Here is a 72089-nt window from a genome sequence, read left to right on the forward strand (position 1 = left end):
GTATTTAAAATTTTGAACGTGTACTTTTAAGTTGTTATGTCATAATAGTGAAAGCCCCTAAATTTGTTTTTCACTACTGCAAGGCCTACCTCTCCCATAGGATAACATTGGGTTACCATATTGTATTTATTAAGTTATAACTTCCAATTGGGAGCAGGTGGACATGTCAAGTTTGGTGTCTATGGAATTGTGAATAAAAGTCCTCTTTCATTGTAAAGTTAGATTTTCAGTCACAATTCTGAAATTGCCACTTTTAGAAAGTTGGCATTTTCTTGTCCTAACCATTTGGTCCCTGCAGTATGATCCTGGGTCACATGACTAGGTATATCTGGCAGTTGTTTTTTGTGTATTGCTCCCAGGCAGTGAGACAAAGGGAACCTAGGTGTTGGCAGGATGAGCCACTCTAAGCTGAGCGGTCTCCTACCACACTTGCACATCACAAAGGCTGTGGCTGAGCACACCCACAAAGTATTTGACACTGGTCTTTTGTGACCCAACCAAGGTGGGGCCAGGACAGGGAGGAAGGGGGATGCCTAACACCTCAGGGGGGTGGGAATCTCTTGAAGCTTCCTTCACATCAAAGTGGGCACCTGGTATAAATACTGGAACCTTAGACCCAACTCTTCAGTACACTTCTGGACCTGTGTTCTCTGCCAGGAAGAAGGACTGCTGTGCTGCTGAAAGCACTATCACTCTGCTGGACTGCTGTGCTAACCTGCTGCCGTCTTGCATAGGTAAGAAGGTCTGGACCTGCATCTCTAAACACAGGACCCTGAAGTGACACCAAGGGCTATTTGGCTGATCTCCTGATCAGAAGTCTCATGGAGAAAACAGGCTTTCAACAACCTTTAACCTAGCACCTGGACTATTCCATCTGTGAGTCCTGTCCCCTAAGTGGTGCCACCCCAATGCTGGACCCTTGTAAGTGGACCTGAAGGTGCTCTACCAGACCATATGTCGATCCAGCAGAACTGACTCATCTCCTCTGTGGTGAGGCGTATCTTCTGCAGATCCGGCACATCACCTCTGCTGCTCGACGCATCGACCTTGGAACCAATGTATGTCCTCTCCTGCACGGACTTCCCTGATGCAATGACTATGTATCGCCTACCCCTTCCCATTGGAACTGCTGCTGCATGACTCATTTACCTCATTACACACAAGGACATCTCCTTGCCCAGCAAAGCCCATCGGAACTGCCACTTTAATTCTCCAGGCAAGGACATCTTCTCACCTAATGCAGAGCATCAGATCGACTGCAGCATGACGCATCTCCACACAAGTTCCTTGTATCACCTCTACTGCGCGACACATCCTCAACATGGGACTTCGCATCGCTTTGCAATGAGGATTAAGGTACTCTTGTTCTTGTAGTAAAGTTAGGAGTCATAATACTTTACTACTCCTAAACTGAGAAAAATCCTAACTTTAAGATTTTCGGTATTCACAGAAGGCATTCAGGAGTCCTAAAGTTAGGACTCCTAACTTCTGTGAATACCAAAATGAGTAAGTGCCTTCTGTGAATATCAAACTGAGTAAGTGCCTTCTGTGAACACCAAAATGGCAGTAAGTTTAGGATTTTGTCTTAAGTTAGTTCTGTGAATCAGGCCCAATGGCATTATTTCTACTTACATTTTTAAAGATTAATTCCTACAATTCCTTTTATTGGAGTTCTGTTTGTTGTATTGGTGTCATTTTGTTTATCAATTTATGCTTTATTTTCTAATTTAGTTTAGGATTTTTATTGCTTGGTGTTTTGGCTTTGTTACTGTTTGGGTACTGCATAAATACTTTACACATGGCCCTGATTTAAGCATGCCTGCTCTGTGCCACAGCTTCCAGGGGATTGAGTTTATGGTAATTTAATGACTTTTAGGGTTCACCCTGACACGATTTGTGATTATTTCTTGTGGAGCTAGTCGCCCGCCCAAAATAATAATCCAATTGTATCTTCTTAACCGTTCTTTAGTAATTTGTGTAATTTTCAACTCTGATCCTCTCCAAGGGACAGAAACACTTGGCGCATGTATAAAATATCTGCAAGTATTACTCTCTGGAATGCCGGATGAAATTTTACTATATTTTTCCATTCCTACTGAGTGTAATGATGTTGCCTAGCTATGTGGGTTGGCATTTTCATTACATGCAGGGCCGGACTGGCCGTAGCGGACACCGGGTGTTTCCCCGGTGGGCCGCCAGGTTGGGGGCTGGTTATGGGCCCCTGGGGGCTGTTTTTGTTACCGGGGCCGGCAATATCGGCCCCCTGTAACGAAATCGGCCGAAACTGGCCCTTGCAAACAGATCGGCCGCACCCCCATTTCCCCCAGGGGGGCTGGCCGAACAGTTTCCCAAGGCTGATTTCGGTTCCCAGTCCGGCCCTGATCACGTGTTTACATGCTTCAAAGGTTCTCATACGAAACATATACTTTTGGAATGACATGACCGGACATAATTGCGTTACAGCCATTTTAGTGTTCTCTTTTAGTTTTCAAATATTCTGTACCTGACAAATATGCACTGCTTAGTCATATCGATCAGCTGATCTCAGACACGCTTTACACTACTCTACACATAGTATATTTTTTGCACATTATTTGACTGTTGAAACATGCTGACTATACATTTCTGGCATAAGACGATGGAGCACCTACCACAGACTAGGGATGTACCGTATCAAAGGCAATCAATCTGACACTGAATAGGCCATCTTTAAATATTACAAGTTGCACATAAATACCTTTTTACAGATTTAAATTCAAAAGCTAATCATGAAATAAAGTTATTCCTTGTATGCAAGGTATGATCTTGGACATATTAATTCTATATGTTTCATGGAAAACTCTTTTTAGCAGTATTAAGAGTAACTTTTCAAATGCGTTGTTAATTTTACCTTTTTGCACAGCTCTTTCTGGAGTATAAATATAGCAAATGTATGTGCCCAAATATGCTGCAGAAATGCATTTGAACACTGGATTTGTTTTCCTTTAAAGGGTAAATATCACTGCCAGTATACTCGTCCCTTCACATGTATCACCATTAGTTTGGGGGAGCTGCTTTCCCATCTCAGATACTTAACTATTCACATTTATGAAAGCCCACCAACTTGCAGGTTGTTGGGTTTTCCCATTCTAAGAAATGCAGCGGAGTCCTTTAAACAACTACAACCTGCGCCTGGGAACAGATTTGCTCACATCCAAAGCTACTCTGTACTGGTGTAATTCTGTATTAGTAAAACAGTGTAAGTTCATATTTGTGAATGGCATATGTCCGTTTACACTTGGAAATTATAGACTTGGGGCCATATGTATCAACACATTTCCCCATAGACACATAATGGGCAAAACCCTTTGATACATCTGGCCCTTGGTCATATAGTTCTGCTTTAGGTTCGCAAATCCCTTCTTGAATCAATGTGTTAATATTTATTGAAAAGATAGAACAGGAAGACAGCAAGCTCTGGCTTCTCACTAAACTTCAACTGCCCAGACGTATCACACTAGAAGGACTATTTATGCTTGTGAACAGGAGTTAGGATATTAGGTCCGATATGAGTAACTTTATTAAGAACTAAAATGAACTTCAAACATAACCATTGCCCCCATAGGACAGTGGATAAAAAGATTAAACTTTTTTTGTTGAATTAGAAATTAGGAAAACACACCACAGCCCAGACTTATCAAGCCTTTGCGTAGTCCTTTTGTTGTGCAAAGTGATGCAAAGACACCGCAAATGCTTCAGTAGTATTTACAAAGCCATGAAAGGGGCAGTTTGTGCTGCCTGCACTGCTTTCTAAAGAAATATAACACAAAGGAGTTGCGTGGGCTGCCTTAAATTACATTTCAGCTTGGGAGGCGTTCCATGAGTGGGGCATTGGCGTTCCTTGTATCCACCCATGGATTTTGGTTCATTTCCATATTTACTAAAGCTAGCAAACCTGGGAATGCATCAGAATGGGAAGCCTTCCACCGTGAGGCATATTAGGAGAAATATACTATTTCTCCTCGTTATTTCCTCTTTCAACATGTGCTGCTTTCTTCAGCACACATAGAAACAGGAAAATGCCTTTAAGGATTGTTTTTGTGCATGAAGGTGTCCCTGCCTGCACAAAAACAATCTTGCCAGTAACACAGGCACCCTTGCACTTGTGCTAGGGTGCCTGGGTTGGCACTAAGAAGCCACAAGTGCACCTGCACTGGAACAGAGCTGAGAAGAGAGATGGGGCAGTTGTACGAAAAATTTTGTGCAGTTGCAAAAAGGAATTTTCTGGTTTGCGGCAGCAAAATTGATCTGTCCCATGTACAAACCCTAAAATGCAAACCGGTAACCTATTATCGACTGGCAAAATATGGTTTGCAACTCGGTACTAGGAAGGGGCATGCCAAGGGCGTCCCTTTCTAATAGCCAGTCTAACTGCAATGAATGATTGTTTTGTGACCGCATTTGCAGTCGCAAAACATGCAGACGCAAAACACTCGCAGTTCACCACCTACTTCAAGTAAGTGGTAAGCCACTCACAATTGGAAAGGGGTCCCCAGGGGACCCCTTCCCCTTTGTGAGTGTGTGCTAAAATGTTTTTTAAGAGCAGGCAGTGATCCCAGGGACCATTGCCTACTCTTTTATAAATGCATCCCGTTTTTCTTTATGGTAAACGGGCTGCAGTTAGCAAAAAAAATCTCTTTTATTTAAATTCCTAATGCAAATAGCACTCGCCTCATGAATATTAATGAGACAGGAAATTTACGCCCCCATTAGGAATGCTAACAGTGTCTGCGGCACTGTTGTACATTGCATTTTGCAAGTCGCAAATTTCAAGTGTCAAAGCAACGCAATTTGCGAGTCACAAAATATATGGGTCGTACATATTCATAATATGGTCTCTTCAGCTCCTTTCCCATCATGCTACGCAGCACAGGAACTCACCTTGCTGCACAGCATTGCATGAATTCTTAGTAAATCTGCCCCATATGTCTAAATAAAAGGAATAAAACCCTTCATATTGGCAAATGGTAACATCTCAAGTCAGTGAGATAAGAAACAGTCTAGGAAATGAGTATAACAAAAGTCATCTAAAAGGAATAGTAACAAATTAATAAAATAATCTAACATACAATCTGAAATATCAACTGATCAAAAATGATAGTAAAAATAATATTTCTCAAACAGTTCATTAGTGATCAGAAGGTTTTCAAGTCAGCATCATGATCTCTTGCGAAGACCAAGCCTCCAACTTTAAGATCAGACGAAACACCAGCATTGCTCTTTTAACATTCATGGTTCAACAGTATTAATGACCCTAAGTGTGCATGCAAAGTATATCCAGCAGCATTATACAAACACATTTGGCTACATTTATGTTCACGTTGTTCTATGTCAGGTTATTTTTATACTATACTAGCCCCACCTAAGAAAACTTCCCAGTAACTGTCTTTTATTAAAACTAGACACCAAGTGGATTCAGAGATGGTGTGCCTTGGGTGGTTACCATGACATTTTTGTGTCCACAATACCTTGCGAACCTAAAACTTTTCACAAATCACAAATTTTCTTACATTTCTTTGATTGAAATCTCTGGAATCTGCAGGGATCTACAAAATTCCTACCACCTAGAATTATTCAACATGTCCCAATAAAAACGTTACACCCCTGGTGTTGCTGGGTTTAAGTGCCTGTGACAGGAATGGATCAAATCAGGATCAATGAGTCAATGTAAGGACAATGCATGATTTTAGCCATTTAGGAAAACTTTCAAGTTTGCTGGCCATTGTTGAAAGTGAGTAGGATCAATGCAAGCGCATCACCCTGGACACCTATGGGTGTTCAGTTCTCAAAAAATGGGAGTGGCTGTTATTGTTTCTTCAGAGTCCATACAATACTGTAGTACAAACTAACCCCATTTGGTTTTAGCACCTCCAGACGTGATAGGTTCAAAGAGCAAATTCTAATAGAAGTATCAAAATATTGAACCTATGACTGCTGGTGGCGAGCCCTAAAGCCACGACAAGGTCCCAACCATCTTATGGGCTATTCCCATGCCTTTGACAGGCACAGGCTTAATACAATATAGCACAACAGTAGCATCAACATACCATCGCCAATCAAGGACCTATCAAATTAATATACCACAGGCGATTGAATCACCAATCACACCACCTCTCACCCAGGCATCGACCAACTTGCAAACAAACAAACCTCAAGCAAACCTCTATACACATATGGCTAGGCATGTTGTAGGTTGGTGCCCCAACATGATTCACAATATTCCAAATGAAAACAAACCTAGACTAAGTTTTTAATACCTGTCCAGGTACAGCTTGCCCTGAATGACACCAAATGTGTGCCAACTGATCATTTACTAACACCTCAGGTGGCAGCTATCTGATACTCAAGAAGACGTGTCTTTCATGTGCGTTTCGCACACACACTGTGCTAAATCCAACTACTTCCAGTTTGTGGATGTAAGTTTGGGGGTGTCTGACAATACCTTGAGAACATGCCCTATATTCCTTGAACTGCATGAGCATACCTATCTTTAAAACTAAGGATAACATGCTGGTGGAGACTAAACTAAGTTCCCTTAAAGAGTTCTTGAAAAACTACTAAGCACTTTAGGTTTTGGTGCACAGGGTACTCAGTGACAACATGACATATGTTCTGTCCACTGTTATGTGCAGTGCTGGGGCCGTAATGCACTTGTCATATGGCGAACAGAAGATCTACCACTTTCTGAAGACAGATGGAGGTATCAAGATGGCCAAAATGCAAGACCGTGATTTTCTCACCAAGCAGAAGCAATTTGAAAGACCGGTTACCTAGTGAAGTAGTGGCCGATGGAATGTTTGTATCAATGCACAGCCATGGAAATGTATTCACTATCAAAAGGGCAGCTCCCTTTCAGTCAAGGTTCCAATACTTCACTTTTGTACAAAGTTGGAAAACATAAGCTTGGCTGAGTTGTGCCCTGGGGACAGTGATCCTGACTCTTCTGTCTCTTTCTTTGTTTTCAGCACTCTACGACAACATGTTTGAGTCTTTCTGCTGTGGGAATACAGTCTTCAAAAGGCTGATCCTACAGCTTTGCAACACCCTCCACAGCAGATAAAGTAGAGGCTGCTGCTTCTCCAGCAGCAAGACTTGCAATGAAACCTAACTGAAAGTAAAGCAAAGGCATCAGTAAAGTGGGATAGTGGTTAAAATCTTAGTAGTTGTGTGGTTTTCTGATAAATTCTCCAGAATTAGTATACATTTATTATTATAACATTTAAAACAGCTTAGTTATAGAGTGTTAGCATTATGTGTCAGTGTTCCAATTTAAATGTGTAAAAAATCTGCATTGACTTACTGACTTGATCTGTGTGGGAGTAGTGAAATTGAAATTAAGTGAGTATTTAATATGGGGAGGTAGTGTGAGGCATGTGGCCAGACAGGGAGGCTGGGTGAATTGCTGTCAGATAGGGTTTGGTTTTCATAGAGTTAACTTTACGAGCATTTCTACTTCACATAGTGAATTTCAAAATGAATTTAAAATATTTCACTCAACTTTTACTTTGTTGTAGATTGTGTTTTTGTTCATTCTGCATTGCCAGATGGAGGCCTAAAGACTTGGAGTCCAAAACAATAACAAGGACCACCCGTTACACCCATGGGATTGGGGTGAATACAATCAATAAACGCAATAGTGATGTGGGACTTATTTAGGTCAGGTCTCCTATCCCAAGTGGTGAATAAGCCCTGTAAACTTATTTCATTATTTCATCAATCCAGAATTCAATCAGATATCAATTTGCATATTTCTATGATGATAGCACAATTCACAAAAAGAAGCTGGACATAAAATGTGTTTTTTATCAGAAATGAATATATATTAGTTCCAATTATTGGTCGTATATCACAAAATTAACATAAACAGTGTGTGAAAAAGTGAATCAATAGTGCAGACAATGCAGTGCTTACATGAATATAGAACAAAACATATAAAAGAAAATCACAATGGCACATAAGTTATAACACAAATCGCAGTGGTATTATTACCAAGATCCCAAGTCCATTGGGCAGTCTGTATGTCAAGACTATCCGCTCAACTCATACGTCATCCTTAACCACATGGGAGGTTATTGTGGACATTTCAACCCTGAATGATTTGCGAGGTCTCCTCAGGACACAGTCGGCCACCTAACGCACATATTAGACAGTCGAGCATAGATGTAAAACGGGCCCACTGATCGATAGAGGATACCTCAGAGAATAAAGCAGATGTCTTGCTGAAAGGTAAAAAATTCATCCAAGTCGTAAACTTCACCGTAAACACAATCAATCTAAAGTAGCCATCTGTAGGCCCTTTGGTCCAACCACAGGTGAACACCAACAAATACTACATTGACGGTATTGGTGGGAAACCATCCAACTCACTTCAATTGCTCCGCGCATCTTCGGAACGTTCTTTGATGGACTCTTGCTAATTTCACTTTTGACCGTGCCTCACTACAAGAGTTTGAGCTCCAAAAAGTAGAATGCCCTAAGATAACACCTTCCTCCCCCTCCTTGTTGTATCTGACCTCGGCTCCATCGTGGTCAGCCTAAAATCACGCCTAGGTCTTGCTCAAGTGAAAACTGAAACTTTACATTAGTGGTTTACATTTTTTCTAAGGGCTTTTATGCATTAAACCTTTAAAAACTCATGTCTCTGGTTCCCCAAGTCCCATTTTTTGTCATTTGAATTTAATTGAATTGAATTGAATTAAATTTATAAAGCGCAGCATATACCCTGAGGCGTCTTGGCACTATGCCTGATAAAAGAACAGTGGGACAGAAAGCACAGGTTGTCGTCTGGTTAAGCGGATTAGATGGTTTGTGTAAACAGCCATGTTTTCAGGTCTTTCCTAAAGTGAATCAAAGAGGAAGCGGATTTTAGAGAGGTGGGAAGTGTGTTCCAAAGCAAAGCTGCAGATCTAAAGACTCCTGCCTCCCCACGTTATTTTTTTAAAAGGGGAGATAACCATGTTCCTGGCTGTTCCAGACCGTAGGGTCCTATTGGGAACATGCCATTTTAGCTTGTTCCTGAACTGTGCTGGTCCCAGATTATGTAGTGACTTAAAAGCCAAACATAGGACCTTGAATTTACATCTTTGCCTGACTGGAAGCCAATGCAATTTCTTTATGGCTTCTTTGGCTGAGACGTGCTTGGGGATATTCATAATGAGGCGAGCTGCTGCATTCTGTACCACCTGGAGCCTATTGATCAAACCTGAATTGATGGTAAAGTAGAGGCTATTACAGTAATCTAATCGGGAGAGGACCAGAGCCAAGGTCACTGTTTTCAGGAGATCCTCTGGTATGAAGTGATTTATTTTGTTAATTAGCCTAATGGCACAAAAAGAGATAGCTGTGACTTTGTTGACTTGAGCTTTAAATTTAAGTTCTTTGTCAATGATGATACCCAGGTCCTTGGTTTTGGTAGCGGGTGTTGGTAGTACCCCCAAAGCAGGTGGCCACCAATTTGATGTCCAAAGGGCAGGTTTGTTCCCCAAGATGATTACCTCTGTTTTTGTTGAATTCAACTTCAAACAGTTGACATCCATCCAATCACTCACATTCTTCATGCAGATTTTGAATGCCTCACCCGGGTGCTTTTCTTCCTTGGTTAGGGACACAACGATCTGTGTGTCGTCAGCGTAGGAAGCCAAAACAAAACCTGCTTTTTTTACAATTGAGGCGAGCGGTGCCACATATAGATTGAAGAGCGTAGGGCTCAGGGCTGATCCCTGCGGCACTCCACAAGGTAGTGAAAATTGTTTAGAGGTTGCCAACCCCATTGCTACATTAAGTTGCCGATTGCTCAGAAAAGATTTCAACAGTTCAAGTGCCGAGCCTTTAATTCCTGCCTCTTGCATACGGTCAGCCAAGATCTCATGGCTGACCGTATCAAAGGCCGCCGAGAGATCCAACAGCACCAGAGCGGCCGTACCCCCAATGTCTAAAATAGACCGAATGTCCTCAGTGGCTGTAATTAGGGCCGACTCTATGCTGTGATTCTTCCTAAAACCATGTTGTGTTTCATCTAGCAGGGCATTAGATTCGATATGCACAGTTATTTGTTTATTCATTATGTTTTCAATACATTTAGCAGCAAAGGGTAGTCTTGCAATGGGGCGGTAGTTACCAGGTTCCGAGCTATCAAGATTGTCTTTCTTCAAGAGAGGAAGAATGGAAGTTCGTTTCCATTGAGTCGGGAAGATTCCGCTGGTAAATACTATCTTAATGATGGGACCCAAGCACTTTGTCATTTGTGTAGGAATTAAACGCATTATGTTGGGTGGGCATGGATCGTAGGGTGATCCTGACTTGATTAATAAAATAAGGTCCGATAGTTGTTCATCTAGCGGCTGTGAAAATTCAGAGAAACTAATTAGATCTTTCTTGATGTTGGCTTTGGGATTATTTTGACTATCGGTGCTAGTGAACAAATCGTAGATATCTGTCACCTTTTGCTTAAAAAAAATTGCCAGCCCATTACAGAAATCCTGACTGTATTCATTGTGGTTGGCCTTATTAGGCTTAACCAACCTGTTGATCACCGAAAAGAGAGTTTTGTTGGTGTCACAGGCAGTTCTTATTTTTTTCGTGAAATAGTCAGTTTTTGCTGTGATTATATCTTTTTTATATTTAGAAAGTTTCACTTTGTATGCTATCTTCTCAACTGCCTCATAATTTCTTCACCATTTTTGTTCCTGTCTGCAGCATTCCTGCCTGGATAACCTTAGCTTCTCATTGTACCAAGGTTGGGACAGCTTCCTTTCTTTTTTAGATGCTCGAGAAATGGGGATTATTCTATCTAGTATGGTGTGTAGCCAGTCTGAGAGGATATCAATATTGCGCTCAGCGTCTTCACCCAGCTCGAGTTGGCAAGGGCAGTGATAATTGCCTCCGCCAAAACATCTGTTTTGATTCTGTGCCAGGATCTACTGGTGGTATGTAGAGTAGTTGGTCTGTGTTGTCCTAATTTTATGGTCATCATAGACCAGGTAACTGCCCAGTGATCTGACCAGGTTAGTGGAAGGGATGGGGCTAACCTAAAATTTTCCCAATTGGAAAATATGCCATCCAGCATGTGACCTGCCTTATGTGTAGGACCTTTACTGACTAAGGACAGTCCAAATGAGTCCTTTATGTCAATGAGTTTACGTGTATTAGGATCTTCCATATTTTCGAAGTGGAAATTAAAATCTCCCAGCACCGTATAGTTTTCGTAATAACGGTTTCCATAATGGAGCTAAGTTTGTCTATGAAGCCATTTCTATCTCCTGGAGGACGATACAACAGAAATCCTTTAATAGCAAGTGAGTCTGGGGGTTCGATTGAGAATGTCATAGCTTCAAGGTCCAACAATTGTAGTGGTTCAAATCTAGCCTTGTAGTGGTCCCGGTGCAAAATCGCCAAACCTCCACCTCTTTTATGTTGCCTATCTGATCTAGCGATAGTGTATCCGGGGGGTGTGGCAGCAATAATATCAGGGCCGGAGCTCTCATCTGCCCATGTTTCTGTTAGAAAGGCAATATCTATGTTTAACGTGAGAGCAAGTTCGTGAAACTCTAATTGATGTTTCACCAGAGATCTGGTGTTAAGAAGCAGGCAGTGAATACTCAGTTTGTCTATTGTGGAGGGTTGATATAAATTTATGGGCGCCAGAGGCAAAGTGTATGGAGGAACAATAGGCGAAACACCGATTATTTCAGATGCGTTACCTTGTTTTAATGCGTATATTCAATAATATAATTGTGATGTAACGTTCCAGGACCAAAGATTCTGGCGCTTGGCGCAATCTGGGCACGGACAAGCGCAGACGGGCTTGCCTTTGGCGCGCCTTCGCCGCACCGCGCGCGCGACATTCCCTCCATTTATGTTGCCCTGGCTGTTCGAGTAGCGGAAGGCTAGACCGCAAACCCAAACAAGATGGCGGTTCTAGATGGCCCAACCAGGAAGTAGAGCACCTCAACAATGATGGCCGTACCCAGAGATCTCCCTCCACTTCGAACAGTCCGCTAATGACTGGCGGTGGTCCGGGGAGATCGTAGGGTGCGAGGTGCTGCAGACTTCCACTGGTGAGTGTTGATCCCGTTCCCTCTCTTTTTCTAAAGTACAGGGTCAGAGTGGCAAGGTATATAAAATAAAGAGCATAAAGTGCACCGCTATTTTTAAAATATCAAATCCCAGTTTTAAGTGCTAAAGTGCAAAATTTGCATGTGCAAAGATTAGCCAAGTAAAAATCATCGTTAATTAAAATTATACTTAGATGAAATGTTCGCCGCTAATTCCGCCCGCTAAACCGAGTGGGAGCCTGTGTTACAGTGTTCTGTTCTCAAAATCAGTTGCGCGCTCGCGCCATTCCCTCAATTTATGTTGCCCTGCCTGTTCGAGTAGCGGAAGGCTAGACCGCAAACCCAAACAAGGTGGCGGTTCTAGATGGCCCAACCAGGAAGTAGAGCACCTCAACAATGATGGCCGTACCCAGAGATCTCCCTCCACTTCGAACAGTCCGCTAATGACTGTTGGTGGACCGGGGAGATCGTAGGGTGCGAGGTGCTGCAGACTTCCACTGGTGAGTGTTGATCCCATTCCCTCTCTTTTTCTAAAGTACAGGGTCAGAGTGGCAAGGTATATAAAATTAAGAGCATAAAGTCCGCCGCTGTTTTTAAAATATCAAAGCCCAGTTTTAAGTGCTAAAGTGCAAAATTCGCAAGTGCAAATATTTGCCAAGTAAAAATCATCGTTAATTAAAATTATACTTAGATGAAATGTTCGCCGCTAATTCCGCCCGCTAAACCGAGTGGGAGCCTGTGTTACAGTGTTCTGTTCTCAAAATCAGTTGCGCGCTCGCGCCATTCCCTCCATTTATGTTGCCCTGCCTGTTCGAGTAGCGGAAAGCTAGACCGCAAACCCAAACAAGATGGCGGTTCTAGATGGCCCAACCAGGAAGTAGAGCACCTCAACAATGATGGCCGTACCCAGAGATCTCCCTCCACTTCGAACAGTCCACTAATGACTGGCATTGGACCAGGGAGATCGTAGGGTGCGAGGTGCTGCAGACTTCCACTGGTGAGTGTTGATCCTGTTCCCTCTCTTTTTCTAAAGTACAGGGTCAGAGTGGCAAGGTATATCAAATAAAGAGCAGAAAGTTTGCCGCTATTTTTAAAATATCAAAGCCCAGTTTTAAGTGCTAAAGTGCAAAATTTGCATGTGCAAAGATTAGCCAAGTAAAAATCATCGTTAATTAAAATTATACTTAGATGAAATGTTCGCCACTAATTCTGCCCGCTTAACCGAGTGGGAGCCTGTGTTACAGTGTTCTGTTCTCAAAATCAGTTGCGCACTCGCGCCATTCCCTCCATTTATGTTGCCCTGCCTGTTCGAGTAGCGGAAGGCTAGACCGCAAACCCAAACAAGATGGCGGTTCTAGATGGCCCAACCAGGAAGTAGAGCACCTCAACAATGATGGCCGTACCCAGAGATCTCCCTCCACTTCGACCAGTCCGCTAATGACTGGCGGTGGACCTGGGAGATCATAGGGTGCGAGGTGCTCCAGACTTCCACTGGTGAGTGTTGATCCCGTTCCCTCTCTTTTTCTAAAGTACAGGGTCAGAGTGGCAAGGTATATAATATAAAGAGCATAAAGTTCGCCGCTAATTCCGCCCGCTGTTTTCTCTATGTTGGTTTGGGAATTTTATTTTGTTTAAAAATCTTGTTTTACTGTATTTAAAATTGCTGACACAGCTTCAACTTATGGTTCATTTCTCTAACGAATTGCCTACCGTTTGTGCCACAACTAACAGGGGTTGCACATAATATTCCCAAGACTTTATGCTGGGACCTTACCAGAGTGTGTTTATAATGTTAATAATGGTACTCCCTTCCCAAATTAATAACCAGTTTTCTGACTGTAGCCATTTACCTCTGAAGTCCGGACGGTTTCTAATTAATGGACCTAATCTGAGCAGGGAGAACACTCCCTTTGTGCTTCCCCCACAATGTAGCGAGGCAGGATATTCAAAGCCTTACTTTGGATGTGATGTAGGTTTCAAAATCAGAGCTCCTAAAAGCACATAACAAGACTTACTAAATCAAATCCCAGCCAGTGTTATTCATGTCTAACTAAATATGAAATATTTATTTAGTATGCAGTTTTATATAGTGTGACCATGACCAAAATTGGTATCAGAGCTCTTTAAAGAGGAGAGGTTTCCTCTGCCTGATTATATAAGTACATTTTAATTTCAAAGTAATGAAAGAGCAGTGTCAAATAAGAATATGTTCACCTGGTTGTGTGTAGAAATTAAAGACTTTACCAATGTTCCCTTTTCCGAGTGTTTTAAAATCCCTTTTCCCTTTAACAGTCATCCTTTTGGGCAATATACAGGTGGAATCCCATCCAACATGGCCACCAGATATCACTGTGTTTCATGCTGGGACTTTCTCACCACAGTACTGTGGATGGAGCATTCAAGCCATAATCTTAAAGTTCTCGGTGGAAGACTCCACTCATAGCATGGGATAACGTATGGCCTCCACTGGTTTCTTCTTTGCATTGCTCTCCATTTCCTGGTAATGGGGGTATCCAGATGCACATCCTTCCCCATAGCTGGGCATGTTGCACCACCACTTGAGGTCTCCGATCTCAATGCCTTGCTCCAAGTGTATGTCTAGGAGTGGCGCACAAGACAATCATGTCCAAGTCAGAAGGAAGTGTATTTCCATCCTCAACCAATCTAGCTGAACAAGGTGTCTCTGGCTGGAGTATACGAGTGCAAGTGGCACTCAAGACATCATGTAAAGCCATAAGGAATCCCATCACCATCTCCATCCTCCGCTAATCCATCTGGGACAAGGAGCATCAGAACAAGGGAAGTCAGCTTGTGGAAATAGAGAAAGCAGCACTTGTACACCCTGAGGCCCAGATTTATTAAAGGTTTGCATTGTCCTTGGATCACATAAAGCAACACAAGACAACGCAAGCCCTTAAGTCAGATGTACTAAGCCAAACAATGTATCCTTGTGTGGCTCTTCCTGGCTTAGTATATTCAGAGTAATGTAAGGCAGTGCAAGTTGCTGCCTTGCCGTACTCTGCTTTGGGAAGGTGTTCCATGGGTGGAGTTTGGTGTTCCCACACATCCACCCATGAATTTTGGCACATTTCCAGATTTACTAAGGGTAGTAAACCTGGGAATGCATCAAAATGCTATGCCATCATAACAGAGGTTTAACAAGAAGAAATATGTTTATTTCTACTTGCTATTTCTACTTGCTATGTGTACTGCATTCTGTGGACCACATAGAGTTAAAATTCCCTGACAAATGTTTTTCTGCGGGAAGGTCCCTTCCAGCACATAAACAATCCTGCCTGTAACACAGGCACCGTTGCAACAAGGTGCAAGGGTATCTGCATAGGCGCTAGACAGCACACATTAGGCCAGCGCAGAGAGAGCAGGAATGTTTTATATCTTAGTAGATATGGTGCGTTACTGCTCTCTCCCTGTCACGCAGCACAGCGCAACAAGTTGTCTTGCTGCGCTGGGTTACGTGACTTTTTAGTAAATCTGGGCCTGAATAACAGACCTCTCTAACCTCTCCTGAACTAGCAACAGTGTAAGAAGGCCTTCCGGTGCTAACTTTGGTAAAGCCCCTTTCTAAGGTGTTTGTCGCAAAGTTTTGAATGGAAAATCTCTTTCTATTTTTTATTGCATAGCTCACAATATAAAGCCACTTCCTACCATTTGCTGTGGAGAGTTTACCATGTAAAACCCTCCCAAATATAGTTGTCAGAGAATTCAAAAATAGAACCCTTTATACAGGGTTTGCCATAACATTATAAAACACATAGCCCTTTTTTACTCTACAAGGCGTGTGGCCTATGATAACAATGTGCGCAGTGTGGATGATCAGTAAACTACTTCATAGATGGGCTAACATAGTTGCTATCCAATAAAATGTCAGTAAAGAAGGAAATCATCAGAGGAGCAGAGCCTAAACCCTTCTCTCTATAATGTTGTAAAATTCATTTAGGTGCTTACATGATCTCTGACGAGCAGTTAAAGACCTAACAAATGGGTGCGAGCTATCTACCATTGGAGTAACTGAGACGTAGATCGAGTAGCTCCACCATAATCTCAGGCACTGGCCTAAACAAAAAAAATAATGGCAGGAGAAAGGGGTCCCAGTGGGATCGCGGCTCGAGCCGTTGTCCCCCTAGGAATTTTCGCGTGTGGAACAGTCCACACAGCACGTTAGTGCTCGAGGCAGGTGGTGGGCGGGGCTTAATAGCGCGAGGTTAGCGGGTGGTGGTTTGAGGCAAAAGGGGATTTTCTTGTGGAGATTGGAAGGCTGTCGTTTTTGTGACCCTAGCCTTTCCAATTGTCACTTATTTCTGTCAAGTTTTGGTAGTGAGCTTCAGGATGGCAGATTCAGAGGTAGTTAAGGAGGCGCTCTGCATTATTTATGATGCGGGCTGTGAGGATTTATTGAAGCCTTGTGTCTCATCGGTTTTAGCAGTGGCAGGGAGACGCCCGAAGCGTGTGGCAGCCCAAGGAGTTTCTGAGGCGGTGGCAGCCTGTTTGCCTGCGAAGAGCCAGTCACAAGTGCTTGAAGGTCGCACTGAGGTGATTCCCATGCTGCTGCAACACGGAAGTCGTGCGGCGCGTCGAAGCGGAGGCAGCAGGTTGCAGGCTCCCAGATGTCACTCGCTCCCTGACAGGATTTCAGGTCAGTCGGGGGCAGCAGCTCCTCATCGTGTGGTACGCTCTAGAAGGAGAGCTATGGGCAGGGGTGGTACTTCCTCTAGGAGCCTTACTTCAGCAAGATCCTTGTCAAGCAGGGGGAGTGGGTTTGGCGATGCCACTGGGGTTAATGACAATTTTGTTTTGCCAGTCTCTCCTTTGGTAGCCAAGAGAGGGCACATCAGGGACGAGGTGCTTCAAAATAATACTAATTTTGAAGGAATGTCTTCCATTAATATTGCGCTGCCTGTGTCTATTGAGGGACGCTCTGCTGTATTGGTGGATTACTCCAGTGACAGTGGTGAGGACAGTGATGGGGCACACTTTTTATCAGATGGATTTCGCAATCTCCCAAACGTTAACCATGCTCAGGTGCTGGGTCCGGTAGGGGAAGGAGCTGCTTCCGAGATGTTTTTGTCTCCGGTTCCTAGGGGCCCGCCTGGTAACAATACTAATGTATATTTACAAGACAGCATGACCACTTCATCGTTTGATTTACCGGAGTCAGCAGTGGGTGAGGAGGATCGGGATTTGGATGACGTTGTTTTACTGTCTCACAACTTATACCCTCCTTCACGTTTAGAACCGGCTGGTTATTCTTCAGGCTTACAGGCCATTTTTCCTGAATCTCGTTCTCCTCTTTGTTTCTCACAGTTTTCTTTTGACTCTGCATTAGGGCCTCGGCGAGGGCAATGGGTTTGGGTAGATCATGCCATCTTCTGTGCGGACAGTGCAACACAAGTCCGGGTTGGTGGTAAGTTGGTAGCGTCTTCTGGCACGAGTGGCTGGAGGTCTTCATCACAAAAGGTCCAGCGGATGGCGGCGTGTGCTTCCAATTTCAAGTCGGTGAAGCAGGGTGCGGCTTCTGGTAAGGGGGTTTATACACAGAGCGGATCAAATGCGGATTTTGCTGTGCCCAATTGGGATTGTTATGATGGCAGGGTGGGAGACGGGGAAGTGCCAAATGGTAGTAATACGGATTTGGTTATACCTTTTGAAGATGCTGGTCAGGGGCTGGTGGCTGATAACATAAATGAAGGTTTTCTGTTCGATAATGTGGTTTTGGATTCAAGAGCCATGGGTCAAGAACAAGTGGTGTCACAAAAGGGGTCGGGGTCAAATGTTGTTGGTAGTATTTTACAGAGGTCACGAATGGACAAGACAGCAGAGCAGGAACGGCTTCATGGTCAGCAACAGCGAGAGGATCCGAAGGAGTTTCAGAGACGGGCTACTCAGTTGACATCAGGTAGGCCTCAGTGGTGGTCTTCGTGGCCACAAGCTATGGCGGGCAAAAACAGGGTACGTTCCGTGGGGGTGGGTGATGGCTCAGTACATGAAGTTTGGGAGTGGGTGAGACGGGGGAAAAGTCTTCAGAACAGTTGAGAGTGGGTACTGGTGCCACGGAATTGAGTAAGGTGACAATTACTGATAAACAGGTTTTGGATCGGTCAAACTCTTCATCAGGGCAAGTTCCGGGTGCCATTCCCCCCATACATAAGACATTGCCTTACATGGGTCTGTCCATGCCCCTGGGGACACATTTAGCTGAAAAAACAAAGAAGAGAATCTGGGACCATGAGTTTGTTGACGTTTTCAAGCTCCTTCATAGGGACATTCAGTCGAAAGAGGGGTCCAAAGAGGAGGAGTGGGAGCTGTCGAGGCGTCCCAGGGTTCCAAAAGATATAGAAAACTGGACGGCGGCATTTTTAATTTATGCAAGTGTCTATTGCATAAATCTAAGGTCAAGCAGTGATGTTGGTCCTGCTTGACCTGTCCGCTGCCTTCGACACCATATCCCATCAGGTTCTTATTACCCGCCTCAAGGAGATAGGTGTTGGGGGTAAAGCGCTGAGTTGGTTAATCGACTTCCTTACAAACAGGACCCAAACAGTTACTCTTGGTTCCTATCGTTCTCAAACCACCTACATCAACAAGGGGGTTCCACAGGGCTCTTGTTTGAGCCCCACTTTATTCAACATCTATGTGACCCCCTTGGCAGAACACCTCAGAAGGCTTGGATTCCTCCCCATATCCTATGCAGATGACACGCAACTTTTGCTGTCATTTGATAAATCAAATCCACATACTCAAGATACCTTCTCAGAGGGAATGAAGGGTATTGCGCACTGGATGAGGGAGAACTTCCTTCAATTAAATACTGATAAATCGGAAATAATGCTGTTTGGAGAGGCCAAACTAATATGGTCCCCTAGTTGGTGGCCAGAGGAGCTAGGCTCTGCTCCATCCCCCAAAGATATAGTAAAAGATCTAGGAGTGCGTATTGATCAGGACCTAACTCTGGAAGATCATGTAAACACTACAGCCGGTACCTGCTTTCACACTCTTCGCATTTTGAGAAGGGTTTGTCCCTTTCTTCCTCTAACTACTCGTAAAACTCTTGTTCAATCGTTGATTATCAGTAGATTGGATTACTGCAATGCTCTATTGATTGCAGCCAAAGAAAAATCCTTAAATAAACTACAGGTTGTTCAGAACGCTGCAGCACGTTTGCTCAACAATGCACTTCCCAGGACCCCTTCAGCTCCTCTGCTCCATGACGACCTTCACTGGCTCCCTATTGGAAAGAGAATCAGGTTTAAAATCTGTTGTATGGTCTTTAAATCTTTACACAACTTAGGCCCTGGCTACCTGACTCATAAATTAGTCAGATATTCTCCTACCAGAATGTTAAGATCAAGCCATCTCGCATATTTATGCACTCCCCGTATCAAACTGGCGCGGATGGGAGGGAAGTCATTCTCTCACCTTGCCCCACGATACTGGAATCTCCTCCCGCTACAACTACGTCAGTGCACCAACTTTCTAGTCTTCAGGAAACTGCTGAAAACAGAGCTTTTTTAATTTTACTCGCTTGGTGGTCAATGGCTGTCTCAGCGCAGAGATACCCCGTATGGGGTGATTCAGGCGCTATATAAAACCCAAAAATAAATAAAAATAAATAAAAATATTGTGAACAGCATCAGGACAGGGCTGTGGCCATGTTTAAGTACATGGATATTATACGCAAAGCACAGTTACATTTTGGGGGTTTCGCATGGCTCAGCTATGACGAAGAGTCTAGGGCTAGAGTAAGTCTTTTTCATGCTAAGCCTTGGGGGGAGGTTGATCAGGAACTGTGGCTCCAGTGGATGTCCTTGACTCAACCGTCCGCGTCAACTCATACTGTAAGCGGGCTCCCAATTACTTATCGGCCCTTTCTGCCTCGCCCCGCCCAATTTGGGACAGGTGGGCTGGGTTTAGAGGACAACTGCAAGTTACGGGAGCATGTTGGAACTTTAATCGAGGTTCATGTATCAGGCAATTTTGCAGGTTTAAGCACAAATGTTCACAGTGCGGTGGGAGACATGCTATCATACAGTGTTTTGCCAACCAAAGGTTTGGGGATCAAGTGAAATCATCAAGAGGTAAGGGAGCATTTCCACAGTTTATTTCAAAGGGCTCATATGCCAATTGGGCTATCAGCCATGACACAGTGGTTGGAAGGTTATTCTGATGCGGAATCCGCTTCAAAACTCTTTTGGTGTTTTAAAGAGGGATTTAAGATAGGTTACCAGGGTCCACGTTACAATAGATGGTCTGACAATTTAAAATCGGCTAAGGAATTGCCTCAAGTGGTTCAGAAGAAACTGGATTTGGAAATACAGGAGGGCAGGATAGCAGGCCCCTTTAAGCACTGTCCTTTGAAGACTTTGATGATATCCCCGTTGGGTTTGGTTCCTAAAATATCGGCGGGTGAATTTAGATTAATCCATCATTTATTATGGCCAGAGGGCCAGTCTATTAATGACTTCATTTCCCCGTCAGACTCTAATGTAACCTACATATCTGTTGATGATGCATTGAGGATGGTACGCATGGCTGAATGTGATGCGGAGCTTGCTAAATGTGATATCCAGTCGACTTTTCGTTTACTGCCGATTCACCCGTCGGACTTTGAGCTGCTGGGCATGTTTTTCAATGATTCTTTTTACATAGACAGAGTCCTCCCAATGGGTTGTTCAGTGTCATGTGTACTGTTTGAAATGTTCAGTACTTTTCTTCAGTGGTGTTTCTCAGAAAAAAGTGGTCACAAACAAGTATGTCACTATTTAGATGATTTATTGTTTCTTGGCGAGGCCTTGTCAGGTCAGTGCCACAGATGCTTTCACATTTTCCAGGATTTGGCTGCAGAGTTTGGCGTTCCGCTGGCTCCAGAAAAAAATGAGGGTCCAGACTAGGGGTGGGCGGAATTTGCGAAAGTGACTTTCGCAAATTATCGCGAAAATGTTAAAAACCTCTGCAAACACGCGGAAATATCGCGAAGATGCGGAAGTTTTTTTCCCGCCCATTCGCGGTATTTTCTGCGTGGTCGCGGCTCGCCAACTTACCCATGTGGTTGCTCGCGGGCGCGGCCATCTTGTTTTCACTCTTCTCGCGGTGCATGATCGCGAGAAGAAAGACGTGATCGCGCGACCAATGACATTACTGCGGGCGCGAACTGTCGCGAGACAGTGCAAATGGCTACCAACAATCCAACATCTCGTGAAGAATGCGACCGGATCGTGAAAACTTGTCGGCGAACGCGGGGATTCAGGTAAGGCGATCGCGCGTGCAAGAATGTATTATTTTACAGCGCGAGCAAGAAACAAATTATCGCTAAGCTGCGGAATGCGGAAATGTTGACATTTTCGCACTCTCCGCGGAACGCGAAAATGTCAAATTATCGCAATTTTCGCGAGCGGAACGGAAATTTAGCCCAGGCCTAGTCCAGACACCAAACTTACATTCTTAGGTATTGAAATTGATACGGAGCTCATGATGGCTAGGTTGCCAGCGGCTAAGGTGAGTGAGATTAGGTCCTTTTTATTGGAGATCATCGTCAAGGACAAAATTCAGCTCAGGCAGGTTCAGCGTTTGTTGGGCTACTTGAATTTCGCTTGCCGCGTGGTGCGTGCTGGCAGGACATTTTGTAGGTGTTTGGGGATGGCGATGTCTGGGGCATTTCTGCCTCATCACAAGATTAGGCTCACCAAGCAGATTAAGGAAGATTTACTAATTTGGCTGCATTTTTTGAGGGATTTTAATGGAGTCTCTCTATATTTTGTGGAGGAGGATACCATCTGGCATTTTCACATTTTTTCAGACGCTGCTGGAGCACACGGTTTTGGCATTTTTTGGGAGGGTCGTTGGTGCGCGGAGAAATGGCCTCCACATTGGCTACAGCAAGGCCGAAGCATAGCCTTTCTTGAATTGTTTCCTCTCATTGTGGCTGTGTTGGTTTGGGGGGAGGAGTTTAAGGACAGGTGCGTTCTTTTTCACACGGACAGCATGGCAGTTGTGCAGCTAATTAACAAGCAGAAGGCAAAGGATGTGCATGTATTACACCTGTTGCGGTTTTTTATGCTGCAGATTCTTAGATTAAATATTGTGTTTAGAGCGGGGCACATTCCAGGAGTTAATAATTCTATTGCGGATGCTCTGTCTCGATTCAATTGGCAGAAATTCCGCAGTTTGGCGCCGGGGGCGGACAGCTGCAAAACCTCGATCCCGAAAGACATCTGGCAGCTGGGGGAATGAGAATCATTGATCTGGTGGAGAAATCTATAGCCCCTTCTACTAGACGCAGTTATCGTCATGCCTGGACGGAGTTTTTAAGTTATATCAAGTTACACAAAATTGCTCTTTCTACGGAGGGTATCAGAAAGGTTGTTAAGGTTTGTTTTGTATTTGGTCAATTTGGGTTTAACTCATGCAACAATTTCAGGGAAACTGGCTGGTACTGCATTTTATAGTCAGTTGTGGTGGGGACAGGATTTGACGGGGTATGTTTTTATTAAGGCGTATGTTGAAGGGTCTGGGGAAGGAGCATTTGTTTTCTTCGCTGTTACGTGAGCCAATCACTTTCCAACTTTTGCAACAAATTCTAAGGCAGCTAACAGTTTGCTGTTATGATTTGTGGGATGTATCATGTTTTAGACTTTGTATGATTTGGTTGCTTTTCTGCGCTTTTAGAGTTTCCGAGTTGTTAGGTTTGCGGGATCAGAAAGGTATGCAAGTGGAGGATATTCAGGTAGAAGGAGACCAGCTGAGGATTCTTTTGAGGAAGTCAAAAACTGACCAGCTGAGTAAAGGCACTTGTATTTATTTGAATAGTAGCGGAGTTCAGGATTGTTGTCCGTTAAGGGAATGGGAGCCATTCTCTGTTTCTTTAGGTTTGCAACAGGGGGACATATTCATGCATAGTAATGGGAGCAAAATTACTAGCGGACAACTATTGGCAGTTTTACGTAAAGCTTTGACATTGTTGGGAAAAAAACCCTCGCTATTTGGGACTCACTCTTTTCGTATAGGGGACATAAAAAAGATTGGGAGATGGAAATCTGATTGCTGTACACGTTTTGTGAGAAAATGAGAGGTTTTTAATAATATGTAGACTAATTTTGTTTTTTCCCGCCTAGGTGGTGTTAAAAGTTCAATATCATCAAAGAGGCGGACATAGATAGTGGGCCATTCTTTTGTTAAATGGTCAGCCAGCTTCGCCCAACAGCAGATTTATGGCCGAGCCCTTGGTTTGCCTAGCAAGGGACATGATGTTTTGTGGCAGGGAAAAGGGGGTATTAGGTGGCAGGCTTTATTTCCAATGCTCTCTGAGCTGTCTTCTGCTAGAGGTTTCCCAGATTTGTTAATTATTCCTTTAGGGGAAAATGATCTTGTTTCATTGTCTGGTTTATCCCTTTTGAAGAAAATGAAATTGGACTTGGCGGTGATCAAGAATAACTGGGTAGGTACAACTCTGGTTTGGACTGAATTTATTTACAGGCACCATTGGAGGGGAGCTCGCAACCACACAGCAATGGAAAGGGCTCGCAGGAAACTCAATCGGGAAATGAAAATCTTTTGTATAAAGTTTTTAGCTCATGATAATATCACAGGTGGGGAATATCATCTTTTCAGGGCAGATGGGGTATACTTGTCACAAATGGGCCAGGCATACTATTTGATGGAGTTGAGGGATCTATTGGCCGATTTTTGGTGCGAAAATCTTTGGTGTTCGTTTTAATTTTAATTAATTATCAAGACAGCAAAACATTTTCTGTTGGGGGGGCAGGAAAACTCTTTGTTTTTCTTGGGTGGCGTTTTTTCTTGGTGGGTTGGATAGTCTGCAGCGGGTTTATCCTTCCCTCTGGGGTGGGGGAGGGGGGTTTGGAAAGCTAGATTGGGACTGTACATTTCATGGGGTATTTTGATGAGAAGTTTTGTGGGGAATATTTGGTTGTATATCAAAAAAGTTGCAAAGAGTAATGACAATGGGGTATTTTTTGTACCATAATTGTTATTGTAACAAGATGCAAATTTCTGTTGCCTGGCTTAATAATGTGACCTTTTCTGCTATGTGCAAATAATAGTGTGGTTGTTCTTATTGCGCAATGGGGTCCCAGGGGGATCGCAGCTCGATCCGTTGTCCCCTGGGGATTTTCGCGCGGTGGAACAGTCCACACAGTGCGTTAGGGCTCGAGGCAGGTGGTGGGCGGGGCTTAATAGCGCGAGGTTAGCGGGCGGCGGTTTGAGGCAAAAGGGGATTTTTCTTGTGGAGATTGGAAGGCAGTCGTTTTTGTGACCCACCCACCCTCCCGTAAAATTGTGTGTTATTTGCTGTTTTCTGTTTAAAAAACAAAACAAAACAAAAAAAGTCATGTTAGGCCGGGTGACAATTTTTCCTTTGATTGTTGATTTTCCTTGGAGGCGTTTTTTCTTTGGGGGGTTGTATAGTCTGGAGCGGGCTTATCCTTCCCTCTGGAGGGGGGAGGGGGGTTTGGAAAGGTTGATTGGGATTGTACATTTCATGGGGTATTTTGATGAGAAGTTTCGTGGGGAATATTTGGTTGTATATCAAAAAAGTTGCAAAGAGTAATGACAATGGAGTATTTTTTGTACCAATAATTGCTATTGTAACAAGATGCTAATTTCTGTTGCCTGGCCTAATAAAGTGACCTTTTCTGCTAAGTGCAAATAATAGTGTGGTTGTTCTTATTGCGCAAGGGATTATCTTTCTTTGAAGCCAGTGCCCACACTGGTTTAAATCTTCTCGTTTTTCTCTAATCCTGAAAGCCACAAAAGTGACACTGCATTGATGAATATGAATGGTAAGGAGGAATAAATAGGTTGTGCACATTTTCTTGATTACCCTTTTCCTAATTTGTTCAGTGAAAAAACATAACAAACCCTGATCATAAATACCAAGAAAACACTTTTTCAGAATAAACAGCTATCACACAAATTGATGCAAAATCATTTACAAAATGATATAGATATATACACAGTAGCTGTCAACCATCCTAAAGGGCTGAGTGGCCATGTACCCTCACATTTTGTCCAACAAGAAGAGTGTCTGTCAGGCTGACCTTTGCTCATCGCTTTATTTTCAAGTCAGGAAGCCAGGAGCCAGAGATGCACTAAGTGTGCAGGCTCCTGGCAGCCTGAGATGAACTTTGAATGGCTGAAGATGTCACAGCTCCTGTGGGCATGACAGCGGCAGCTCATCCATTATGGCGGAGGATTGTCGCTTCACCTGCTGTGAGTGCAGCAGGAACACACATTAATAAAATATTAAATACCATTTTAATAATGTGTGCCAGGCTCACACAGGAAGAAGGAGACCACATCCTGAGTCTGCGGCCAGCAGGTCCAGCTTATATGGCGAGTGTTTTGTGCATCGCGCCCCATATTGTAATGTTGCCAGCCACTGTTGGGGCATGACCTCATCAGCCTGACAAAGCACCTCAAGGCCCTCCACCTTGTGACAAGGGGGAGCGTCATTGATTGACTCAGACCTGGACATGTCAGTTTTAAGCCCTGATTTGCCCAAACCTTGTCACAGAGTGGGGCGGGGACAGCAATGTCACTGACCCCATCCCACTATGTGACGAGGTAGGGACTACTGTCTCCCCTCATTGGTTGACTAGGTCAGCCAGTAAGAGAAGGTAGCCATCCCAACCCTCCTGGGCTCTCCAAGGTAGAGCTGCGCAGGTAAGTGTGATTTTATTTTAATGTTTTATTTTAACGTATGGCGCATGTGTCTGTGTGTATGAATGTTTGGGAGTGAGTGCTATGAATGGATGTGTGTGTGAATGTTGGGTGTGAGTGAGTGTGTAAGTGTGGGCGTATGTCCCTTCTGCCCCTCCAAGCTAACGCTACTGGTCATAACTGATAAATAGGTTAAAACTGTCAATACTTTAAATGAGTAATAATCCACACGTGTAACCAGCATACAGAAACTAAGGTCGCCCTACAACTGTTCTAGGAGTAAGGAGCCTTTATGCAGGTCGAAAATCCATGAGAGAAAAAATTCAATCATTCATAGAAACGTAAAACAGCAACAACATTGTAATGGAGAGTGATTTCAATTCTAATAAAAAAGAAGTACAGGTAAACGGAATATATGCGCGTTATGAAATTGAAAAATCCCCGCTGCTGATAAACACATGAAACAGCAGCGGGTGATTCAACAGCTGAATACTAACCAAATAAAAGTCTAAGGTGCTGATAAATGATGGGGAAAACATAACAAGTGCTGCAGGCAATCATCACATTGTATTACTAGACGTAAATGCCGCCACTTGCTTTTCCAGGATGCTGTCTAAATAGCCAGACCGTTTTGAAAGACTTCAGAGTTCTTTATAGGTCTATTCCGTTATCACTCAGTTAACACGTACCAAGGCATTGTGAATGTTCTTTTCATTTCCACTGGAATGCAAATATGATGACAAAAACAGTATGCTGTTTATCTTTCAATGTGTATGCAAAATTTCTTATTACGCAATTTTGCATATTTTTGGTATGTGGGGCGCTCCTTCATGTAGTAAACATCTCGCTTAGAGACATTCGCTTCTTTACCCAGTTTACTGCCAGTATCTCACAACTCTTTATTGCGCAAAGTGCGAACTAGGGTCATATCAACAACAACCGGCGATAATTATCGCTAAGCGCACTTAGCGCTAAGATAATTATCGCCGGCTAGCGTGGAGTTTTATCGCTGAGATAGCGTGCTATTAGCAACGCTTATCTCAAAAGCAATAAAAATCCTCACGCTAACTGCCTTACGTGAGATTATCACTGGAAACCCAGCGATAATCTCACGTTAGCTTGTTGATAGGGACTCACAAACTTAGCCATGATATCCACCATCCATAGGATATCATGGCTAAGTCAGTCCTGAAGCAGGCGTAAGGAAAGTAGCGATAACACGGGTTATCGCTACTTTTCCTGACGCTATGCTTCATAGCGTGGGGCTTGATGATAGGAGAAATGTCGCTTAGCTACATTTCTCCTATCATGTCAGGTCAGGAACGCCCACTTTGCATCTCATTAGAGATGCAAAGCTGGGCGTTAGGAATCCCGTCGTTAAAGCAAGGTTTCACGTTTTAGCGTGACCTTGCTAATTAGGCGATAAAATTATCGCCACTTTTCGGCTGAAATCGGCCGCAAAAGCGGCGATAATTTATTATCGCCTCCTTGTAAATATGCCCCTAGATTTAAAAAAAGTCGCTTGAGAAAGATACTACCAACATTTTGTGAAATTTCCGATCTATTGCATTAAAAAAAGTACGCGATTTTGCACATTCCTTCTCAGGGGGGTCCTTTGTTCCCTCAGCCTGACAGGAGGTCGGCAGCGCTGCAACCGCTTGACAGCAAATAAAACAATATAAAAGACGTAAAATCTTAGAACAAACAGCTGCTTCAGATAGTAAAAGGAAGTATACAGCTATAATATAAGAATTCATTTACCACTGACATTAAGTGAACATGGCACTGCTCGAAACTCTGGTAAGTAGCTGCTTTCATTTCAATCGAATTTACCAATGACCTTGTAGAAAATAGTTTTTCAATATAAACTACATAGTGATGCACCAGGTAAAAGAATATATATTAAGTGCACGTCTAGAAAACAATGGCAACATGGCTGCTTTCAATTCAAATCGATTTCACATGGTCATGTTTTCCTGTATCTTTCCATATAATTCTATAAAGGTTTTTTTTCTCCTCAAATATTAAAGCACCCTTGAGCCTTATTCAAGGTTAGCTTGGCGATGATGGATGAGAAAAAATGGAAAATAGAGGATACTATGAAAGCAGATGGCACAGTTCAATTCAAAGGAAAAAAACACCTTGGAGACCACAGGCAACTCATTACTATAAAAGCCATACACGAGAGCAAAACATATGAATACCTTGGGTCAGATGAAGAATGCACATCCTACAATGTTTTTAACTGGTCATGTTCCAGTATTTCTAAATGTGTTTACTCAGTGGAAGCACACAAAAGTGCTGTAATTAGTATGGTTCTAAATAACAGATTAAAAAATGCACAGTATATTATTTACAAAGGTTGTAAGTAAAAAGCAACAGATCACGCATCAGTATGGCAATATATTAAGTTTCAATTCACCTCAAACAATCATGCATGATAACAGCTAAAAAGAGAGAAACGAGGGTGTAGGAGAGTAGGGTCTGCTATCCTATGGTCACCCCAAATTTTTGCTTTTTGCTTCACTGGTTTTTGACATATTGAGGCTGTGGGCCTGCCAATCAGACCCCCAGCCTGCTGTTCTCTCTACTAAATTAAAACTATGCACCCTAGGTGCATAACCAATTGGAAGCGGATCACCCTGTCAGCCCCTGTACCAGTGTACACTAGGTACCCAGGGCATTGGTGTACCCAAGGCCTGCCAGGGGCTGAAACATGTATTATGCCACCCCAGGCTTGGCCTAACAATTTGACAAAACTGGCTGATCACTCAGCTGGGGTAAGTTGGTGTAATCACCTCATACTAAGGTGTAGTATACCTATACCTAACCTTAAATGGGACACCTGGTAACCTATAAGTCACTCCTATGGCAGGCCTTAACAATCCTGAAGGCAGAGTGCTTGGTTCCATGTGAGATGGTGCTCTGGCATGAGCTGAGCCTGTCTGCAGTGGTCGGAACAACTTCCTTCTACTGTTTCCAGATATCGTCATACCATATACTCTTAAGTGCATTATGAACCTCGCGGTTAAATGCTATCTTTGGTTTGGCTTTATCAAAACATGTCGAGTAAGGTGTCATACGAATTGGAATACTAACTCCTCGCCAATTCTGGCGACGGGGTTAGCATTCCACCCTTCTAGAGGGACACGACATGTACAGTACCTGAAACCTGGGTAAAATCAGACATAGCCTCAGCTCCACAAAATGGATGCTGCCACCACAGACACAAGTCTGCCCTCCTGCTGCTGGGAGTCCTTCCAGCTTGGGAGGTGTGGACAAAGGGTTTCCTGCCAGGGGAGGTGCGTGCACCACCCCAGACAGGATTTTGTGTATTGGTCAGGTAGGGCTTGAAAGAAACCAGACATGCCTGTGGCTCACAAGGAGCCTCGGTGCATATGCCAGTTCAAACCGGTCCTGGGGCACACCAGTCCCGGGCCTGGGGCGAGCTGGACAAAGGATTGGGGGTGTAACCACCCCCCTTCCTGGTCCCACCCATAGGGAGAGACCTAGCAGGTAGTCCGGCCCCTAGAATCCGCTTAAAGGTAGGAGCTGTGTCCTAAGACTTCAGACATCCTGGAATCAACTTAACACTAAGAAGAAGACGGGAACTTCGACGCTCTGCTGCACAGAGGACTGAAGCCAAATCTCCCCTGTGGTCAGGGAGTGACCACCTTGCTAACGCAAGCACCATCCAGCGAATCAACGTCTGCTTTGCAGCCGCCTCCCGCCGAAGCCCGAGCCCAGAGACTGACAAGACCTGGACCTCCAGACCTCTCACCGCCCGATCCACAGTCCCTGAAAAGAGGAGACCCGTGGAGGCACCGAGACACGTTGAGCCAGCCATCTTGAAACGACCTCGACAAGCTGACAAGTGCAACAACCGAGGCTCCCTCCAAGTTGTGCTTTGGGATCTGAGAAGCCCAACCCTCGAGCAGCATCTGCACCAAAGGTGAGCCCTCCAGCATCTCCACGATCTGCGTGGGGCCCTTCTGCATTTTGCCACTCGACGCGCCTAACCGGTTGCTGGCCCGCTGGCTGGTAGCCATCTTGGCAACGAACTTCAAGAAATACACCGCTGGTCTGGTTGCTCCAGACTGGCCCTTGCTCCCCTCCAAAGGAGCAGTCCTTCTGACCTTGCTGGTCAGAACCATCAGCTTATTTCATCTCCTACAACAATTGCTTTTGCCAAGGCTTGTTTGCTTCGATCAAGTCGCCGACACCGCCGACAGCGAGAGCCTGCGTGGGACAGCTCGTGAACCGACTCCTGGACGTCGTCGACCTCCAGGGACCACGTGGCTGCAGAGACAAGATACACCTTTCTTCCTGTTTGCACCCGACATTGCCTGGTACCCACCTGGTGCCACGCCGGTCACTGGCTAGTGACTGTGAACACTGTCCCCTCTGCTTACAGGTCTTCAACATCTCCGATCCACTCTTGGATCCACTGCATCTCTCCCGGACCGACCGCCTGCAGCATCTTTGTCTTCAGGCTCCACGGAACAGATAGAAGAAACCCGACGCACTTCGAGGCCTATGCACCCGCTTCCTGTGGGTGAGGTAAAGCTGGCACACCTGTGCCCAAGTGTAGTATTACATCTCTAGTGCCTGTGTTCCAAATCTTGAGTTCCTAGTCCATCCGGAAGATCCTCTTTGCAGTAACTTTGTACTTTTTACGCACCCATTGAAACCTATGGGAGCACGCGTGTGACTATTTGCTCTGCACACGCCACCCGTGGACCTCCTGGTCACTAACTGAAGTTAGCTCCTTGTAGGCCCAGCGATTCTAGAGGCCCTAGGCCTTTTCCCTTTTCTGTTCGTGGTACTTATACCACTATTTTAGTATATGGTTTGAGCGGCCACCAGGGCCTATCCATATAAAGTGCAACTTCTGTGTATTCTACTGTAATCTTGTTTGACGATTTGTGCTCCTGTGCTCATAAAGAGACTAGGGGTTACTTTGAGAAATAAATACATATATATTTTGAATATATATCTGTGTGGTGTCCTTTCATTGGTATAAAAGGGGGTTGCATTTGGTAAAACAGCTGGCTTAACACGCTTCACGAGTTTAGCCTCAAAGACTGCTTAGCCTACGCTACCACTAGGGCAGCTAGTCCGAAAAGGTTGACTTACAACCACACCATAAGGGTTGCTTGGCATGGTACAAGGTGATCACTTTAACTAGTGAGCATCATATACCAGGCCAACTTCTCACAGAGGGCCTAACTTTTTTACATTCTCGCCTCTGGGCAAGGCGAAGATGCTTTGCTTCAGTTTGAATGCAGTGGTTTCCCTAGTGGCCAGGAGGTTTTGTCAGAGGCATGCAAAATTACACCTCTGCACCATTTATCACTGCCAGGTATGTAGGAAACTTGGTACGAAAAGGTCACTGGTGGTGTTCTGTATCCAAAAGAAAAAAAAGAATAAGCAATCACATGATTTGCATGCGCGGCTTGATGTTCAGATTGGACTATTTTGTGCAGCCATGAGGTCAGATGCCTCTTCTCAGAAGTTCCTCTCTGTCACCCTGTGTACCCAGACTTCACGAGAATATATCCACTTTCCTCCAAAATAGTTACTGTTAAGGGAGAAAGAGAGACTGCTGCAACCTTCAAATAATTCTTCCTGTCAAGAGGATGTGACATGATTGTCCTTCGGCTTCATAGGTTCTGCCTGACTCGTCTACCAACCATATGCAGCCTTCCACACAATGTAAGGAAAACAGATGCCAGAGTAGAGCTCTCCAGCTCCTGGAAGGTAGAAAGCTTTAACAGGTCCCCGTAAGCTGTGCAGCAGGCCTAGGGTGTTGGCCCATTACCATGAGCGCCAGGCACTGACTGTAGGTGTTCAATGCTAACCAAGACACACTTCTATAAGTTCATGGAGGCCTCACTATCTCAGCACTGTCGTAAATAAAGTATTACGCACTCAGAATTTCTAAATTTATCAATATGATCATGCATAAAGCAAGAGGCTGAGTCTGTGGTATCAGGTTCAAAAGGGCTTTATTCCAATAACTCGAGTTATAGGGAGAATAGTTCCATCACCACAAGGGATCAGGAAGGGTCATCTGATCAGAATATTCTCAAACTTTATTCACAGAGTACAGTATATATACATTTCAATAATATACGTAAGCAGGAGAGCAAGAGAGAATGAGATAAGAGCATGTGGGTGTGTAGGTAGGCGTGAAGGTGGGCGTCCATGTGGGCGTCCACTTGATGATAATAGGTGGATGTCATAGGTGGGTGGATGCCTGGAGGGGGTTGCGTGATCAGCTGGAATTTTACTGGAACTTTGCCTTACTTGTGCTCAACTCGAGCATGACGTGTAATTGACGTGTGACTGGGGGAAGGCTGCTTGTGCAGTCGGGGAGTCTGGAAGAGAGGCCTTCAGTGTCAGGACGACCAGCACTTCTTGTATTATCTGATATCTAAAGTCTGGAGCAGGGACTGATTTGTGACATAGGTTGCCCATCACCAAGAGCCAATGTGGCATCTATTTCTTCATTCACTGCGTAGGCCTTACATGGGGGCTATGGGCTTTTCACTGACGTGAGCTTTGCAATCACACAAGAAGAGACAGAAAGGCTAGGCTTTCTCCTTTGCAGACGGGTTGTGTTTATTCCTCCTTCTCCAGGCAGGAATGTGGTTTCAGTAGGAGTAAGCAGATAACCGTGCTCAATACTGTCTCGGTACCTCGGACAGGGCCCCTTTGGCTGAGGCCCAAGTGTGCAAGGCCAAGGATACGCAGCTGCAGCTCTCAGAGCGTCTGAGGCCTGAAACCTCTTTTCGGCTCTGGCTGAGCCACAAACATGGGTTTTCATGAAAATGCAGGAAAACATGATGCAAAACGTGTAGGCCTCAGTGCAGATTTGTCGTTTCTCTCATGGGAGACTGGATGATGGCAGGCCACGTTATAGCATAAGCATCATGATAGACAGGCCATCGAGGGGAAATGCATGGGTTGCATGCATGTGTACATGAAGCGTTTGAGGGGCACATAGGGGACATATAGGTCTCACAATTTTTATTTCCTCAGCACGAGGATGAAAGCTCCAACTGATTCTCCTGACAGACCTCATCGAAGCCCTGGGTGAAGGCCCTATGCTTGAACTTCATGTGCCCCTAGGTGTCACAAAGTGCCTAGTATGAGGTTCTGCTGTTGTATGGAAGGTTTCCTGCTTCATTGGAGTGAGAGGTTTCGACAGGTCACCCAGTTCATAGCCCTAACAAGTTGGTGGGTGCAGACCACGGGGATTCATTTCATGGCCTGCTGTGTTACAAAATGCCCAGGAAAGGGTTCATAAGCCAGGAGAGAGCTCCCTTGGTTCTACAACGTGTAAAGCTCTTACCTGGCCTTTGCAGCAGTGGCCCAGCAGGTGTTGTAGTGCAAAGTTTGGGGTTTGTGTTCACTGGCCAGTGGTGTTAGAATGTGCTCAGGTCAGGGTTCCTTGGGCCCCCAGCAGGGATTTCTTTCTTCGGAAGTGTGGAAAGCCTCTTAGACTGCTCCTGGTCAGAGCTGAAGTAGGCTTGGCAGGGCGGTCCCTCGTCTTGGTTTTTTTATTTTCTGTAAGCTGCCTGGATGGAGTTCTGTGGGGGCAATGGAAAGTACCCACTGGCCTTGGACCCTGATTAGATCTCAAGCAGACCCAGAGGTTGGGGGCCCTGGGCCTAAGCGCCATTCATAGCCTGTGGTATCAGAAAGTGCTCAGGATGGGATTCTGCCAGCCGGGGGAGGGCTCTTATCCTTTGCTAAGGCAGAAATCTGTGACTTGGTCCTAGTCAGAGTTCTGGAAGCTTCCATTGCCTAGCCAAGTCCTAAGCACATGCCTGGGCCCTGGCTGCTGCCCTGATAAATCCCTCCATGGCCCATGTCACAGCGAATGTGAAGCAGAATCTAGCTTTCAAAGGCATGTTACAACCAAATGGCCATTCTAGGAGAAAGAGTCATCTAGTTGCGCACACCATAGGTACACATGGTATGAGCAGATGGCCGAGCTGCCCGGATATGCTAATGAAACCTCATTCTAAACATTAAGCTGAGTCAGGGCTCCAAGAGGTTGGATACACTTGCTTGAACTACCCTCTCAGTCACCCAGTGTGCATGGATGATGAGAAAAGTTGGAAACCTTCTTCCAGGTTTGTAGAGAGAGAATGCGTGATCTGTTTCTCATGGGGCCGTTCTACCTGGAGAGTTCAAGGGCCCCCATATTGTGCCCCTAGGTTTGTAATTTTTTGGCTGCCTTCCAGAACTGCTCCAATGGTACTTCAGTGAGCCTGACTTCCCAGAAAGCAGACAGGTTTGCAAAGCAGACTTCTCAAGCAGGGATGTCTCCTCAGGGATGGTCTAACCAGCACCATTCTCTGGTGGAGAGGGCATACTTACCTGTGTAGGAATGAACTGTTTGGCCAGCCTCAGCTGTTGTTCAAAGCGAAGAGCATACACTTTGCCTAGGACTATCTGTTGTACGGGTGTGCCTTTTAAGGATGGCACACTCAGAGGGCCTTCCCATTTAGCAGAGCAGAGGCAAAGCATCCCAGCAACGTGCTCCTTTCTGGTCTGATCAGAGTAAATGAGGTCTAATGGTGTTAGCCACAGATGTTGCCTGGTGGTCTGAGCCTCATCTGCCAAGCCATTGCCCTACTTCAAGCAGAGGTCTTTCCAACAGATCACAAAGACTGTTCCATGGGGTATCCCCACTAACCATGTTGTTTATGAGACAAGAACTCCTATGTCATGTTCAGGCTGTGCTTCTGCCTTCTGTTCCCTTCGGTAGTTGTGAAGCCTTTGACTGCAGGATGACCCTGTCCACCCATCACCGACAGACAACAGGGGCATGTAGGAGGTCTAGGTGCAACGAAAGGTCCAGGACAGCCATGTGGCTCTCTCTTTCTGCAGTTGTGGTTACCTGGCTGATTCTGCCAGTACCATATACTTGTCTCAAATGGTAATCCATGTATCTCTATGTACTCATGGTTGGTACAGTAAAATGGCAAATGCCTTGTTAAATCAGTCATGGTTGCTTTAATCTCTCCATCTGTTACTTGGATAACTTTGGTAATTTTGGAGATAATACATCCCTCCATGGATGCATGCATTTATATTTATCAGACCAAGACCAATCCAGGTCGGCCGTTCTGTCTTGGTGTTTCTATTAAATCTCAGCTAATTTCAAATTTCTGTGATGTTGATAGTGCATTCATATGTCTGCCCCTTCAACTTTGATGATACTTTCTGTGCTTTTTGTGGTTACCGTGGCGATCACGGGTGATCAAGAATTAGTTTTCAGTTTCAGAATGGAAGCCTGAGAAATGGTTACCACTTAATAGGAAGGCAGCAAACATTCAAATTACCCACTCTCAACTCAAAGAAGTAGTTATGAAAAATAACAATACATGACTATTTATAGGCAGTGCAACTGAAATAAGTTGACTTCATGTCCTTTAATGAGGATCCATTGAAGGGCAAGCCACTAACGTAATTCCAGCTCTTGTAGTGTATAGTAAAGTTGCTGCAGTTAAAATACTCATAGTTGCATATTGAGAATGAGCCACTGCAAGGTGGACAACCACATGTTCCTGACCCTGGCTCCCAGTGCCCCTTGATTCCTGATTTCCTACTAGAGCACAAGTGCTACAAAAGCTAAAGAAGCTGCCTTTGCAAGTTGATAGCCACAATCGCTTAGTCACCACTGACCAATGAAACGTAGCCCGGGAGACTGAACCTTGACAATTGCATTGGAGTCTCCTGGACCCAGGAGGGACATCAAAGTACAGTTTGGCTGCCAAGATGGGCACTAACTGTAGTTAAAGGGAACCGCTGTATTAACTGTGGCCACAAACCAGTAGACCAGTTGCAACTGTTTATGACTGGACTTCACCTGGACTTTGAGGGACTGAGGCCAAAGCCTCCCTAATGTGTTCATGGACAGTGAAGTGGCCCAGGAAGACTCGACTGGGTCAGCAATCACAGCATACTCAGCATCTTCAGCATCCTGTAGCCTTTGCATCAGAATTACTCCATTGATGTCTATGGCGGTTAACTCATAGAGCCTGGAACTGGAATGGAGATTGCTTTGACTGCTAGGTAACTGTCCTGTTAAGCCTTACTGACCCCTGTGATTTGTTCCTTGTCAGAGTTGGTTGCCCAAACTGGACCAAAGTAACATACCACAACTTTACAAAAGTTTTCCAAAGATTTCAAAGTAACCACTAGCTATAGTAGTTGCCAATGCTTGTTTGCAATTAGATTGAGAAAGTAGTGATCTCTGATTTGCTTAATAATTTGAATCTATGAAACCCTCTGTTGAATTTTGTTAATTTTGGTGTCTAAAAAGTTATCAAAATAAGACCTATTTTTATAAATTGGTGATCGATTTTCTTTGTGTTTTGCTATTTATTCTAATTTAAGTGTTTTAGTTCTTCTAAATGCTTTGTAATTGTTCCTTTGATAAAGGCTGACTGCTCAACGCTACAGCTCCCCAAGTTTGAGCTAAGGTTTTGCAAGCAAGCCTGACTGAAATCAAAACAGTTTGGTGAGCTTATTACACAGTTATGTTCCACAATCACGCCATATAATAACATGCTTTTCCTCACAGTGAACATAAGCTTGTGTTGATTGAGATGCAGCCCTTTGTAAACATCACCGGTTGCTACTTCCAGCTGGATAGTTCAGTGAGTTCCTTGGATCAGCCCTAGATGAGGTCAGCAATTGCCCTGGGGGTGCACCAGGGCTTTGAGAGCTTCACCTCAGCTTCCTCCTAGATGGAACATAGGCATTGTCCCTGGCCCTCCGTTTGTATGCTTGTCAGCAGAGTAGTCTGTTGGCGCTCGGGTAAGTAGTGGACACGGAGTGGGCTTCTATCAAAGGGGACCCACCTATCAGTTGAAGTCATGGGCCCACATGGCCTGGTGCTAGACTTTGATCTGACATAGTGGTTTACAAGCAAAGTCATACAATGTCGACCCTGACTGCCTGCCCCGGCGAGGCCTGGGAGGGTCCGAGTTGAACATAACACCTCCTAAAACGGAACACACACTCACTCAGCACAATCCTAGGGAACCAAACTGTAGCACCTTCCTGAGCTGGTCCCTGACAGGCCCTACAGCATAGGCCCTCCATGTCTGATCACAGCCTGTCTGGGTTTTGAGTGACTGAGGAGTTGTCCTCCCTAGTCATCAGGGCAGCCTGGATAGGAAGAAGCTATGGCCATGAGGGAACCCTGGCTCCTCTTGGTAGCAATTCTGTGCCACTCAAAGCCCCCAGGTGTGAAGCCCAATGGTTGGTTGCATGGGTGTTTTGTTTTCAGGGGCATGAGGGTAGCTGCCCCAGGTGCTTGTATTTCTGCATACTTACTCTAGTGGTTGTCAGGTGAGATTTCTTGATCGTGGTGAAAACCGGCTCTTCTATGCAGAGTTACCCAGCCCTGCAGCCTGGCTCAGGACTTCTGCCTAGGCAGATGACTACATGCGCCAGGGTTGAACCATTGCCCTTCCTGCTATGGCTGGAGCTGGTGGCTGATGTTCAGGTTGAGTGACCCTCCCATGTGATCATGTAGTCTTGCTGTCCAGTCCTCTGCGGCTGTGTGGCTGGGCAGTGGTATGAACAGTAGTGTAATACTATATGGGCATCTGTTTGCCCACACAGATGGACCAGTGGCAGAGCCACCTTCCTCTGCTGTTGTGGGAAGTGAATACCTTTTCCACTAGGTGTGGCCTCTGATCCAAATGCCTGTAATATTTTTGAACTGGTGAGTTTGTCTGCAAGACCGAAAGCATGATGTAGTGCTGGGCTGTCTTGCAGTGTGGGTGTCAGGCTGAACTGCCTTTCTCCCATCTCTTCGGCACTTGCAGGTGGGTGAACTTCGTGAAAGTTGCCTTCTGAAGTTCTTATGAACATCAGTTGATGTGGCGCTCTATCAGGGCTCAGTTGGAGCTATGGTCCCTTTGTTCCACAAGAATAGATAATGATCGCCTGTCGCAGGACCCTAGTCCTAGCAAAAAGGACACTTTCATGGGGAGGGCAACAGTCTGGATGAATACCACTGACGGCTGGCTTGTGGCTGTCTATTTTGTCCCACAGCTACCCGTGTGTACTGACGTGGGTGCCTTTTCCATGACCAGGGCTGGGAGGCTGCCTTTTCTTTGCAGCTGCTGATCGCAGATTCTACCATGCCTGCTCCTGCAAACCCCTTAATCTAACACTCCATGCTTCTTTGTAATGGGCTCACTTTCTCCGCACCACACTCTTGTCTCTTGGAAGTGTCCCAAGTGCTGCATGTATATTAATTAAAGATTTCAAACAAGCAGTATCAAACTAGCAGTGCACTATTGGTATATGCTTGAAAGGATGAGTCCGCTCCAGATTACTTTTAACGTCATCCAATAACTTATCAGACGCTAGCAACGTCCTATCTAAATCTGAATTAGAATCTAGGCAAATCAAAACCTCTATCTGTTTTTGAGTAATAAACAATGGGAGGAACTTCTTCTTATTGATCTTGTCCCACTTTAAGGTACAACCGTTCCTTCTTGCTAAGACTGGCGTTGGCTCTGTATCCGCTTAGTCCTTATAATTATCACCACATTACATTCCATAAAACAAAAGAGGGTGGCATGATCACGGAAACATAAATGTTTCACTTCTACATGAGTTATCTGGCCACAAATGATATTGGCAGCCTTAATAGCTGATCCACTGTCCAAGCTTCCAAATATATTTACCAATGATCCTAACAGGGATCTACCTTTTTCATTATTTCTAAATTCCTAGTTATTAACAGTCTGTTACGCACATTTCCATGCTCATTGTGGATGAAGTGGGGATTTACATCCCCCTCTCCATCAGATATCCCACATTATGGCTTTGACATCTCACATTTATGAGCATTGATGTCTCTAATGATCGAGCCACTAAGGCCATATTGCCCTGGAAAGTATAATAATAAATATAATAATTGACTAACATCCAGTCCCAATCTTTAAGACCATTACGTAACAAAATATGCTAATATGGAGAGTTGTTCAAAAACTCTAAAACGTTTATTCTCACTGTAGTCACGGTCATGGTTAAGATACCACCTCTAGCTCTACCAGCCGTAGAGGGGTTAGCTGGGGTTTGATATGTACAATAAAGTTACATAAATATGGAACCAGTTTACCTTGCTTCCTGAAAACATCGAATGTCATGATCCTCCACTAGTATTAACCAGTCTGGTTTGCCCCACTTTTGCTTTGGGCCGGCTACATTCCACGAAATTAATTACAGCATATATGTGCCCTCCTCCATCATCTCTACCACCTTCTGTATCTGGATTTCAGATTGCCTAATATTATATGCCGCCAAAGGTTCATTGACCAGTCAATCACAAGACTCATAGCCTTCCAATGGGGTGAACCACGTATTTACCCTTGCCTCAAACCTGACAGTCTCTATGTTACACTGAGAAAAAGCGTGGTGGGTGTCAGATTTACCCAAACTAAATTCAGAGGCCTTCAGTCATAGGGGTTTATAGAAGAACCCCAAGGGTAAGAACAAAAGTCTATGAGATGATCGAGGAAGTGTTGGGAAGCATTCTTGCAGGTGCTCTACAATCCTGAGATTGTTGACATCAACAACTATACAATTGCCCCCGACTGTTTTGGGTGCCATGCCACCCATTCCACTCTCCTTGCCATGATAATTGGCCTACTGAGTCAGCCAGTGAAGAATGTTTGTCATAAGCTGCTCTGTTGTTTCTATCTGTGACCGATAAAACTTGATGGTATTTGCCAGAATAAGAATAAATAGACATGCAGCTGGTGGAAGATCTAACTTTTGTAACATCTTTTCTCCTTGTCTCATCTGTAAGTTCTCCCCCTTCCTGCTCCGCCTCTCACCAGCCTTACCCTGCTGTCAATATCTATATTCTCAGGGGGTCTTGAAGCCGCAGTCTCCTGAGCCAATGTGCCATTTTCAGTGGAATTGCCCTGATTCTATAAGAAATTAGGTGGGCAGATCTTCATAATTCCATTTAGACCACATCTTGGGAGGGTTGGGTAATAAAGCCCCCCATCCTACTATCCCCAACCATTGGGTTAACTTCCCTCTGTGGCTAATGGGTGGGAAGATCTCTCGTTCCCACTTATCCACACTCTTTTCTCAGAGCACTACAAACTGAAGTCGGTGGAGCCGTGATAGGGTACATATTTCCCTCTGTCTGTCCCTTGTTTTGCATTTAGCCCTGACATTAGTATCAGCCCTATCACCATTAATAAGGAGGATAACCTCTCTTCTATGTTAGTTAATCTGCACAATAATGTTTGTAACAATAGTGAAATTACACGTTCCAGTCTTTGACACCAAGCGTCCGTACAGTTAGATATACAATCCCTTGACAAAGCTTCTATGCTTGGTGTTTTGTTTCCCTTTGAGGCTTTATTATTCCTATCACCTCCCTTTACCCTCTTAACTGCATGTGCTATGGGGGGGGGGGGGGGGTAAATCAGCACCACAGGGACTAGAATGAAGACTGCTCGGTCTGATGGGCAATCCCACTTGCCTTGCCACACTGGTGGAGTTCCAGGAGTGCCTTGCCACACCGGTGGAGTTCCAGGAGTCTTGTATTGGGACAGCATTTGCGTCCACACCAATTCTTACCTCCTCTAGGGATTGGCAACGTTCAGTCAGTTAAATTTCTTTGATCAACATGTTGGCAGCCCTCATCAGGAACGAGTCGAGGGTATTTGATATTTTGCGCCCCTGTTCTAGTTGTTTCGCCTTCCTTTTGCCCATGCACTACAGACACTCTAGCAAATGTGAAAACCAACAACTTGGGGGGGCAGCCTGGCCTCTTCCGGGTGCTGACGGGTGTGAAAGGGCCCACCCTTGGCCCAGTCGCAGCCCATGCCGTGGGGCAGCATCGCGCTGAAGAGCATGCGGTAAATGGTAGCTGGTGCAAGGGCTGATGGAGCATGTAGTCCCTCAGTGCTGCTGGCGTTTCAGCATGGCCTCCCCTTCCTTTGAGGCACAAACAGGATTCAACAGCAGCTGTGACCTTAGCCATAGCCTATCATTTGAAAAGTTTAAAGATATCCACCTGTTAAAGCTTAAAAGGTGCACCAAATGACAGTTTTAGGTAAGAAGTCCAACACAAAACCGAACTTCCAAGATGGGTGAAATTCATCTATCTATTCTTGTGTTGATCCAATATTATGATAAATAAGATTGATATAGCAAATAACAGCCAACACGTTTTGTCCAACACATTTGGCTTCTTCAGGGTAAGTCAGCTCCTGTTGCACATTTGAGGTACTGATACAAGTGCCCTTCTGGGGTGGATTACTCTGAAAATCAGACGTTTTGAATGTATTCATGGTGCATACATTTTTACATGCTTCTGTGGATATTGTGTTTCTGAAAACAATGGTTCTTATGTGGCCAAGGAATGGTTCGAAAAAAACGCAAGAGTTACGTCAGAATTTAGGAACAATCAGCTTAAGTCTAGTTCGGCAATTAATCCATCAGAGAGCAAATATTAGTGTGACCAGGGACACGTACCAACCAAAATAACATTTGTCATTTAATTTATGATAATATGCAAAGAACAGTTCAGGTGCTCACATAAAAAGTGACAACAAGCATGCTGTGATAAGTGGTGGTGACCTTAAAATATATCCTCAAGAATAAATTATACTGAATGTATGGAGTTTTTTGTTGTGGGCGTCGACGGCATTTCCATCTCAGGGATTTGAGATCATCTTCAGGACATAGCATATGTGAGCAGGCTGAATCTATAAGAGATATTGCATGTGTTAACATAAGTTCCCTGGATAATCATTTATATTATCTTTTAGTCAAAGCCATGTGACTTAGTGCTCTCAGTGAAATAAGATATAAGTTAAAACCTCATGTTATTAGACACTTAAATTATTAATTATTGACAATCTGGGTCTGAATCGTATTTCCTTAATTAAACATAGTTGCGTAAGTCAGATATGCAATAATGAGTGCCCGAAGTTGCAAGAAATAGGTAGAGAATTAAATTAAACGTTTCAAAGCGCGAGCGAATAATGACAGGAAGAAGCGCACAAGTTCCGGAGAGCATGGAACTTAGACACTAAACACTTAAGACTTCTAGAACTGAATCACATTTTCTCAATTAATGGTAGCTGCGTGAGACCGATAGGTGAAATTGAGTGCCCGAAGTTGCAAGAGTTAGATATTGAATTAAGGTAAGTTTAGAAATGGAACATGTAGAAGCGCGCCCAAAGTTGTATGGATTAGATATAGAAATAAGTGTAGAAACTAAACATGTAGAAGCGCGAGTGATTAATGACAGGAAGAAGCGCGCAAGTTTAGGGACAGCATTGAACTTACTCGATGCCGGGCAATGCTGGGGAGAATGTAGAGAAATAGGTCCCAATTAAGGTTTGAAAGCTGCGGCTGAGGGAAGCATTACGTGGCTCGCGCTGGGATCGGTGTCCGTCAGTGTCTAGCACTGACTAAGGGTGAAAAAAACTCTAGTTAAGGCTACTGGATCCCATGAATGAGGAACATAATTAAATAAGGTAAATGAATTAACACTTACAGGGGAAACGCGTAAAGGGAACAAAACCTCTGAGCTGTGCTAGGAAGAAGAGAATAATATGGCTTCATCCGGTGAATCAAGGCGTTGCGGGCTGTTTAATTGGTTCAGTGCATCGTGGTCTGTTGCTAACGTGGGGGATTCCTTCTAGTTCAATTTACTTAGATAAAGTAAGTGGCTATTAGGCATTGGAGGCTTTCCGATAAGGAAAGGGAGAATCCATCAACGATTACACCGACTTGAAAGGACTGCAATAGTCAGTCCGTCTCCGAAGAGCGGGTCTCCCTCTCCTGCTTTTACGGAGAACGCGTTGAATGAGAGGGGCTTGGACAGCGTGCCAGGTGCCTTTAAACGAGCTGCCGGTGCGCGCGTGCAGCAGCTAAATTAGGCCAGGGGAGTGTCTAATTAACTCTGTGTGGGCCAAACCTGTGGCTGCAGGGTGTTAACCCTTGCTGAGCCTCAACAAGTGGTTAAATTAAAACGCTGCAGAACAAGCTAGAGCCAAGCGAAAAGCTGAGTAGAATAGAAGGCTCAATAACATAAAGAGAAAAGAGAAAAAAGTTTTCACATAATTATAGTAATCAGTTCAGTGATAGAGCAGATCCCCAAAATGACTTAGAAAGCAAGCCAAGACGGGTATTTTGTCATAGGTACAATGGTGAGAGCTTTAAGGGAAAACATGTGCTCTTTGTCACATGTCTGATGTGCACAGCCAGTAGGTATATTCAAGCATTCCATTCGTCGATTGAATTAAGTCCATGTTCAATGGCACAGCAGTTAAAAATCCAATTAAACTTCAGTCTCTTTAGAGTCTGTTGTTGACTGCCGCCTCTGCAATTGGGGTGCAGGCTTTCAATCACCTGACATGAGAAATTCAGTTCAGAATGTCCTTTTTCCCAAAAATGTTCAACAAGTGGTGCTGTGGTAATCTTGCAGCAAATCTGACTCCTATGTTGTGAGATCCTGGTTTTAATCTTCTGAGTTGTTTGTCCTATGTATAACAGCTTGCACAGACAATCAATGCAATTAATCACATTTTGTGAATTACAGTTGTTAAAACTTTTTAAAGAGTGTTTTTTTACCTCCATGTTCAAATACTTGGTATTCACTATAGATTCACATGCTGGACAGTTATTACATTTGTAGTGACCTTGTAGCGGAGGTTGGTTAAGTTGAGAGAATTATCCCTACATGTGGGTTTGTGAGCCCTAACCAAATGATCTTTAATATTGCGGCCTCTTTTGAAAGAGAATAGGGGGGCTCCTATTGTCAGGTCCAAAGGTGCTAGGACTGACCAGTGTCTTTTGATCGTTTTATTTCCTTTATTGCTAACCAGGCAATATGTGGTGACACATGTGATTTTAGAAAGGGATGTTTTTTCTTTAGGTTGGAGTAGGTATTCCCTGTGTGAATACTATGCTTGTTTCATTGATCGTTTGACCAAGCATATTGGGTATCCTCTATCAGTCAGTTTTTTCCAAAGTATCTCTGCTTCTCTAAAGAAGTCCTCTTTGAATTTACAACTCCTCCGGATTCTGAGGAATTGTTTGTATGGTAGGCCGTCCCTGAGTGCTCCAGGTTGTGAGCTATTGTACTGGAGAAGTGTGTTACGTTCAGTCGGTTTCCTGAACAATGTGGTATGCAGTTCTCCATTGAGGCTTTTTATGGTGACATCTAGATAATCAATTTCTGTGTTGTTGTGGCTGTATGTGAATTTCTGACTGTTGTTGAGCCATGAACAAAAATTGTGCAGCTCATTACTGTTACCCAGCCAAATCGTGAAGGCATCATCTATATATCTCCGCCATACTCTAATTTTTTGGAGGTATGGATTTATCATGTTGAGGATTATAGTGGTCTCTATGTTATCAAGTAACAGAATCGCAAAATTAGGGGCAAAAACAGCCCTCATGGTTGTACCTTTAGATTGTCTGTAATATTTATCTTGGAAAAGAAAATAGTTTCTGGTTAAGGCTATTTCAAGAAGTGAGATAATGAAATCCGTCGGGACTTGGTGTGGAGCCTGTCGTTGGTTGAGGTGATTTTTGATAACCTCAATAACCTTGTCCAGGGGGATCTTCGTGTAAAGCGATTCAATGTCTAGAGTGACAAGGAGTTCAGTTTGGGAGTCAAAAGATTCTGATTCGATCACATTTATGAAGTTATTTTTACTAGATCAGAATTGCACCACTCTTCCACACACAGATACTAATTGTCCATAAATTCTCATCAAATCCAATAAGTGTAGGAGAGGCCACTCAATCCAATAGTTGACTTTTATTATTCAAATGATCCTTCAGCCAACGCGTTTCGTCCTATTCTGGTAGGACTTCTTCAGGGCTGAAATTTACAAAAAGAAAAAGGAAAAGAAGAACAAGAAAGAGAAAGGGGGGGAACATCACATGAATGACTTATCTTATTTTGACATCATTTTATATTCAAACTGAGTATAAGACAAGCCATTTCATATATGAAACATTGAATGAACATACAAATTCACATACAAATATCAATATAAATATAAGTATAAAACCTAACCAACGGCTCATTAAAAGCTAATATTCCCTGAAATATCATCTTTTGACATACAGTGCATAGCCAGTTCTTTTTGCTATTTAATTAAATCACCAACTCCAAGGTGACTTTAACATATGGCAACAGTAACCACCAGGTCCTGATTTTTACATAGAAATAATTTTGCATAGAAAACAAATCCCCTGAGAAAATATATGGAATATCATCACACGGGGAATTGTTCCAAAGACAAAGAACCCCAGTGTCACAGGACGATATAACGACTTCATACTTGGTTAATTGCCAAATGTAAAGAAAAGGCAACAGAGTGTGCACCCAAGGAAAAAGACGAACATAACCAAAGAGAGAGGTCCAAAAAATCCACAATCACCGAAAGTGTGATCATATAACACATATATTTAGTTATATAGAACTACGATGCTTCATAAGCACCATATTACCTACCAACTATGTGATCTTGGCGATGATTCTCAAAATTGAAGGAATCATGTACCACGTAATCAAACGTCTTCCAATGATATTATAATTCTGTAATCAGTAACCAATATGCCATAGTCAAACCTCCGTTCTATAGTGTATTCTATACATCCTATAGAAAGTGGTATTATCACAAAAGTTGACTATAGCCTACCTTTGCTATTCCTGTTACTGTGGTGAAAATAATCGCCAACGTTCAATAAGGTACAAAAGGGTGGTTTCATTCCAGTCCCATAGGAACAGCTATTTCATCCAGTATGATAGCCAGACAGTCAGTAGAATAGGATTAGGGCAATATTAAAGCGGTTCTTAGTTCTGCATATTGGTGGATTTTCAACATTCCATAGTAAGGGGGTCCTGCATGAAGGATTACCAAAAGATAAAAAAAGAGAGAAACAACAAAATCACATAACCCAATAGTTTTGGGGTCCTATACCAGCAATGAAATAATATAAGTTCCTAATAGGGAGTATAGTATGAAACCGCTGAAGTCATTTAAGTTATTTTCTAAAAATAAGTTTGAGCCAAATGTAATGTTACATCGATACACCTGGCTTACAATCTTTTCAAAAAGTATTCGAAACCACAGAGCCACTTATATAAAGGTTTTTTTTTTACAAAATTAATAAAATGCGTGCCGCCCTCAATTCCCAATAGGAAATCAATAATACTAAACAATTTACAAGTCCCAAAAATTTACTTAGCGTGTCGCGCTAAGCAGCACAGGGTGTATATTACATCGGAAACCACCAAAACGCTACCGACAAGAAGTCAACAGTGCTGAACAAATTGCAAGTTCCAAAAAATTCACGCAAATAGTGGCACTAAGCAACACAAAGCATGTATATCACCAAAAACCGCCGACAATATGGGCTAGGACTCACCAGAAAGGGGAATCTATCCTTCCCGTCCGATCTTTACGAGGGAAATAACAAAACCATTCCTAAAAGCGCAACGCCATTTTAAAATGACGGAAAACAGCGTGAAAACGTGGTGACGTCAAAAACATATTGTATTGACCATAAGTGTTACGCGTTACCAAAGCGCCATCTTGGAACAGTATCCCAAGGCGTGGGGGAGACACAATACACTAAATATTATCACAATACCAGATTATTTCTATTGTATTTCTATTACTTCTTCCAAACCTAATAATAAACTGATTATCTATATTAATTTATATTAATTTAAAATCAAATTGGAACTAATATTTTCATATCCCAAGAGCTAGCGTATTATGTCTACGATATAAGGAGGAAGGTAGGGAATATAATAAGTCCCACATCCAATCCATCTATTGTTAGTTTATACTAGGCAGTACATCATCAAAAAACGGGCCACAGGAAATAATGACAAAGAGAATTATAGTTTGTAAACCCTATGAATAGTAACAACATTGAGCGCCATCTTTGAGTAGTCATCCAGGTAATTCAAAATAGTAGATGAAAATACCATAGGAAGTTCTAAGGGAAATATACTTGACTTCCACATCTGACCCGCACATTATCGCACTTCCAAAGATGTACAAAAATACAAACCGCCATCGGGGACTTGAAAGATCGAAAGGACACCAAAAATAAATTGAACGGTCCCAATGTACTAACCACATCAAATTACCGGCGAGCAAGAGTTTATGAAGTGCCTGGTGTCCTTCGCATATGTAGTGTTATCCTGTGCCAGATCCCTGACAATATAATCAATATACCTGCCTTGGGGTTCTAAAATAAAGCCGCATCCAGATAGGATAGCTCTGCCTGATGGTGTTTCCAGGTTTGTATGTATTTTTAGTAGCGTATATAGGACAGGGGTGCAGGGTGTCTTGCTGTTCAGATATAGGAATTCATTCTTCCAAATAAAGCCCTCTTCTACAACTCTTTTGGTAACATTAAGGATGAGATCGCTAATTTTTTGGAGAGGGTTGCACATTAAGTGCTCATAGTGTCATAGGCTGTTTTATCCTGTATGACTATACCCCCGACCTTATCGCAGGGTTTTATAATGTTTTCATCAAGGTCTTTCAATCTGTTGAGACTCTGCTTCTCTTCCAGACTCACGTTGTATGGAGTAAATTTGTATTCTCTTTGTATTTTGTCTAGGTCTTTGAGGACTACGTATTCAAATGTAAGGATTTTCGTGGGCATGGACCAACTCGGGGAGTTGATTGTGGACTTAGGACGTCGTCTGGTAATGTCTGTTTTGATTTGGGGTTCTTTGTTGTGGAAGAATGCATTCAGTCTCACTTTTCTGAAAAACTGAAAGATTTCAGTTTGTATAAGGAACCTGTTAGGTTTTTCAGTTATTACATTGGACAGACCTCTGCTTAGTAGAGCAATGTCTGTAGATGCCAACTGGTGCTTCGACAGGTTGAAAATGTGAATTCCTTCCATATTGGATGCGGGCGTGGGCGGCAGCATTTTAATTTAACCACTTGGCGTGGCTCAGTAAGGGTTAACACCCTGCAGCCACGGGCTTGGCCACACAGAGTTAATTAGACACTCCCCTGGCCTAATTTATCTGCTGCACGCGGGCACCAGCAGCTTGTTTAAAAGCACCTGGCTTGCTTTCCCAGCCCATCTCATTCAACGCATCCTTCGTAGAAGCAGGAGAGGGAGCCTCGCTCTTCGGAGACAGACTGACTATTGCGGTCCTTTTCAAGTAAGTGTAATCCGTAACGGATTCTGCCCTTCCTTATCGGAAAGCCTCCCATACCCAATGACCACTTACTTTATCTAGATAAATTGAACTAGGAGGAATCCCCCACGTTGGCAACAGACCACGATGCGCTGAACCGATTAACCAGCCCACCACGCCTTGATTGACCGGATGAAGCCGTATCTTTTGCTTCTTCGTAGCGCGGCTCAAAGGTTTGTTCCCTTTACGAGTTTCCCCTGTAAGAGGTAATTCCAGTACCTTATTTAATTATGTTCCTCATCCATGGGCTACAGTAGCCTAAAATAGAGTTTTTTTCACCCTTAGTCAGTGCTAGACACTGGCGGACGCCGGTCCCAGCGGGAGCCACTTAAGGCTTCCCTCAGCCGCATTTTCACGCCTTAATTGCAACCTACTTCTCTACATTCTCCCCGGCATTGTGCGGCTATTCAATGCTATCCCTAAACTTGTGTGCTTCTTTCTGTCATTATTCACTCACGCTTCTACATATTTAGTGTCTGCACTTATTTCTATATCTATTCCTTGCAACTTCGGGCGCGCTTCTACATGTTCCATTTCTAAACTTACTTTCATTCTATATCTAATTCTTGCAAGTTCGGGCACTCAATTTGACATATCATTCTCATGCAGCTAGGGTTATTTGAGGAAAATGTGATTCAGTCCTAGAATATCATTTATTATTTAAGTGTTTAGTGTCTAAGTTCCATGCTCTCCGGAACTTGTGGGCTTCTCCCTGTCATTATTCACTTTGCCCTTCTAAATGTTTAATATAATTCTATACCTATTTCTTGTAACTTCGGGCACTCATTTTTACGTATCTGACTCACGCAACTATGTTTAATTAAGGAAATACGATTCAGACCCACATTGACAATAATTAATAGTTTAAGAGTCTAACTACATGAGGTTTTAATTATATCTTGTTTCACTGGGAGCACTAAGTGACATTGCTTTATTAAAAGATAATATAAATGATTATCCGGGGAACTTATCGTAACACATGCAATATCTCTTATAGATTCAGCCTGCTCACATATGCTATGTCCTGAAGATGATCTCAAATCCCTGAGATCGAAACGCGTTGATCCCCCACAACAAGAACTCCATACATTCTGTATAATTTATTCTTGAGGATTTCTCTTATGTGTTGTCAATGCGATGTATATAATTTAAAGTCTCCCCCATTTATCACAGCATGCTTGTTGTCACTTTTTATGTGAGCACCTGAACTGTTCTTTGCATATTATCATAAATTAAATACCAAATGTTTTCTGAGTAGTACGTGTCCCTGGTTACACAAATTGTTGCTCCCTGAGGGATTAATTGCTGACCTAGACTTAAGCTCATTGTTCCTAATTTCTGACGCAACTCCTGTGTTTTTTTCTGACGTTCCTTGGCCACATAAGAGCCATTGTCTTCAGAAACATTACTCTGCCCCAGGTTCAAATATTAGGGTTCCCTTGTTTTCTATACTACATCTGTGGATATTACACCACATTGTCTGCTTAACTGCTCGGAGGACTGTTGATGTGCGGAGTTGTATATATATTTTCAGAATTGATGATATTTTCTCTTTTTGCCCTGAAGTAGTCCAGTGTGTTGGACGAAATGCGTTGGCTATTGTCTGCTATAAATATCTTTTTTATAAGAATATTGCATGTCAAGGATATTCTACTGTTAATTGTTTGGAGGATACAGGGAGGATGCGATTTGTGAGGGCCTGCTGCCATTTCTATGTTTAAGCTTTGAAATCATGTTTTGGGTAAAGCATCATCAGTCGATCAGTGGTCCAGCTAATGGACAAGTATGAATGTTCCAACTTTGATCTTTGAGTGAGATCCACAACAGCCAAGTAGGCATAATTACTTTTTACCACCTCTTTGCTGAAGGTTTTTCCACAGCCAGATCACTTGCACTACCAGTCAGCGTAGTGAGTGATAAGATGCATCTTGGAGCTCCAAGGTGTAGCCCTCGTAGCATTCCCCTCCTTTTAGACTGAGGAACTTGCACTTAGAGTGCAAATCGAATGAGAATCCACAGGTTTAATGGTGTTCAGGATTGGAAGGGGACAAAGGAGCTATGACAAAACTAGAGTTGACACAGGGATATTCTCTCAAACTCCACCTTGACATATTTGATCATACCACTGAACAATACCATGTTTTAATATTGCACTGTAGATACAAGGTGGCACTATCATTTGTTTTAAGTGTAATTCTTGCCAGGATTCAGATTTGTGATTGTAATATCTCCACAGATACCAGTATTAAGATTTAACTCACTGAACATTCATGCCAGCAACTGAAATTCAATTGATTGGAAAAATATTTGCCAGAATTGTAGGATGTAGAAGATTATTGATGAATTTCCTTTTTGTGTTAATCACCTATGCTTGGCAGAGATTGCTGATAAATGTAGGTTATCTGGAAACACCATGGTATACATTTTGTTGTATAATTTATAAGTGTTAATCAAATTCTCTACTTTGAAGAGTTGCCAAAGTTGTTTTGACTTAAGTATACTCAGTAATTCAAGTATATCTATCTATGAGCCATTGCCTCTCTCTTGTTTCTTAATTTGGGTTGATGGATTCACATATAACTACCTGAACATGTGATCTATCCCTGACTTGGATGTCTCTTTATTAAAATTCCCTCATCATCTGCTTATTGACTTCATGATCTTTTCATCTGCTTTTCTTCAGAACACAGCAATTTAGACTCAGGGATAAAAATCCTAACCTCAGGACAAAATGGAGACCTATAATTGATTATATTGATAATCAAATAGTGCACTGATATTTATCGTGTTTCCATATTTCTTTTTTCCGGGTATTTAGTTTTGTATTATTGTGGAATATTACCTTTATTGCCTGTCTCTTCATATTCTCTGAATTCCCTGTATATTTTGAGCTCTCCGTTTTTTTACAGTACTATATTGTAGTATTTGGAACCCACTTTACATTACCTCAATTAAAACAGAAACTTAGTTGAAGAACAGATGGTGATATAGGAACCAAGCAGAAGTTGTGGACTCCTCCCAAATGTAATAGACTCAGTAGATGAACAGAAAGACTTAGAGGAGAGAAATAACTCCCTTAAAACTCATGAGAGATTGTCAAGAAAATTCAACAGCTTTCATTTTTGGAGGAAACGGTAAATGTAGAGAATATTCTACTTCCAAAATTTCCATAAGAATGATATGGTGGAACAAATGTTGCTCATGGGATAGTTTCTCTAAAATTTGGTGGATTTTCTGTCACTACCCAGCTGTAAACCATTCTCAAAGTTATTTAAACCCTACTGCAAAACCTTAGTGCATTGAGTCCTTCCCAGAACTATAATGATTTTGTTCACCCATAGTGGTCAAAGCAGCAGGTTGGTTTGTATATTATCTTCCTACACAGAAATGAGATCATTAAGGACTATCTCTGGAATGATTTCTATTGACAATTTTGCTGTGATCCAGCGCTGCACTTTATCGATATTCATCAATATTTCATACAAATGGCCTATACACATTCACCCAATTCATGAAATCCCTGTTGCGCTGGGGGTAAAGTTTTAATGACGTAAAAAGATTATTTCCTTCACAGATTTATGTTTAATCTTTCTAATTTTATAACTAAACCTGTATATCAGCTCTCTTTCCTCTGGTTGATGGACCAATTAGTTGAGTAGTTGATGGTAATAATAGTACTATCTAACTATGTAACTACCTAAATAATCACGGACTCTCGGTAAGATTAATGAAGTTTATCTCAAATACATTAGAATAACTAATGCCCATCACATACAGGTTACAAATGCAAACACTGAATCCCACAAAGGGAGAGAAAAACAAATCAGCAATAATGCACCAGTGTCATACTCATCATCAAATGAATGTTATGCATATGAAGGAGTGGATAGATGAAGAGACATAAGTTTCAGCAAAATAATGTGAAACGATATACATATGATGGAGTGGATAGATGTAGAGACATAAGCTTCAGCAAAATAATGTGAAACGATATAAATATGATGGAGTGGATAGATGAGGAGACATAAGTTTCAGAGACAAAAATACACTTGCAAATGTGTATGCAAAGTACGAGTCAGAAAGATAATACAAAACCAAAAGATCAGTGAACTACCACCCCCTGGCCAAGGAGATAGTAGGGGTCCCCTGAAATAGAGACAGAGAACAAAGATTTCAGGACTCAGGGACGGGACAGGAACAGGCCTCTCTGCAAACCTACGGACAACGACGCATCACCCCTCTCTCGTCTCTTCTCTGCCCTAAGCAATATGCTAACCACAACCCCAAAGGCACCCCAGTTATGACCTAAGACCTACATGACCAACCCACATTAGTTGAAACAATTCATAAAATTGGACTGCTTATTGGATGGTTTGGGAGGTGGTCCATTAAACCACTATGTTCTCATTCAAAATGTCTTCAGTCTTTTGTTAATTCGTTGTTCGCATAATGTAATACATGACTAGTGAATGCAAATACATCTACATGTAACATTTTATCATTTCTCATGAGTCTTTCAGCTACGTCCGCGGAAGAAGTCTTGGGTCCCACGGCCAGTCTCATCCTTTTGGCAGACAAACAATGTTTTCTTAGCTGAACAACCTTGGACTTCTGCAGCACTCAGCGTTTCTGTTTATATGTTCGATTCTTCATGCTCTCTCTCTCCAGCCCCTGATCTATCATGTCAATTTTAGGAAAATGCAGGCCCATTCGGCTCACTATGACTAAATAAAACATAAGCATTCATTCATTTCGCGGAAATGCACTTTTCACTGTTTACCACCCACCTTTGCACTATCCCCTGTTAGTATTTTCTTATCATAAGCTTAAAGCAAAAGCGGCATTATTATTTATTTTTAAACAAGATGCAAAATGCGAAATGCGGCCTAGTTCTTTTATGCATTAGTTCACATTAGTGCACGCATGCACAAAGCGATTTTCCGTGTGTTTCATGTAGTTTTCACGACACACTGTTAGTAAGTATTATGGGGGTGTCAATTTGAGCAGGTTTCTTTTTGCAAAACCCTGCTCCATCAGCTGACAGAGTGCCTTTAGTTGAAGTATCACTTTACTAAAGTTCTTGTGGGATTAGAAATGTTAGACTACAGCCTTTAATATCGGGAAATAATTCCTGATTTTCATGTGGATTTGTCACTCTCTCTCTTTGCGAGATTCAAAATAATCTTTAGAACTTTCATTTAGTTTACAAACAATTCCAAGAGTACTCCTGGGGAATTGATGCTTTGACAGATTTCAGTCAGAATTTAGATGTGCTAAAATTTCCACACACGAAAATGTATGGATCTACATTTCTGCATGAGGAAATGTTACGCAATGCTGCTTGTGGGTTAGGTTATGTGATTAACACTAGACAAGCATGTTTTTCACTTGTGCTTAACAACCCACCTTGAAATGCCCTCTAATCCACTCTTGAGATCAGATTTTTATAAGAAGTTTGAAATCCAAAATGGAAAAATCCCATTTACAAAGGCGAAATTTTTCTTTCCTGATTCTGAGAATCCAAAATAGATCTTTTACGTTTTAAATAATATTCTTTTTGTATCCAGGTTCTACTGTGGTGCTCAAGTAGCTTTGTGAGCCATGCCTATAAATTTAGATTTTTAGCACAATAGCCTACTGTGGTCTATACAAATGGTGCAGGGTAGGGACACGCATGAACTAAATGGAGGCAGCCTACCTTGGATGGATCAGCACCCTATCCTGCCGCTGGCAGAGGGACACAGGTACAGACTCCAACCAAGATCTAACCTTGGCTCAGACTATGACTTTTAATAGAATACAGTAAAATGGCTGCTTTTGTACTTTGTAAATTCTGAACCACAATCAGGTTGTCTATGAAAGTTTTAGCACTGGATGCCCCATACATATGTGGTGCGCTGAGACAATGGAGGTGGTCCACCTTCATCTCACCTCCTTTCACCCTGGGGACTGCCGGGTGTCTGCTCTCCCCTTGGGAGGGAGGGCAGGTGTTCCTTCATGCCAGGACCACAAAGGTTTAGGCTATCCTCCCAGCTCTAGTCACAGAAGGGACACTCAAGCACTGCACATGGGCGGCAGTGGGAAGCCAAAGTTGGCCATCCTTGGCAGGTGACCCAGAGTTTCACCCCAGGAAGACACCTACACTTCCCATGAGAAGGAGATCAGGCACACCAGTGGCGTTTCTCTGCACCCTAACCACCATCACAGATGGGGCAACACAGTTTAGTGCTGCTAGGCCGCTGTGGGACACCACAGACAGCCACAAGCAGCATGCAGCCAGATGCTCAGGGTTTCACCCGAGGACTGGTAAGGCGCCTGCCCTCTGCAGGCATGCCCAGGGAGCCCAGGCACACTGGCAATGAACTAATTTTCCAGGACCCTAACTCACAAGGCAGCCTCCCTGCCCTGGTAATAGAAGGGACACCCACGTCAGTGCACATGGGTAGCTATGGGTCACAATAGACAGCCACTAGCCAGCCATTAGTGGGATAGATAGCGAGTACCAAGTTAGTGCGGAGGCCATGACCAAGGGAAATGTCTGTACAGTTAACGTACTATCCTTAGGTTAATTGCTTGCGAGGTAGGCAAGCCACAAAAGAGGGAACCACCAGCGCACACAGTACCCGGGAGTAGCTGCCTCGTTATTCCTCGGCTGCCTCGCTATTCCTCGGAGGAGGCGTCTATCTGCCCGGTTGCCGGACCAACTGTCTGGTGACCCTGCAGAGTGAGGCGGCCTAGGCGGGCACGGGGAGCTGAAGTTTCTGGACTGGTTTCCCTTGCTTCACTTTCTCGCCATTACCATTCTTTCCCCTCTTCTCTGCCCGAGAGCCTACACAGCCTCGGTGTGTGACTCTGCGCCACTGTGTTTCTTTGGTGTGCGGATACGGGGCTAGACCTTACACTCTCGCCTACCTACATGTTTCCAGGTCACCACCCCAACCACCACATTGGGCCTGCACAGAGCACGGTGTAGGTAGGCTGTTCGGCTGGATCAGTCGAGCATCGGAAGTTCCAACTTCTTGCAAGGCACCCCCACCGAATCGAACAGCGCCACCATCACCAATTGAGGGTTGCAATAAACTGCATTACTTTAGTTTGTCAGCTATCACTAACAGCATCCTACAACATAGCGCCTCTTCATTCTGTCCAGACTCCATAACCGTAACAACAATATTTCAAATTATATAGTCCTACATAACCACTACGAAACCAAATTGGATCAGAGTGACAGGTGCCTCCTGATTTGCAATGACTTCTAAAAGAACATCGGATTTTTTTATCATCCAAAAACCCAAACAGACAAGGATTCTTCCATCGCCTTAAAAAAGGCGCATAAGTGTGAGAAAGATCGACATGAAGTCATGTGTTAATCGTGAGCTTTTACATAAAGAGACGTCAGATACAAGCAGACCGTGGAAAATTGTGGGCACACGTGAATGAATTTAGTACTGTAATGGCCATGCTTCATTCAAAGATAGCTGTCAGCATAAGCAATGTAGCCTACAACCGTGAACAAGGGCAGCTTGTGTTAAGGGGCGTTGGGGCATTACCCTACCATTCATGGAGGAGGAGTGAGGAGAAGGCACACCGAGCAGTTCAATGCCAAGGGCAGCAGTGAAACACCCAATACTGTAATTATTTAGACTAGAGGGAAGGAGGGAGGCTGGAGTGGGTGCTGCTGCTCATGTGCAGGCAGAGGACTTCCCTGCCCTCAGGGCCAGTCAGTGCAGGGATGTCAGGAGTGCTGGGCATTGCCTGTTTCAGCAGCGCAGCAGCAAAACTCCACACTCATAAATGGCCAGAGGCAAGGAAGGCTCCTTTTGTATCAGTGTTGGAGTGCGTGGTGCTGAGGGGGTCGGGAGGGGAGGAGTCAGGCAGCTCGTGCCGGCCCTTGAAGACTGGTCTCAAGAAGTGTAGAACACGTGCAGAGGTAGGTTTAAGAGAAGCTGCTTTTCTCACTCGCATTGCTAACAGAGTGATTACACCTGTTTCTGCCTGCCAGATGTCAACATTTGTTTTTTCCACTGGGGCCTTGGGGCTGAAATGCAGGACTTCCGGGGCAGCAGAAGCTTCGCAGCCCATCAGCCCCCCCCCCCCCTTACTACCTCAGACAGTGGCTGGGGTTGGGTCACTATTAGCGCAGTAGCCGGGCCAGGCCTCCCTTACCAGTTCACGATTTTAGATGCTTTTTATAGCTCCCCAGATGCTTGATGAGTAGAACTTTACTTTTCTCTGCAAAAATCAATACATTCTGTGGCCACGGGCTAAATACATCGATTTCATGATAACCAGAAACACAGGTTTAAATTACTGCTCTGTTGATTATAAATGTCCCCAAATGCTGACTTTGATAACATCTTTGTTAGTTGTTACACGTGCTCTTTCCTCTTTGGGGGAACGATAGCAATCAATGATAAGATGCTTTGAGACAGCACAATTAGATTTACTAAATCATTCTCTAAACGAAAACACAGAATGTAACAAAAGGCAATCTTTGTTGTAGGACATCTTTAGCGTATGAGGCAGCTGTTTTTAATTCACTTTGCTGGTAATGTTTTTCTATTTCAGTTAAAGTTAGTCTGAAGTTGCTTCAAGTGCAGGCTCTTTGTGCCAAAGGCGGGATTCGGGGTAGCCTGCACCATTAATACAGCAGGACTTCTTCATACCATGTATCTATGGATGCGAGCATATGGCAAAGTTTCAACTATCTTTAAAATGCACATCATCCTTTCCAGGCAGAATCCAGAGCAGGATTTTTACATCCCCTGGGCACAAGTCAATGTAGTGACATCAGGAGGAATGGGAATTGTCAGTTTAGCAGTGCAACAAATGTTTGGCAACCACTGTGGCTAAGGCAAAAGCTGCAGAGCACTAGCTTGTAAAGGGCAATGGACAGCGCTAATACTTTTAAAATCCACCAGTCATCCCTGAAAGTGAACCTACATTTCCTTTGATTCTGGCCCACAGCAATACTATAGGGTGAGGGTCTGACATTATTTGTCATTACCAGTCAGCCAAAACCTTATGCTGAATTCGTGCTGGCTATTTTTCTGTGTGGACATAAAAAACATCTGGCATGTCTGCTATTCTTCATTTATAAAGGGAAATGCCATTTGACAGGGCCATAATCTATTAATGAGTATCGGGAAGCCATATCCCTAATTTTCAGCATATGAAACACTAATATGAAGGCGCATTCAAATGTTTCCCTAGATGAATGCTGTTAAATATACATTTTCTGGTGCTCCTCAGAAGGGGTAAAACAATGATTGGCATGCTGACATATGAATTACCAAGATTTATTCAAGCATTCCATCTGTAACTTTCCAATTTTTCCATCTCTGTGTTTTAGTCAGTCGCTGTTTTTTTCACTGTCCGTTTGAAAGTGTTGAGTGTTTATTTTGTGTCTGTGTTTTCTTTATATCTCTGAAGGTATATTTATGTCCATATGTGGCAGAGAGGTAATTTGTCTGCATGGAGAAAGTTTGGTGTGTGTGTGTTTGTGCATGCATCCACGTAAGTGGGTCCATTTTGAATTTCGGGGGTACATCATGAAGGGCTTTGCTGGCACAGTGCAATTATGAAAGCCTGCAGAGGGGTAGCTACAGCTTGTGGCGCCTGGGGCTATCCCTCAGAATGTCGCCCCAGGGGGGAGGGGTGATGGGGAAAAAGGAAGCCGAGCACTTGAAAGAGGTCCGAGAGACATGTAGTATCGCCGCGAATAGTTACCTCGATCATGCAAGTTACATGCACATACATGACACGGTCCAAGGCGACACAGTTGAATACACCGGTGACCGGCAGTACAAAGGAGAACACACAGACTGCATGATCTATCTGGGGACTCAGAAAAACCGCATGTGACATCCATCAGAGAGCTGCGTGAACACTTACCTGGTAATCCCCTCAGCACAATGCAGACATGCACATACATGACACTGTTAGGGGATCCATCATCTACAGCTGACATTAAATGACCAAACATCATGGTCCCCCCCACTAAATCAGTGGGGACGTGCACAAACGTGATGTGCTCTGGGGACCCAAAACCAACTTAACAGTGTTGAAGCCTGTGATTCTTTATCTTTCAAAAAAGCAAATTAATTATTCACAGGGAATGGCTCACTGTGTGCCCTTAGAACTAAACTCAGCACAAAGGGGTCAGTCAGCTCCACAACCTTGCCAAAACAGACCAGATAGAAAGCCCGCTCAGGTGGCACAAAGGCAACAACCAGGGGTCGCACCCTGTCATTACCAGCTTATAATAGTGCATCTCTCCTTCAGAGCAGCCGCAGCACACACATGGTGCACAGCCTGCCCAGGGGGCCCAAAGCTAAAATACAAGGAGGGGCGACACATTATCATCACAATCCTTAAACACAGCTGTAGGGGCCATGGGAACATGTTTAACCCTATCCAAGGCATGGGACAGACTGATCCAGCGCTGCAGCACTATGTGAATAATCAGAAGAAACAAGAAACATTACATTTTTCTGCGACTTTGTTTTCATGGTAACCAACAGTGTTAAAAGTCTGCAAAAACATTAAATTAATAATAAGGTGTCTAGTATGGAACGTCAAGGCTCGCACACTGCCGGGTGGGGGTCACCTTCAACCCCTGGTGTGTGAGGGGAGGGGAGTGGAGGGGCCATCGACTGTTTAACTGCGGAAGATTAGGACAGTCAATCAGATCTTTATCGATAACCTGTCGTTCGGTGCCAAAGACCGCTCTGGCCTCTTTCCAGATGAGAGGCCTGGGGTCCCGGATGCCCACCTCAGAATCTGTACCCCAAACATGGTGGGAGGGCCCCCTGCACAAGAATGGTGAGGGGGGGAGGGAGACAGACATGAATTAATTATAGTAAATTCACTGAAAAAAATGCAAAGGTTAATATGACATTATTGTTAGGTCTTGTAGTAATATAAAAACTATTGTTTTAGTTTGCCGCCCCTCTTAATACACAACAAAAATACAACAAAAATTCAAAATTATGTATTTCTCTGAGAGTATGAGGGATAGGACACACCGCAATGGGAAACTGGTGCTAAGGGGAAGATTTTAAGGTGAAAGGAAACTCAAAAAGATAGATGTGAGGGAAAGAGTGGTGAATGTAAGATAAAAACAGAGTCAAAAGAGGCTTGGGATTATGCGAAAAGGAAAATGGAACACTAGGTAAGGGGTGAAGGTCAAAGAAAGACAATGAATTGTTGCGAGGAGAAACTATAGAGGTGAAAGAGGGTTGGGTTAGGGTACGATAGATGGAAGTTGAGCAGGAGACTATAAAGACATGAAAATGAGGACCTTCAAATGGCAAAAAGGCTCCCTAGTCTTAGCTCAACGGGAAATGTTTTGCGCTGCCAGAGAACTCAATTGGTTGATTTGATAACTTCAGATGTCTAAGTCTGTAGCCGGAGGGTCACTGATTTGAATCCTTGTTGGCTCACAGAATAGTGACTTGTATTTATGGTGCTATGAGGGCACAGCCTGTGACAGAAAGCAGAGTATGTATGCAATTAAATTAAATATTGTATTACACACAGTATAAAATAGACTGCACGCAGCATAAGATAAGATAGTTTGTCGCCTGGAGGAGGCCAGTGACATGGTTGTTAGCATCTCTCATGTGAGACGCATTAATTAACACACTTGCACAAAACACTGTTGGTGCATAATGTGTGTGTAATGTAAAGTTCTATGACGCCCTACATAGGGATGAGTAGCACTATAGGTAGCACTACTTGGTGTGTAACTTGTCACTCACTGTGTGACACTAGAGATATTTATGCCAGGACATCAGGGCAGGCTCTGGTAATGCTCATGCCACTACAACTCTGAATGCCTCATGTGCACCCAGCAATACCCCTTCTAGATTGGTGGGGTCCAGTAAAGATCTGTATTCTCTACTAAACTGTTGTCTTGTATGGTCAGTGGCTCTTATTGCACAGCTTTGCTCCAGTGGTTCTACAGCCTAACCTCAGGTCCTTGCTCTTTTTGGTGTTAATTTTTAGCAGAGCCATGTGACCTGCTTTCTAGAGGTCCATAGCTGTCATTTTAATTATAGTCAGCTGCAGCAGGCGTTTGCAGCAGTTTTAGATCTTCTAAAAGTTTCTCATTGCTCAAATGGGTCTAATTTCTGATATTTATGTTTCCTCATCTTCATTGCTTGATTTTTGCTTGCAAGAAAGTGTCACTCATAGTGGTTGAAACGTCACTCATAACCACATTGAAATTATGAACATGTCACACATAGCAATCTGAAACCTTGGCAGCTATGGATGGCAAGTGTCATGATGTCATTTGCTGACTGCCTTACTTGGTTAGTCCCCCCACTTCTTTTTATAGGACTTGTGAACTGTCTGCCTCTCACTAAAGATCCTTTCCTTCAGTCCTGCCAAATGCCACGCATCAGGCCTGACCCTAACGCATTTGAAGGCAAGGCCCCGCATGCCGCATTAAAATTAATTATCACGCATAATAGCCCTTCCTGTCCTCAGCTGTCAAGGCTGGAGGACTGCCGTATAATAATCTGCACTACATGAGGAAAGCTGTCTGCACCGGTGCGCGCTGGCTGTTAGGTGCGTCATACATTCAGCCGCACTGCTGCAGCATTCTGAATAATGTGAGGCACGTCAGGAGAGTGACTGAATCATTTGCCTAATGGCTGTGCAGGTTAGACAGGACAGTGAAAGGCAGGCCAGGTTGGTGCTCTAGTGCTCGCACCATTTCGTCATTCTGTTGTGCGCCGATGTGGCAGTCATATGTACAAATTTCTTGTTAATGCCGCCGCTCCGGGGGAAAAGGGTAAAATAAACTCCTCAACAGTGAAGAGTGAAAGTACTTGGCCGATTTAGTTTGGAGCGATGTGGATAGTTAGTACTGAAGGTGGGCAAGTAGTGGCATAGTTAGGGATTGGGGCTAGCACATGGTATCACTAGTGTCCTAATATTTAAAGTTCCTGCCCCCCCCAGCCCATGTGCCCCATCACCATGATTGAGAGCTAGGAAGTTCAGGCTAACGGTATTGAGTATTTCTTATAGTGCCTGACAGGCACGCGGCGCAACGGCTGCGCGTGAGAGAGTGCCTGCAGTTATACCTCTTGAAAATGCGGCACGAATCCTTACCAGACAGCAGCCGTCGCTGGAGCAGCCATGTGGCTCAGCTCTGGCCCATACAGTGGTGGTGCTCCAGCTCGCTCTGTCCTGTACATTAGTGTCAAGGTATTTACCTACTTTGGCACACTTATGTTTTAAATTTAAATTTCCTGCTCATCAGGCCCTTGAGTTAATTGTACCTCCTGCGCGGAGTTAAATAATTAAGGGAGGAGGCCCGTGTTCGGCCTGTCACCTCCTGACCCTTGACACTTACTGCATGCTCAGGCCCTATCATGGTGGGTTCTTTCCGGTCGGCGTGAGTCTGAGAGCAGGTGCTGAGTGTCTTTAAAAGGCACAGGGCACGGCTCTCAAGACTACGGTGCCACTTTTCAGCTTGCCTCACCATCGTCAGTCGCTACGTGATATATGCTGATGCCCAGCAGCTGTCTGCAGCCAAGGAGGGTGACACTCCAAGAGACTACAGGGACCTTAGGCCAGCAGTCTCTGGCTTTATATCCCTAGCTGCCGCACTGTGACTCACAGACTTGATAAGTGTAAAAAATGAAAGCTGCTGAGTGCTGACATTATAAAAGTTCCTTTTAAGGTCAGAGTTTAAGTTTTAATATCATGGTTAGATATTTTTTTTTACAATACGATCGGTTGATAAGGGCACTTCCGTTTCTTTACAGAATTTTCAATATCTTCTTACAGTTTTTCATTGCTCTAATGAGTGTAAATTCTAACATTTATATGCTTACCTCATCTTCATTTTGTTTGCGTGAAAGTGTCACTCATAGTTGTTGAAGTATCACTCATTAATGAACTAAAATTATGAAAATGTCACACATAGCAATCTGAAACCTTGGCAACTATGTTCCTCCCCTCTGAAAACCTTTTAGCTCTTACCACACTATGCCTCCAGTACTCCACAGTGGTGGCAACCAAGGTCTCTATGGTAGGGGTTGGTTCACTTCTGCTGCAGAAGCCAGCAAATCACCCAGCACTGCCACTGCCCCAGACTCGGCTCCTCACAAGAGAGCGCGCAGTGGTGGCGCGTGTGACGCGTCACTGCTACGTTCTCGGCGCGAGGGCTGGCCAAAATTATGCACATGGCAGTCATTGGTAGCGCTGGCGCGCTACAAGATTGGCGGCCCTGGGAGGGCCCCACAAGCAACCACAACAAACACGGTACATGTAGCATTGCGCTGGAACGCTGGGCGTTAGGACCTCCTCGGCTGAGGAGGCGTGGTGAGGGCGGGATAAGGGAGGAGGCAGAGTCATGCCCGGGAAACGGCAATAGAGGGTGAGAATTAGAAAAGGAAGGTTGTGAATAAACGAGGCTACTAGAATCCTGACCTTGTGTCCGTGTCCTTTGTGTGAAGGACACTACAGTACGTGGGGCGGCAATAATCACAGCGGAATTCTTCAAAGCTTGCTGTACCGATACTGACCCTTGCGCGCCTTCGTTCAATAATTGCCTGAGTTTTTCCCATCTGACTCGGTCCCGTTGCGCACCACACCCCCACCAATACGATAGGTGGTGGTGCGTGCACTAAAGTTAAAACGGCATCGCTAAGTTTATGCTATAAAATAGTTCATACGACCCTTTTCTCTCTTTCGTTTGGGCCCCCTCGCGTCGCGTGCTCAGTTCAGATGTAAATTGGACTCCTTCATTTTTTCAGTCAATGCGCTTTTGAAAACTTCACTAGAGAACTGAATGTCCACACGTTTTCTTTACTCTAGTGCTTATACGGAGTGAAATGGGACCGTGAGGTGCTGCCTAAAACCAGTTTCACCCATGTTCAATAGAGAAGGCTGAGGCGCCTTGCACTGCAGGAAGCAGTTGCAAGGAGGGCACTAGCACTTTAAACAGGGCCGCGCGCGCGGCACTGGTGGCCCGTTGCGGCAGCCTATATCATTTATTTGGGGACACTGACACTACTGTAATGACTGACTGTAGTGTCAGTGAGTGTCCCCAAATAAATTATATAGGCCGACGCAATGGGCCAACAGTGCCGCGCGGCCGCCACCCCCGAAATAGTGCCGTCTGGTGTGGACTGCCCCCACCGCACCCCCCTAGCTACGCCGCTGAAAGCGTGTGTTATGCGTTTGGGGCTGTATTATGACAGGCATTGCGGAATGGCGCTTCATTTTTTGCATCAATAGTGTGTGGAATGTGAATTCATTTAACACAATGTTTCTCTGAATTATCAACTGCAAAGCTGAGAAGCAGAAAGAGGGCAAACCTAGTTGACTGTTTGTTTCCTAGCTGTACTACCTTAAAATAAAGCATACCGCAGTTTCATCACTGGTAGTTGGAGAGAAATTCCCTCCTGATCCTCCGTGTTTAGAGTACGTTCATAAATCAAGTTGTGAGTGGTAAGTCTCAAAGAGCTTTTTTTTCAATAACTTTATTGGCATATAGGTATATCACATAGACAGTGCATTTCATAAAGAGTCCATCTATAAGCCTCCTACATCCCCCCCGACATTGTCCCCGCAGGAATAAATTAACCAAATCCCATTGCTTATTCAAAGTTGAAGGTTTCTCAAAGATGAGGCTAAAACCCAACAACAGTAGTTGAACCAGACACATGTCAGACCCCAACCACAATTTAGCTATACAGAAATAAAAAGCAGTATGCCTCATCTATTTAGCACCCATGCTGACATATAACAATTTACCCCCTCCTCCACCTCCCTTAACTTGGATTTGTGTTAGACTAGGATAATACAGATAGAAGTAAAAACATTATGAGTGATTACTGGTTACATCAGAGGTCACAGCCTTCTTCAACTTTCTTGTCTTCCTACAATCACACACCCGGGGCGAGAGGTGGCTAATCGACACCTGCTCTGCCAGATACACGCTGTCCCTGAAGCTCCCTCATTTCTGACAACATTGACGGCCAGGCTATCAAATCATCCTCAAGTTTTGCATGTCTTCGGATAGGTCTCATTTGCACCTTCTCCACAGTCGCCCATTCACAGACAACTTTCAACCATATCCTGTAGGAAGGGTGTGAAGGACTAAGCCATGTGATGGCAATGCATATCTTAATTCATAAATAATTCAAGCGACAAAAAGTGTCTGTTTCTATATGTCTTTATGTGTGGTATGTCTGTTTTTCTTTTACAGGCGTTACTAGCCCCTGAATTGTAGGATGGCTTTGCGGTACAACAGTGAGTTTTACCGCCTAAACACACCACTGGTTAGGGTGCACCTTAGCGTGTGCATACCGCCGTGGTGCTCTACATGGTCCTGATGAATGCTTAGCCGACTGGGCATGTTAAGCTGAAACATGTTGACCTCCCCTTAATTCGGACGAGCCTTGTCTTACCTAATTGGCCGGCTCCTGTCCAACTCACTTGTTTTTATTCGGTCTTTGGTTTACCAGGATTAAATTGGTTATTGGTTAAAACCATCCCCCTTTTAAATCTCACTCCCTTTTCATTCAAAAACCAGCTCCGCTGTAGTTCAGGCGTTGTAGCACACCAGAGAGGCATTCGATCTCTCTGGTGGGAACCCGATGATGAAGCAGGTCACCAACTAGGTTGGTGAGTGAGGGTTCTTTTAACACATTATTTTGGTTTTTGCCCACGCTGTTACTCTCAGTTTGCTCCTTCCCTTGTTCACTCTTTTGTTGTTGATTTACTATAAACCAGGGGGATCAAGAGTGATTTTCCCTCACCCTCTCTTTGTTATTGTGATATTTTGCAGCGCACAGCTGCGAGGGTATTTTCCCTTCGTTTTGCCTTTTTATTTAGCGACTCTTCCAACACAGCATCATGGATAATTTGGGCCTCTCTTACTCAAATGAGGAAGTAGACGCCCTTTTGGCAGACCCCTCACTTTTTTCTGATCCCTCGATTGCTCAAACCATCTCACAAACTACTGAGTGGGATAAATTAAGCGAGCAGAAAAGAGGGCGGATACGCACTATCCTTCATGGCACAATTCTTACTGAATATCTCAGAAATAATATAGCACCAAAGGGTCTACTAGTCACAAATGCCCCCCGCATTTTCCTAGATGACGCACAATTTAGGAAAGAATGGGCCCAAATCGCCTGGCACTGCACCAGGGATTGGCTTGTGCTAATCATTAAAACAGCACTTAGGCTCTCGGAGGCCATAATGGTAGAAATCCAACTAACGGAAACCCATTTCAAATCAACACTAATTGGCTATAAGAAACGGCTAGACGAACTAAATAAAGAAATGAATGAATATAAAGACTCTCTCACTCATTCCAAAGCCCAGAAATTCCAGAAGGATCTGGCGAAATGGTCCTATGTACGAGCATACCCTTATACCAGCCCAGACTACATCCCACCAACCAAGAATGACTTTGGCACTGACAGCTCACATGATGGTTCTACTGCAAGTGATTCAAGCAGTGACAGCTACAAGGCTCGGCAGCGGGGGAGAGGAAGAAATAGACGACAACACAACAATCAGACCTGGCTTCCCTACCAATAACCACCATTTCAACCCCCCCCTTTCCACCCGATGATGGTTGGAACCCCGGTTTCTTTCCACCTCCACAGTTCCAACAGAACCAATACCGCCCCCCTTTTTTAGAGAGGGGCAGGAGAGGCCGGGGCCGAAGAAGAGGTTCCACCCAAGTCCACTGGCAACAAGACGAAGCAGTGGGGGACAATTCGAGGAGCAAGACTCAACGAGCAGGCCCCAGCAATCAATGAGTTTGATCACGAACCTTTCGTCAGTGACACTCACGGCCGCCGAAACGTCGGTCCTGGAAAAGGGGCTTGGCTTTATACCCACGGCCAGTTTTGATCGCTTCAAGCTGAGATGCGAACTTTCTAACTTCTTCAGAAAACTGAAGCTCAAGAGCTTCTTTGAAAAACAACCTCTGGACAGCACCCAATCCCCGTCGAGCGATACAGGATTTAAGGTTAAATCTACCTTTACCCCTCCTCCTCACTCTATTCTGCCTGAAATCATGGCATTTGAGCAGGCAGTATCTAACGATGTTGAAGCTTTCATCGAACCCAACCGCTTCAAGAACATGACGACGGGCGAATTTCAAGCATTACTTTCTCTGCAATCGAATACGGGCATCGTGATTAAATCAGCAGACAAGGGTGGCGGAGTAGTTATTCAGGACTCTACTGCCTATGACAGGGAATGCAGACGTCTCCTGGATGATCCTATTAGCTACACTCCCCTGACCACGGATCCATCCTTGGAACTCCAAGGTATTATTCACGATTTGGTTGAGGACGCCGAAGTTAATGGCTTTATCACCAAACAGGAAGCAACTTTCCTTACTACCAGTGAAGGCAAGATCCCTTACTTTTACACCCTGCCCAAAACTCATAAGAACAGAACACCCCCCCCTGGCCGCCCAATTGTGTCCGGGATCGGTTCATTGCTGGAACCCCTATCACGTTATTGTGATTTTTTTCTGAAACCTCTTATCCAATCGACCAACACTTATCTCAAAGATACTAAGAGTCTGTTAGCACTACTTCAAGGGATTGTTCTCCCAGATGGGGCATCTTTTTTGGTAACAATGGATATAGAAAGTTTGTATACCTGTATCCCTCAGGACGACACCATCAATGTCGTAAGGCGCACTCTTGAGTCCAGCAACTGGAACTACACCACCCCACGAGACTTTGTTGTCAGCTGTGCTACTCTCGCATTAAAAAGGAACTTTTTCGAATATAAGGGAGACCTTTTTCTGCAGACAACAGGTACTTCAATGGGCAGCACTTTTGCGCCTTCGGTAGCCGGGCTGTACGTGTTCGATTTTGAAAGCAAGTTCATCCTAGCTCCACATAACCCTTTTTTGCCAAACCTTTTCTTTTGGAAAAGATACATCGATGATGTACTGATTATTTGGCAGGGCTCTGAGGAATGCCTCCAGGATTTCTTTATCTGGGTAAACACTTGTGATCCTCATCTTAGATTTACCCACACACACAACAAAGATGAGATGATTTTCCTGGATGTGGTCATCACCAGAACAGGCAACACCTTACAAACCAAAACCCATCACAAGCCCACGGCAAAAAACAATTTGTTACATTTTTCCAGTTACCATCCTCGCCCGTTGAGGGAAAACCTCCCCTTCGGCCAATACCTTCGTCTTCGTTGGAATTGCAGCGAAGTTTCTGTATACAAGAAACAAGCGCAGGAACTTACTTGGAAACTGAAAGCCCGTGGCTACCCTGATAAGATCCTCTCGAAGAGTAATAAGCGGGCCCGTAACCAAAACCGGGAGGCTTTATTGGAAGACCATGTGAGAGATGACCAGAATTCCTTACCTCTCACATGTGTGACCACTTTCAATGCAGCATCTAACGCAGTCAGTAAGTCCATTAGGAAACATTGGAATATCCTGACAAGCAACAAACACAATTGGGAGAAACCCTTATTCTCTTATAAATGAGCGAGAAGCTTGAAGGATGCTTTGGTTCATACTCGCCCAAAAACACTAGACAAAGATCAGCATCTGTCTATCACCAGTGCGTGGGGCCTTCCCCCTATTGTTGGCCACTACCCCTGTGGTTCATGCAGTGTTTGCCATCTGACTTCCCCCTCAAAGTATCTTGAACTTGAACAAGGAAAACAATGGGTGCAGAGAACGCATACCAACTGCAATTCCACAGACGTGGTCTACCTAATTACCTGCCCCTGCGGACTGAGATATGTCGGAATGACAGGCAGGAAAATAAAACAGCGCATCTGCGAACATCGCAGTACTATTCGCTGTCGCAAACTAAGTACCAAACTGACAGAACATTTTCTATTGGCCAATCACACAACAAATGACATGAAGTGGTCAATCATTGAGAAACTGAAACCTGGACCAAACACTCAACAGTTACTCTTCGAGAAAGAACAACGATGGGTCTATCGTCTTTCGACTCACCTCTCAGGTCTGAATGACAATATCCCGTGGAACTCCGTTCTCAAAAACTGAAGTGCTGACTTGATTACACCAATCCAGGATAAAACCCTGATGGCCTCCGTGCAGCATAGTCTACGACTTCATTTTATCCCTCTGCTATCCATCCGCCAGATCATGGGGGGTGGGTGTGTCTCTCTCTGTGCCTTTCACCAAGACTATCTCTTAAATAGCTTAGATATCGGTGAACTAGCAAGTTGACATAAGACTTATGATCAACTATTGTGTTTTTTTACACAACGTGCCATTCACAAATAGTTAGTAGTTATCAGCCAATACTAGTTATCTCGCACAGAGTCAGCGGTTTTCGCTGTGACAATGCTCTTAACGTTCACGCATTTTTTTACATGCAGAAACCTTACGTCACCACTGTCCCTAGTTTCCCCCCTTTTTTTAACACAAAACGGGCCTGAAATCTATGGGAGCACGTCCGATACAACACGCCCTATCGGATGACGTCACACGCTGACGTGAGTTGTTTAGATCACGTGACTTACGTTGTTTAGAACACGTGACGGGATCGCGCTAGTACTTCTTCCGGGTTCGCATTACACTCACCAATATCCGGGCCGAGTAGGACTGAACCAGGTATTTCGCGGGAGTGTGCGAGCATGGAAGTAAGTGGAAATTCTCTACTAACGCATCCCTTTGGTCCCAGTGTAGTTTGCCTATAAGTATCTGGACAAACAAGGTTCTCCTGTTTATCTATTCTCACAGATACTATAGCTCACTACCCCCCTCTCGGACCCATGACGCAAGCAGTACAAACTTACTGAGTAAGAGGCTTCCCACCCCCTTTTTTTCCATGCTGTTGTTGTTGTTTTTATCATTCTTTAATTGCTAGTCATGCACTGGAGCAACGGCGCCTGGCAAACACTACGTGAGCTCGTTTCAGCATGCATTTCACTTGCACGAGTCTGCTATTCTTTCGGCATACATAACGGCTAAATAGCCTTTTTCGACTGCACATCGCGTGTCGATCTGTCAATATATTTATTGATCTCTTCACAGGCACAACTAGTGCGCAGGACCTTAACGAAACATAATGATATATTTATAGGTCCTCTGCCTCTCATAGAGCACTGTGGGCGTTTCATGACCACAAATTGTTATTTGACACCCACTCCCGCTTCACAGCACGGGACTACCATATGTGTTCACCTGAATCACGTAAAGTATAATAATTCAAGCGACAAAAAGTGTCTGTTTCTATATGTCTTTATGTGTGGTATGTCTGTTTTTCTTTTACAGGCGTTACTAGCCCCTGAATTGTAGGATGGCTTTGCGGTAGAACAGTGAGTTTTACCGCCTAAACACACCACTGGTTAGGGTGCACCTTAGCGTGTGCATACCGCCGTGGTGCTCTACATGGTCCTGATGAATGCTTAGCCGACTGGGCATGTTAAGCTGAAACATGTTGACCTCCCCTTAATTCGGACGAGCCTTGTCTTACCTAATTGGCCGGCTCCTGTCCAACTCACTTGTTTTTATTCGGTCTTTGGTTTACCAGGATTAAATTGGTTATTGGTTAAAACCATCCACCTTTTAAATCTCACTCCCTTTTCATTCAAAAACCAGCTCCGCTGTATTTCAGGCGTTGTAGCACACCAGAGAGGCATTCGGCCTCTCTGGTGGGAACCCGATGATGAAGCATGTCACCAACTAGGTTGGTGAGTGAGGGTTCTTTTAACACATTATTTTGGTTTTTGCCCACGCCGTTACTCTCAGTTTGCTCCTTCCCTTGTTCACTCTTTTGTTGTTGATTTACTATAAACCAGGGGGATCAAGAGTGATTTTCCCTCACCCTCTCTTTGTTATTGTGAATGCATATCTTTGCCAACACAACACCCAAAACAAAAAACTTCCTGCTCAATTTATTTTTCGCTGAGGATGGGAGCAATTCAAGCAAGACCTATCTAATCTCCATTGGGACATTCCACCCTGATGCCTCATTGAGCAGGGTAAGTATTTCCTGCCAATAGAAAGTCAAGGATGTGCAAGTCCACACCATATGGATAAAATCTGCCCTTTAGGATCTGAAACATGGGCACTCTGAGTGGGCAGAATAAATAACATGTAGCGTCTGCGGGGTAAGGTAGGTCTGATGGATAAAGCTATATTGGAGGATTTTAAAGCGCACATTCGAGCTAACTGTGCAGGCCCCCTCATGGACCTGTGCCCATTCCTTCTCTGACAGGGGTTCCTCCATTTAGCTTGTAAAGGAGGCCCTGCCAAGGGAGGTCATCGAGCAAAGCCCGATAAAGATGTGATATTAACCCTCATTCCTGGGCTAAATACAGATTGGAGCAGCCCTGGGCGTAGTGGGGCTATGTGGAGCATCACGTAGTGTGGCCAAATCTACACACACTCGCACACTCCGCGTAGCCCCACTACGCGCCGCCCGCCCCCCTCCCGCCCTCTTTTAAAATCACTTAAAATGTTTAAAAGTAAGGAAAATGTCCTACCTGAACTGCGGCGTCCCGGGGCTCCCTCTTCCTGCTTCATTGGCAACTTCTTCCTCACGCATGCGTGGGCGCCCGCTCATGCGCATTTGTGAGGAAGAAGTTGCCAATGAAGCAGGAAGAGGGAGCCCCGGGACGCCGCAGCTCAGGTAAGACATTTTCCTTACTTTTAAACACTTTAAGTTATTTTAAAATGAGGGTGGGCGGGAGGCGGGTGGCAGGCAACTCTGCTCCACCGTGGCGTGTGCGTAGCCTGCCTGCTACGCCTACTTCATGGACCACGAAGTAGGCAGCACTACGCACACTCCACAGGCGGAGCGGAGCACTACGCCCACCCTTACTTAGGAGGCTATGCAGGAAAATAAGGTCACACCCCCGGACAGTACTGGACACTTTCATATATTGGAGATATTGTCCATTACCTAAATCGAAGAATTCATCACCTCTGCCTGCCTAATGAAGCGTTGGTGAACGTATAGGTCTCCCATTAGATTACAACCCCATCTCTCATACGCTGCACTAACATGAACTCAGTGATGCAGGAGAAAGTCTGCCCCACCCAAAGAGGCATATCTGGTTCATTGGGAGCCCACTGGATGACCTGTTTATTAACTGTTTGGCAGATAGTTGCAACATGCCATATAGCATAAGGACGTGATGAGGGAATGCGGGATCCAGACATCAGGAGAGCTGGTAAAGATCTCCCACCATGAGTGCTCAAAAAGAGCAGTTATTCCATATATCTTCATCATCCAACCAATGAACCACATGTTGCAGCCGAGCTGCCATATAGTAAAACTCCAGACGGGGAACCTCAAGTCCCCCCTTACTCCATGCTTGCTATAGAGTGGCGAGTTCAACCCTTTTGCACCTAAAGCCCCAAAAGAGGCGTACCATCAAACTGTTTAAAAGTATTTGGAATGGCATAAAGACAGCCGGTAGCACTATAGTTTTTATGATTGTGATCCTGCCCATAAGGCACAGAGTCGATTTCCTTCAGAACCTGATTGATTCTTGTATACCCTCCACTGCCCTTCCGATGTCAAGATCTAAAAATTACAGAGTTGTATGAGCCAAACGAACTCCCAAATATTGAATAGCAGAGGTCACCCAAGGGGACCCCACCACAGGCAGCTCGTCCCCTGGTACTCCCGTCAGCTCCTTCAAGGGTAGAAGCCTTGACTTATCCGGGTTAATCCGAAGGCCCGAGACCTCTCCAAATGCGTGCATGACCTTGAGTAGGATGGGCGCCGAATAAGTTGCTTGTCGAAGATAAACCAGAGCATCATCAACATAAAGGGAGACCACATGGTTAGTTTCCACTAGAGATATACCCCATTGTCAAATCTTGGTGCGCAAGGACTCAATCAACGGCTCAGTGGCAACCGTAAACAACAGCAGAGACAGATGGCAGCCTTGTCTGGTGCCTCTGTATAATCGGAATCAATTGGAGATCACTCCCCCATCTCAAAGAGCTTATAGGTAGAAATGGGTTGAGCTGCTATATAATGAAGCTTGTGGCTTTTTGTACTTAATCG

This window comes from Triturus cristatus, chromosome 2_2, assembly GCF_964204655.1.
Source record: "Triturus cristatus chromosome 2_2, aTriCri1.1, whole genome shotgun sequence".
Taxonomy (NCBI): domain Eukaryota; kingdom Metazoa; phylum Chordata; class Amphibia; order Caudata; family Salamandridae; genus Triturus; species Triturus cristatus.